This window comes from Adiantum capillus-veneris, chromosome 13 (assembly GCF_014529385.1).
Source record: "Adiantum capillus-veneris isolate H3 chromosome 13, ASM1452938v2, whole genome shotgun sequence".
NCBI lineage: Eukaryota > Viridiplantae > Streptophyta > Polypodiopsida > Polypodiales > Pteridaceae > Adiantum > Adiantum capillus-veneris.
Window position 1 is genome coordinate 108,082,340 of NC_140943.1, and position 72,089 is coordinate 108,154,428.

The 72,089-nt window shown below is 43.1% G+C and overlaps 3 protein-coding genes across 3 annotated transcripts; 1 reads left to right on the top strand and 2 right to left on the bottom strand.

Annotated features, from left to right (window-relative positions):
- Positions 1–26,607: 26,607 nt before the first annotated feature.
- On the bottom strand, positions 26,608–58,246 carry LOC147444610 (cytochrome P450 782C1-like). Its single transcript, XM_086527162.1, has 3 exons — positions 57,913–58,246; positions 56,913–57,623; positions 26,608–27,469 (listed from the first exon to the last, which is right to left on the bottom strand). The coding sequence occupies exons 1-3, from the start codon at positions 58,171–58,173 to the stop codon at positions 26,840–26,842; spliced, it is 1,602 nt and encodes a 533-aa protein (XP_086383288.1). The 5' UTR covers positions 58,174–58,246; the 3' UTR covers positions 26,608–26,839.
- Positions 29,594–31,030, top strand: LOC147444611 (uncharacterized). Its single transcript, XM_086527161.1, has one exon. It carries the CDS (start codon positions 29,650–29,652, stop codon positions 31,027–31,029), a length of 1,380 nt encoding a protein of 459 aa, XP_086383287.1. The 5' UTR covers positions 29,594–29,649; the 3' UTR covers position 31,030.
- LOC147444612 (uncharacterized) lies at positions 43,830–56,889 on the bottom strand. Its single transcript, XM_086527163.1, has one exon. The coding sequence runs from the start codon at positions 44,617–44,619 to the stop codon at positions 43,846–43,848; it is 774 nt and encodes a 257-aa protein (XP_086383289.1). The 5' UTR covers positions 44,620–56,889; the 3' UTR covers positions 43,830–43,845.
- Positions 58,247–72,089: the final 13,843 nt, after the last annotated feature.

The window sequence follows — 72,089 nt, forward strand, 5'->3', positions numbered from 1 at the left end:
TGATGATCACTTTTCAAACTTTCTAAAGGTTTTCGAAACATGTAAGGATACTTCTTCGTTACTTTTCTTGAAAGTGACTTGCTGATATTTCTCATCAGCATACTTCTTGTATCTTTGAGCAACTTTCAGCATGTCCATATGGTCTTGGATAAAATCCTCGACTTGCTCAATGTTCTGAATAGTCAACCCCACCACAATTGGTGACGTAGGTTGAAAACTATACATAATTATGAAGAGACTAAACCTCGTCTAAACATGATGTATAGTTATTTAAGCCTGAAATAGAGGGATAATCTTCCATATTTCCATCGGATTTTCTTCTTGCTAATGTATGCACTTAGCATATCCTCTGGCAATGGATTAACACGTTCAATGTGCCCATCTGTCTTAGGATGACCCACCTAACCATTAATGAGTTGTGTTTTCCATCATTTAATCATAGCCCTATCGAAGTGACTGTTAAACTTGAGAGCACAATCACTCACAATATTGTTGGAAAATTTGTGTAACCCAACATGGCTAACTTTGGAGTTTATAATGGTGGACTTAATTGGAATAAACTTAGAGATTTTAGTCAACCTATCTACAATCACCCATACCAAGTCATTTCCTCATATGGTGGTTGGTAGACTCACAATAAATCCATAGACATATTGCACTTGTTATGACTAGAAAACTTCATAAAGTATCAAGTGCATAATTTTGCATGCCATTACAGATATGTTGTTGCTAAACACTAGGGCCCATAACACTTAGTGTGCATACATTAACAAAAATTTATATGAACCTGCATTTCATTGACTAGAATGGTTTATGCTCATAGAATACATGAAACTTGAGGGATTAGATGTAAATAGCTCTTGTAAAAATAATTATACTTCCCTCCTTGAACCATAGCTATTCACCATAGGCTATATGAACAAGTACCAGATAGCATTGCTAAAACATTTAAACCATAATAGAATGTGATCATAAACCACATCTAGATATAAATAATGAACATTTTCATTGACATGACATAGCCTTATGATAGAGAATATAGGGATGCAAAATTGCAGCACCTAACAAATCAAAACAACCATCCGTTAATCTTGTTCAATAGTGCTTGTTATATTAACAATAGTCTTAACAAGTTTCCAACATTTTTGGCCACAGAATTTGTTCCCAATATGATATGCTTGAAGTGGTCTATTAAATGGATTTGGCGAACACCTAGGGACTATATCACAAGGTGCCAATGTATGTCCCAAAGACTCATATTCTCCATGTGTGGAATATGTCTCATATAGTGATGTCAAAAAATATGACATTTGTCAAGTACAAGAAGTGCTTTTGTGTGGAGGTAATTGGAAACACTCAATGAAAAGAGTGAGAGGACCCTCATAGACCTTTCTTCACACGGGTTAAACTGAACTCCATGAGTTTCTCGGCCATGTTGGACACCTTGTGAAAGGACAACGTGCCAAAAATGATCCGTACCATGTAGGTATTTTATTGTCTTGATAGAGGTGACCACTAAAAGGTTTATCCTCAATTACATCATAGGGAAACTAAACACAAACAAGGAAAATATAGTATAGGAGGTATGCAGTACACTACCCTCAAATCCTTCTTGTAACTAGGCTATCTTGTAGCTATGCATGACCAGGTTACTTGAAGCAACACAAGTTGTAAAACATGGGAAAACCCTTGGTTTTATTTTGGACAAGAACCATTGGTCATACCATGGAAACCTGAAATCTTTGGTCAAATTCCAAAAGTATACTACTCAAAGCATTGGGTAGATGATACCATCATAGACTATTGTGTTGCCAATAGTGATCGTAAGTTGATTAATAGAGTGAACTTACTAACTACTACCCCTTGAAAATTGAAAACTTCTTTCCTTGAAAGAATAATTATGAAGTATCACATAAGTGACCATCGATGCGTATGGAGTGATTTGTCAATCAGAGGTTGGGTCATACCCAAAAAATGTGATTTCTATAGGCACAATTGGTTCTATCAACTAAGTAGGAGATCCTCTCAAGCTGGAATCTTATTCATAACTGGATCATTTAAACAATTATATCTCCCCATTGAGAGAAATATTGGCAAACACCAAAGAGCTTTCACAATCCATTTGAATGATTGGCATGAAGACATGTTTCCTTAATTGAAAACACAGTTATTCCTTGAGCACTTTAATAGAGATCATCAAAAGAGAGTGGCATTGCAAAGCCACCATTTTGAGGTCATTGTTGGACAACTCTATAAAAGATGTGTAGATGATATTTTACGTTGATGTGTACCTCAACATGATAAAGAGGTAGTTATCAGAGAATCCCATGAAGGTATAGGATTTGGACACTTTGCTAGAGAAGACATTGCAAGGAAATATTTATATGTCGGATTGTCGTGGTTGTCTATGTTGAGAGGTGCCCACATTCATGCAAAGGTTTGTGATTCCTATCAATGGATCTGCCTACCTTCCAGCGAGCATCGCATGAGGCATCATCTGATATTACCTTTGGGCCCCTTTTAATCCTCCTTCATGGTTGGGTGGCAATGCATATTTATTGGTTGCTACGCATATACTGCACAAAGTGGGTAGAAACTCCTGAATTTTTTTCCGAGGTCACTAAAAAATTTGAACTGATTAAGCTGTCAACAATATTCTCAAAGCACGAGGCGTAGATGAAGAGTCGGAGGATTCCAAACCAGTTTCTGCTGAGGTCAAGAGAAGTAATTGTTGAGGTCAAGAGTAGTAACTACGGAGGTCAAGAGTGGTAGCTAACTATCAAGGTCAAGAGTCAGAGAATACCATAGCAGTAGCTATTGAGGTCAAGAGAAATATGCCCAATTACGTCAAGTCACTTGCAAAAGCATTTAAGTTGTCATCCACTTGCAAGGTTCTTAAAGCACTAAAGAAGGATGAAGAGGGTAAGGATGATGATGCAGCTCGATAACATCAACAAAACCCATTGGCCATAGTCCCCAATCCAAAAACTACTGAGAATGCACCTTTTAATGAGCAATAAGAGCAACTACAAATGGAGCAACAGAAAGGAGACGAAGACACTAGTCCAAGATTCAGGTGGTGATTCAATGTTGAAATAGAAGATTGATGAAAAGGTGGACTAGATTAGATAGATGATGCAGTCAATGATCCTTGCACTGATTTCTTGTCAAAACCTCGATTGTGTGCACATATGTTTGAGAGATGGGAATTTGCAAAAAATACACTTAAACTGCATGCTCCAATCAAGGAGCATTAGAGTAGTTCTTATGTTGAGAAAGTATGGAAGCCAGTGAACAATTCGAAACACTAGTCAAACAAAATTAAGAAATATAAAAAATTTGAAGAAGAGCTTGGGCACTTTGAATTAAAGGGTAGAGTTGGAAAGACAGTTAGAAAGTTACAAAAATGCAGAGGCCTATAACAAAAGAGGACCAAAGATGAAAATGAAAATGAAAGATGTTGAGCACACAAGAGCCCAAGCTCATTAAATTGTACTGGAAATTTCAAATAAAGAAAAATAAGACACTAAAGCTTGCATGTTCACAGTTGTTGAAGCACTCCTCAAGTCTGTATGTGTAGTGGTATCTCACATTTTTCACCTTGGTGATGCAACATTTCAAAGAAATTTGCCAAGGCATCCTTGTCTACAATATGCCAATGCCAGAGCCAAAACACTAGAACAAAACTTGATTGTTCTTGATGGAGAACAACACGACACATCCACATCTCTACTTCGGACCACTTCAACCCCGATCAGTGCAAGTGATCTTGCAACCACCACCGGTACCAGTGCAACCACAACCATCGCCACCTCCTCCATTCCACTAGCTACACCCAACCTTAACCTGGCAGAAGAGGCCAGGATTCCCTTGAATGATTCAAAAAATTGTAACATGTATAGCAATTGATGTTGAAATACATATATCTTTCTTGCATAATGCTATAGGAAATTGTCTTTTACAAAAATAGAAAGAAAATAAATGCAGAAAAAATTCTGGCTAGAGGTTTGTAAAAGAATTTTTTGCATAACAATTGTAGCAGAAAAGATTTTAATTGAAGACAAAAGATGTTGTAGAATTTAAGTGTTCTTGTGTACCAGATTATTAAATGTAGCTGATTTAAAATAAAATTTGGGAAATGTTTTACCTTTCTTGCCAAGTTTTTGCGCCTATTTTCATCGTGAACCACCTACATATAGCATCATATGGCCCTAAGTCCATAGGATGTATACATACTCATCGCTCGTGAAACACCTACATATAGGATCCTATGGCCCTGGGGATATAGGATGCTATATACCCATCATGAAACAACTACATATACTGCCCTACAGCCCTCAGGCCATAGGATATATATTTACTCAACACAAAACGCCTACATAAAACATCATATGGACTAAATAACTATTTTGGGGCTCAAAAAAGAAGCTTGGAGCGGGTGAAAGCAATCATACATTGTTTGCAAGTCTTTGGTTGTGAAGCATTTGTTCATGTACTCAAGGAGCTAAAAAGAAAACTATACACAAATTCTACAAAGTGGATTTTCATTGGCTATCGATAAAGTGGAAAATTGTGTCATTGCTTGTGGGATCCAATGTCTCAAAAGATTATCCATAGGCTACCATAGCAATGATGTCACATTCAATGAAAAGAAAATGCACAAGAATCCTCCCAAAGAGGCTAAGGTGAGGAAGTTTATGTTTCAAGATGGACCACATAATCATGAAGAAAGACGAGAGGTTGTCCATGCACCGCGGAGTGAAGAAAGTGTGCACAGTGATGCTTGTAGTAGCTTTGACCATGCAGATAGTAGTGCTGCTACATCGATTGATAGTAAAACACTAGTGGGATGTTGATTCCTCATGCCGAGCCTATTGAGGGACAACAAGAGTTTCTAAGCCACATGAGAGGTTTGTGACAAACCTAGATTACATTATGTTGTTGGATTGTGGTGAGTCGGCCTACCATGATGAGCCTATGTTATGCTATGAAAAGCTTAAGGGGGAGAGTGCTATGAAATCAAAGATGGATTTTTTGTTGAAATATCTAAAGAGTGCATGGTGCGTGAGGAGTGAGAGGGAGAAGAAGAGAAGACACACAATGTTGGGTGGTGGAGACCTCAGTGAGAATTTGGAATAATTTCTATATGATCAAAAGAATAGATAAGGATATTAGGGTCAGTGTGATGGGTGTCCAACTAGTCAACTTAAACCTAACAATCTCCCACTTGAAGGCCAATGTGGTCCAAGTGACTATATTGTGTAAGTATGTACATATGTACAACCTTGAAGCAATCATGTGGCTTCACCCTACACCCATCATTTCCATGCAATGTGCAAACCGCTCTAAGTGTAGGCTCTTCTTGAGATTATTTGTAGGGTTGTCATTTGTATGAACCTTGACTAGCTTAATGTGCTTGCTAGCCAATATTTCATGTATCACATGTTAACAGACTTCTATGTGCTTTGACTTGGAGTGAAACGCATGATTCTTTGCTAAAGCTATCACAAACTCTGACTATCACAATGCAATATTGGAGTGTGAGTAATGCCAAGATCTCCCACTCGGCGAGCTAACCACACAGCTTCCTTGCTAGCATCAAAAACTACCACATACGTTGTCTCTATGGTGGAAGATGACATACAAGTTTGGAGACATGATCTCCATGACATGGTTGCTCTAGAAAATAAAAAAACATAGCTATATGTAGATCTTTTACTATTCACACAACGTGCACAATTTGCAACCGTGTAACCCATAATGGACGCATCACTATTCCCAAAGCATAAGCACTTATTTGTCATACCTTTTAGATATCTCAAAATGTGCTTCACCACTTCCCAGTACTTTTACAGAATATTTTCCATAAATCTCCTAACCACTCCCATTGTATAATAAATGTATGGTCTCATGGCATGGCATACATAAGACTACCAAATGCTGAAGGATATGGCACCTTGGTCATTTTCTCTCTCTCAGTATCAAACTTGGGAGCATCATTCTTGCTAATTTTTTCATATTCTTGCATTGGGGTACTCAATATACCCTTCCCACTTGCATATTAAAATGTTGCAAGACCTTATGGATATACGTTTCCTATGACAATAATAGTATTTCACGTTTTGTATCCCTCTTTATACGCATACCAAGAAAGTGGCTTGCATCTCCCAAATCCTTCATAGCAAACTGCATGCTAAGTAACTTCTTCAAGATGGAAATCTTGTCTTTAGACTTCTCAACATTGAACATGTCACCAACATAGTCTATGAGAATGATGAGGGAACAATCATTCAAACTCATGGTATATAAGCAATGATCTTCTTGGCTCCTTACATAACCTTGGGATTGTATGTACTTGTCAAACTTCATGTACCACTGCCTTGAGCCTTGTTTTAGGCCATTCAATACATTACACAATCTACACACCAATTTTGCCCCCCTTGTAGGCTTCCTAGGTTTGACTTCAAAACCCTCTGGTTGTTTCATGTAGACATCTTCATCAAGATCCTCATGAAGGAAAACCATCTTCACATCCATATGAACAAGTTCCACGTCCTCAGTGACTACTAGTCCAAGCACAAGATGCAATGTAGTCATCTTGACTACTAGAGAGAAAATCTCATCAAAGTCCATGCCTTCCTTCTGCTTGATTCCCTTAGCAACCAGTCTAGCCTTATACTAAGGCTCAAGATCTTTTGTTGTGTGCTTCTTCTTGTACACCCATTTGCAAGGAAAGGCTCATTTTCCCTCTGGCAACTCTGTCAGTTCCCAAGTTTCATCAGCCATAATCGAGTTATACTCAGATTGCATTGCCTACTCCCACTTCAAGTTATCTTCCATCTCAATAGCCTCTTAGTAGTAGGTAGGCTCTTCGCAATTAGTGACCAACAAATAGTCTAACACTAGTTGATAATGCTTAGGGGCATGAAAGACTTGTGTGGATCTCCTCATTGCCTAATTGTTGGTCTCAAGAGCTCACTAGCTCTCTCTGGAGCACTACTAACGGTAGGTACATTGCTAGTAGATTGAGGTGTTTTGTGTAACTGGACATGAGGCTACATCCCCGAGTCTCACTTTGCAATACTCAACCTCTTTCACGGGCTCTTTATGCATCTTTAATTCATTAAAGATAACTTGTGAGCTGTGAATAACTCTCCAATTTTGGGTGCTAAAGACGATAATCCATTTGTCCATCTGCACCATAGCTAATGAAGATGTGTTTGTGTGACTTGGGGTCCAACTTCTTTCTAAGATCTTTAGGCACGTGTGAGAATGCCTCACATCCAAACACACATAATTTGTCTTAACCAGGCTTTTTGCTTGTTCACATCTCCTACGCAATCTTGTAGTTCAACGGTGTACTAGGCACCTATTGATTATATGCATCATTGTCATAACAACCTCTCCCCAAAACTCTTGAGGTAAATTTACCATGGATACCATAGAAGTGACTCTCTCCTAAATAGTCCTATTCAATTTCTTAGCAACTCCAATTTGAGCAGGTGTGTATGGTGTAGTAAACTGCCTCCAAATTCCTCTTGTTACAAAAATTCTTGAACTCATTGGAGACGTACTCTCCCCGTTGTTCAGTGTGCAATTTTTTTAACTTCTTGCCTAACTGGTTCTTAACCATAGCTAGGAACTTTTGGAAGACACTAAAAACTTCATCTTTCCTATTCAAAAGGTAGACCCACACCTTTTGAGTAGACTCTTCTATGAAAGTCAAGAAATATAATGCCCCCTAGAGACTTATGTGGCATAGGCCCACATAGATCACTATGAACCAAATCTAGAGGATTTCCTAACTTTCGATCTAATGGCAATGAGGCAAGCCTAGTTTGTTTTTTGCATATGCAATGCTCAAAAAAACTAAAATCAGAATAGTTTCACACATAGATATAGCTGAATGCTAGAATTGCTTCATTCCCTTTTGATTCATATGACCAAGCCGACTATGTCACAACTCAGTATAAGGCAAATCGGCTATATATATAGAGTTCCCTTCCACAGAAGAGACATACAAGGAATGTAATAATATAATGAGCAAGAATTTTGGCCTTTGAGCATGACCAAGTTACCTTTTCTGATAATCGAGGAACCATTGCCGAGCACTGTAGTATATCCATGATCATCAAGCTATCTTGCTGAAACCAAGTGCTCTTAGTTAGAATTGGCACATTTCTAACACCTCAAAGCATGATGCTCAACTTAATTGAACTATGTGTAGAAGCATAACTAGAGAAGCAATCCTTGTGAGGAGAAACATGAAACTGGCACTTGAGTCAATAATCCAATTCTACTCATAGCATTCGTCAAGAGCTAACAACACCTATGGACTCAAATCAAAAGTAAAGACTAGTACATATGATGACTACGACACGTCAAGAACAATATCAACATGTGGAGACGCAAAAACATTGAGCTCTTATATCTATGAAAATGGATTTACCTTTCTTTCTTTGCAACAAATGGAAATCCTTTTTCATGTGTCCTTTCTTGTGACAATGGTAACATTTAATGTTTCTTGTGTCACATCCACGGCTCTTGCTACGTGCATTCTTGCAATCATGAAAAGGATCATGATTGTGATTATGACCTCTCTGCCTTTGATTGTTTCTCTGACTACTTCTACTTTCCATATACACATCACCATGCCCACTAGTGTCAAGAGACTGATGTTGTGAGCAAAGCACTTGTACCATCATTGAAAACAAGCTTACCTTGAGGGACGGAGTTACTAATGGTAGTGTTAAACATATTCCATGATGCATGAAAAGAACATAACAAGAAAATGGCTTTCATTTTATCATCGATATTAAGCCCACTTGATGTAAGTTGTGTAAACAAGCTATTGAATACATTTAAGCATGAGCAGACACTGCTACCTTCTTTCATATTGAAACACATGAGCTTTTTCATGAGAAAAACTTTGTTTGAGGCACTCTTGACATCCCAAGCTGAGCATAATAACTCCCATAATGTCTTTGCACTAGTCTTGTCCATAATCATAAACAAAATGGACTCACCAAGGTGCAAGCAAATGGTCACCATAGCATGAGCATCAAGCTCCTCCCACTGATCATAAGTGTAAACACTTGCTTTATGCTCTTTCAATGGCGTTGCAATGCCCTTATTGACAAAGACATCAAGCATATGTTGCTTCCATATCATGAAGTTTGTGTCATCAAACTTCTTGATATAATACTCTTCTTTCTCAGAAGTTCCAGTCATGACTAACAAGAGCAAATGCAAGAAAGCCCACATTGGGTAATTATTCCCATCCAATTTATCCTCAACTGCAAATATCTTGAACACATCTATGTTGTTTTCAACCATGGCAACTGCCTACACTTGATGTGAAAACTGTTCGAAAGGAGGAGAAACAAAGTGGGACTAACATGTGCTATATAGCACAACCCGAAGAAGACTATAAGGGAACTGTTATGCAAAAAATAGCACTAATAGAAAACCTACACAGAAGGACAAAATTGCTTGTGCAATACTACTATAGTGGAAACAGAGGCCGAAATGAGCCCGAACAAAAATTATGAGAAAACTCTAAGTATTCGAGCTTTTCCGAAGTATTTTTTTCCTTACTGACGCTTGCCAAAGCTCACCCAAATCTGAGAAAGTGAGCAGGCATGTGTTGGAAATGCTGATGACTATGCTCGAGAGGACACAACCTGCTCTGATATTAGTTGTTGAAAATAGGGTTGTAGGGAAACACACACAAGTTGGATAATATGAAATAGCTCAAGGCACATAACAAAGTATGTATTTCTTAGTGCACAAAAGAAAGATGAGTTAGCCCTAGAGTGATAGGTGTATATACAATGCACAGGGAGGACAACCTCCTAGTGAGGGAAAAAATATACCCTGACGGTCCTAAGTGTGTTCACACACATCGATATCACATATGTATGGTAACATTATTCATCTAGTGGGAAATTTGGGCATTAATGCATGATAGTCAGAGCACTAGTGTGTTGATCATGTTAGAACCATAGATTCAAGATCATCCTCTACCAAAGGTAACAAGGGAATTCCTTGACAAGATTTCTTTTGAGTACTCTAAGGGGAAGCTCTTGCCAACCTTGATGACCAAGAGACGTTTTTTGGGTCTAGCAAGTGGGAAAGTGGGAAAGTCAATACATATGCAAGGTTCAAAGGGGCTTATAGGGATGTAAGTTGCTGACACTTAAAGACGTTATCTCAAGAGTCTTTGAAGAGGTTTCTATTGTGAATGCAATGGCAAAACTTGAAGCTCTTGCTCAATTTAGGCCACAAAGTGGAGGGTGAGTTTATTTGATATGTATGAATACCTTATTCATTTCAAAGAGAATTTATAAGGTGCAAATGATGTACATGTGAACATTGAATACAAAATAATGGAAAAGAAGGTGAGGCCTATGGTTGCACCTCTAATAGAAGGGAGTAAGAAGATTATGGAAAAGGCATCTCATTAACCCTCCAAATTTTAGGGATCCTAAGAACACTAGGCATTAATCACTAAGGAGAAGCTACAAGAGTTGAAGATTGGAGATGAGGATTTCCTTACATAGGTGGAGATGACATGTTTTTTTGAGAGATATTGTAATAACATAAGAAGGATTTTGCTTTCCGATCTTGTGAGTGTTGGGGATAAAGGCGATTAGACCAATACCATCATAGAATAACCGCTCACTAACCATAATCTCATTCTTTGTTATTGATGATACAGAACAATAAGGAGCTCACACATAGTGTGAAAAGAAGCTCCACCAAAACACCTCTCTCTCTCTCTCTCTCTCTCTCTCTCTCTCTCTCTCTCTCTCTCTCTCTCTCTCTCTCTCTCTCTCTCTCTCTCTCTCTCTCTCTAAACTTTAATCTCTCATCCCTTGCATCCCTTCCACATTGTGCACTCATCAACAATTGGTATCAGAGCCGGAGTGAAGACCTTGCATCATTGCAACGTTGTGGCAAAGAATGTGATGAAGCTGCAAAATTTCTAGCTATGTTTTGCAGCAGAAATGTGTCTGAGTAAACAAGTGATTTTGAGCTTGGTTCTCACTATCCTTCACAAAATGTTGCGATTTACAACTTTCTAGTTGAAAGTTTTTCAGAATTCCGCACCGATTTTGTTGTACTGCCTATAGGTTGTGGGTGGATAGTTGCAGACTTTTACATATCTATTAGGACGTGTGAAAACATCCTGTTTCATGTCCATTCCCACAATTCATGACCATTTTTGTGATCTACAACCAAAATGATTGTTAAAAGTAATGATGTTTACTTCAATGAGTAGAAGATGCATAAGAAACCTATACCTACTATTGAGATTTGATGTGTGGTGATTCAAGAGGATGGGATAGTGCATAACACAGTACATAATGTACCAGAGCAACCACAACATGTGGAAAATACTTTTTTTGTTAAAAGAAAGAGTGGAACAACCTAATGTGCTTGAATTAAGGAGCTCAACTTGGGTTTCTCGTCCTCCTAAACGTTTTGTTCCATCTCTTGACTATGCGACGTTGATAGATTGTGGTGAGCCTTTCATGCTATGAGGAAGCTATGTTTGCAAATGATAAGCTTAAGTGGAAATTTGAGATGAATTTTTGGAAGAATAATGACACTAGGGACTTGGTACCTCTGAAAGAGGGCATGAATGTTCTTCCTTGCAAATGCGACCACAAAATGAAGATCACTTTTATTGATGATAAGCCAAAGTACAAGGCTAGACCGGTTGCCAAGGGTTTTAAGCAACAAAAGGGTGTTGATTTTGATGAAATCTTTTCACCAGTTGTGAAGATGACCACTCTTCACTTAGTGCTTGCATCGGTAGCCATTGAGGATATGGAACTTGTTCAAATGGATGTCAAAAAGGCATTCTTACATGGGATCTTCATGAAGACATTTATATGCAACAATCACAAGGATTTTTTATTGAAGGCAAGGAAAAGATGGTCTGCAAACTTTGAAAGGATCTCTATGGAACAAAACAAGAATAGTGTTTGATGCTTCTAAGAGGTCTCAAGGTTTCAGAAGGACATGCTTATCACCGAGAAAATCACTAGTGAGATAGATGCATTGAAATCAAATTTGCAAAAGAACTTAAGGATTTAAAAGAAGCCAATCACTTTCTTGGTATGAGAATTGTAAGAGATATGAGCAAGAAAATGCTTTAGTTATCTCAAACTGAGTACCTTTCCAAGGGACTTCAACGTGTTAATATGGAGAGGACAAAGATATCCAATAGCCCATTACCTCCATATGTAAAACTTAGCCAAATTGTTTGTCCTAAATCAAAGGAGAAAAATGTTGAAATGGATAGGGGTTCCTTATGCATCTACTGTTGGTAGCTTGATTTATGCCATGATTGCTATACGTCAGACATTGCATTTGCAATGGGACTGATTAGCAGATACATGTCTAATCCTGGCAAGAAGCATTGGGAGGTAGTAAAAGCAGTGATTAGATATTTGAGCGCTACAAAAGACAAATGCTTATGCTTTGGAAAAAAGAAGCCATGTGTAAAAGGATACATGGATGTTGATCGTGCAGGGAAGACAATAGAAGGTCCACTAGTGTCAACTAACATGAAATCATGTATTTCATGCAAAGACAAAGCACATTGAGATCAAGTATCATATCATTATGGAGATGCTTGAGGACAAGTGCATCCAGCTTGTCAAGGTGCACACACATGACAGCCCTGCTGACCTTCTTACAAAGGGTTTACCTCCCGAGCGTATTGCATACAGTTGTGACTTGATGGGCATTGATGGCTCTACTTACCCTTTTCTCTACTTATTGGCACGTTGGCTTTTAAGTGGGAGGTTTTTGGGATTAAGGCCATTAGACTCCAATACCATCATAGACTAACCACTCATTCACTAACCCTAATCTCATTCTTTGCTATTGATAATTTAGAATAATAAGGAGCTCACAAACATAGTGTGAGAAGAAGGTCCACCAAAACACACACACACACACACACTACATATATATAAATATATATATATATATATATATATATATATATATATATATATATATATATATATATATATATATATATCCCCTTTTGAAACCCTAATTTCTTGCCCTTGCATCCCTTCCACATTGCACACTCATCAACAGTGAGATAAGATCTGTGGATTGGGATCAATAGAGTGATTTCCATGGCTAAGTAAAATGGCACGTTTATAGCGACACCACTCTAGTAAAAATTGATGAAAGACAAGTTGCAACCAAGTGCAACAAAAGGAAGATTTGAGTACTAGTTTATGACAATAGTCTTTGACAACCAATATACTTGAAAGGACTAGGGTATGAAAAATATGGCACAAAATCTCATTTATTGTCCATTTCTCTTATGTGCTTGAGTATTTTAAACGAGCCACAATATCTTGGAGTTAACTTAGGTGTGGGTCCAATTATTAGAGTTTTTGAATGTTCTTGAACCTTTAAGCGGACCTCACCACCTTCCTTGAAAGTAACTTGTCTCTTTTCATCTACGTACTTTGGATAGTATTCTTGAGCTTATTGAACATTTTGGTGAGTCGTACATAACATACACATATGATCTTGAAGGAAATTCCTTGACATGTTGTAGTTTCTTTGTGGCTAACCCTACTGACATGAGTGACCTAAGTGGAAAACCATACATTAGCACGAATGGATTGAACTTGGTAGCCACATGTTTTGTACTATTGTAAGAAAATTCAATAATGCATACATGTCTTACCAATTTGTTTGCTTCTTGTTGGCATATCTCGTACAATCTCCTAAAACAACCCTCAAAAAATGGTTGTTAAGCTTTGGATCAATTAGTTATTATGTTACTAGGAAAACCATAAAGCATGTAAACATACTCCACAATAGCTATGCTAATTTGGATGTCTTTATAGTAAACTTGGTTGGTACAAACTTACAAATCTTGGTCAGCTGTTGTTGACAGTAACCCAAATTGAGTCATGTCTTTGCACTATAGTGGGAAGACCTACTATAACGCCCATAGAAGTACTTTCCATTGGGAATCTCTAAGGGATGCAAGAGTCCACCTATTTTGAGGTGCTCTGTGTTGGGGTATAGGCGCCTGTGCCTTGCCCGGCCGCCCAGAGTCTGGGCGCCCACTGACTTGTATACCTTATACATAGCATAAGTGTATAGGGGGCTGCTCACTCTTTGGAGTCTCCCCACCCACATCGTGTTGTGTGTCTCCTTCTCTCTCTCTCACTCTCTGTCTGTGGTGCTCCCCGATCCCCTTCAATTGGTATCAGAGCTTTGGCTTCGCGACAGATGGAGTGCTACAGAGAAGTGAGCTTTCGGCTATGGTGAGCTCGCTTTCGATGGAAGCTTGAGATTGGTGAGCAAACACCAGATCTGTGCTCATGGAAGCTTGAGGGGAATTCCCAAGCTTGAGAGAAGAGTGTATTGCAAGTGTGTATGGTTATTTGCAGCCATATCTTACAGCCATATTTGCAGACTTTTGTTGATGCGATTCGAGCCAATTTAGGGCTGATTTGGTTGACATTTGCTACTCATTGTTGGTTGCTCTTTTGCGAGCATTATGGCTGATTTTTCATTTGACTTCCAGCGTTATGGTCTGACACAGTTTGATGGTGTAGATTTTGTTGCTTGGAAGGAACATATGCTTGTTGCATTGGCGGATTTGGGGCAGGATAAACCCTTGCGTGGTTTATCGGCGAAGCCCAATTCTATGCGTGATGATGATTGGCAGGATCTTGATGAGTTAGCCATGTCTACGATTTGTTTGCATCTGGTTGAGTCTGTTTACTGGCAGGTCTCGAGGGAGACTACAACTCATGCTTTATGGCAGAGTTTACATGCTATGTACGCGACATCCATGTCTACAGGGAAGTCTAGTCCCACTTCTATGTCCATGGGAGAGATTGGTCCCACACGCAAGTCTCGACGGCATAGAGACTTGACATGTTGGCATTGTGGACATAGAGGGCACATTAGGCGTCGATGTTTCAGGCGTTTGAGACAACGGAGGCGACAGATGCGTGATGCAGATTTGGGCATGATAGATGCTAGTGAGATCAGTACGGTGGTTACTGAGTATGATTGTGACGGTGATGTCACATTTACATCTAGCTTGTCTTCAGACGATCTTATGTCTACAGATTGCATATCGGATTGCACATTGTCTTCACATGGGTTACTAGATTCAGATGCTACTTTCCATGTCACGTCGCATCGTGAGTGGTTTAGCACGTTTTCTAGTGGGAGACTTGGTTGTGTGCACATGGCTGATGGTGTTGTGTATGGCATTGAGGGTGCAGGAGACGTATGTTTGTCCTTACCCATTGGTATGAAATTTACCCTGCGTCACGTGCGTTATGTGCCAAATCTGAGACGGGATTTGATCTCAGTCAGACAGTTACGGGATAGTGGATGTCAGATTTCGCTACGAGAGCGAGAATTTGTGATGCATTTGGGTTCGCTAGTGATTGCGAGAGGTGCCAGGAATGGTACAGGTGACCCATTGCATGTGGATCACGCAAGAGACGGTGTTGTCTCTGTGATCATGCAGCCAGGTAGACAGCGAGAGAGCGGGCGAGTCTCTTTTGCTCATGGGTTGCAGGGTACTTTGCATGGAGTGCAGAGTAGTGAGCTCGTTGTGTACACAGTTGAGGCACGACTTGAGCAGTCACACAGAGAGGTGACAGAGTCAGACATGCATGCTTTGCTAGTGACTGAGCAAAGCAGAGAGTCAGTTGTGCGAGATATTTCTATGCAGGATAGACAAGTAGAGTGGTCTTGCTCTAGTGAGTCACGACAGGAGGACGTTGTGCAAGAGTCTATGCATACGGAGTTAGAGCATGAGAACTCTAGTGAGTCACAACAGATTGAGTGGTCATGTTTGCAGTGGATGATTGCAAAGGAGACTGAGATGTCAGCGATTATGCAGTCATTCCTTTCTATGCTCTACAGTGAGCATGGGGATATAGTTGTGCAGGATATGTCTTCTAGCAGACATCTAGAGCAGCTGGTTTGCTCTGAGGTTGCACGACAGGTTGATGCGTCTTTTGCGGACAGTCAGGAGATGCATGTGGCTGACACGCCTCGTCAGTCAGAGATGCCTATTGCCACGGATATATATGTTGATGCATGCTCCGTAGAGCTAGCAGGGCCCGCTAGCATTGCATCGGCATTCGGTGGTCTCATGTATGAGATGTTGATCTTGAGACCGGATATTGCAGCTGCAGTGGGAGCATTTGCAGTTGGGGTTGTCAGTCGTTTGTTGACTGATGATGGCATAGTGCACGAGGGAGATATGCAGGTATTGCGTACATACTTGCAGTACGTGTGCGGTACGTCTGGTGGTGTATGGACTTACACGGGAGCAGGACAGCCGGATGCACACGATCACAGCCAGCCAGTGGGCATCGGTTGAGAGCGGTTTTCTCTCACCTTTTGTAGTCTTTAGACTAGGTTCTCTTGCTTAAAGGCACAGTCGCCTTTAAGTGGGAGGTTGTTGGGGTATAGGCGCCTGTGCCTTGCCCGGCCGCCCAGAGTCTGGGCGCCCACTGACTTGTATACCTTATACATAGCATAAGTGTATAGGGGGCTGCTCACTCTTTGGAGTCTCCCCACCCACATCGTGTTGTGTGTCTCCTTCTCTCTCACACACTCTCTGTCTGTGGTGCTCCCCGATCCCCTTCACTCTGCTTCATTAACTTCACAATTTTTACAAAGCAAAACAGAGTCTTGAAAATTTATATGTTAACTTGGCCTATAAAACTATTATCTTATGAGTGCATAAGTATTTCTTGTGCCTAGGTGCTCTACACTTGGACTATTCTGACATTCATAAAAAATTTGGTTACCCTCCTCTTATGGGGTAGGTACCCATCTTTGATGAAAAATTTCTTCCATCGACTCAGCTCAACACTCAATGGAGGAGAAGTGTGTGTGGAGGAACTAGAAGCACTACTAGCATTGTATTGAGAAGGATCCCTCATTTAAACATGGCTCCACATCTTGGAGTAGGTCTTGTCATGCTCACATATTTGGGTGCCCTTTTTTGGGCCCCCCCCCCCCCCCCCCCCCCCCCCCCGGCAATTTATGAGGATTTTCCCATGGCACAAGTTTCCAATAGAGCATGTATCGTTTGCCGATATGAGAGTTTTCTCATGGTCTCTAGTGCTCAAGTCTTCAAAGCTTCTCACATGCTACCTCCAACTTACAGCTATAGATGAATCTTTGGTTGGAGATGCAATTTTATGAAGTATTGAGATATTCACACAAAGGGCTTCAGCACTTGGCAAGGCTTTGCAAAGCTTCTCAAAACTCGGCCAAGAAAGTGATCAAGCATAGTTAGGTAAAATTTTGTAAATTTAGAATTATTTTCTTTTTGTTCAGTTTTTGCACGAACTTCACACATGAGTTGAATAATTGTCACATTGAGACAAGGTTTCAATTGTTTCTATTGTGGTGATTTGAGTCATTGATTAAAGGTACAAAAACGAGAGGGTTTTTTAATGTCTACCAACATGGTGTTTGGCAACCATAGTTGTTCCACTTCAAGGTTGGGATGATATTCAAGCTATTATGGTGTGGGACTGTATCAATAGAAACAAGCTGGGCTTGATGAGTTTAATTATTATGATATTTTTTCATCACCTTTGATGCAATCAAGCAAGACTTGCCCATTTTGTTGTGGACTTTAAGAAAACAAGGACTTATCATGACATTGATTGTCCTTGTGGAGAGCCCTATCAACATAAAACAAGGATAAAACAAATTAGTTTTGGTGGGATCGTTCTATATTGCAATGACTATCTATAGGTCCAGATTTGCAATGGCAATTTTATCTTGGTTATGACCTCTATGAGAATGTCCAAGATCTTTGATGTCCGGATTGAGTTTTGTAAGCACAAAAATCCTTCTATTATCTATAAGCTGGATGCAACTTTCAAAATTTACAGCAACATTATGGTGAATACGACTCATGATAGTCCTAAAGCAAAGAAGCTTGTTCTTTATTCCATTAAAGATACTATGGACTCATGGAGTATTCTAAGGGGACACTGATCCAAAAATATTTTTTAGCGAAGTGATTCTACTTATGTTGATTTTTAGTATTCCTCTAGCAACCTAATAATCAAAATTTTCTTGATAAATATAGCATCCCTGATGATGAGTGTTAGTTTTGATGGTATTTTATTTGTTATGCTATGATCACAGAGAGTGTAGGTCAAATTTTTGACTTGTGCTCTATGTGCAAAATTAAGGATATTTGTCACAACTACGAGGATGTGCAAGGACAAAACAAACTACTCGCGTATGTTTCTTATTTCAGCAGTCCTAATCATCAATGCAATTTTACAGACAGTAAAGCTTATCCAACACCATCACTTCTTTCACAATGATCTGCATGGTCACAACATAATGTTGCATTTTGGAGACAAAGGCGTCTTTGCAGGCATCTGTGATTGGGGGTCGGCTTCCACTTTTCCCACCATATCATCTTGTATAGATATATTGCAATAGAATTCCTAAAAAGAAAAATTTGAAGCACACGTTTTACTTGTTCTTTGCCATGTAGTCATCATAGAAATACTAAAAAAAAATCCAAAAGGACTACATGGCTGAAATATATTTGGTGTCCCATTACACCAGATATATAGCATGCTTATCCACTCTTTGTTTTTGGAGATAATGAGACTACCATAGTGCAAAACATAATAGATATGATCATACATACGATCAATGCTAGAATCAAAATTGCACACTCATAATGTTTTGATTTATTGAGAATGAATATTGGTTTGAATGTTTACCAAGGCATTACACTCATAAATCATCCCAGACCAATTCATAGAGGTATTGATAAAATCTACAGTCTTTGCAAACCAAGACCATTTTCACTACATTTAAACACTACGTGTGTGTAGTAGATGTTTTTCTAGTTCAATTTTTTGCATCAATATTTCTCTTTCAAAATATTTATGATGTATTTATGGCTATGAGCAAACAATAGTTATATGGCTAATTTTGAGTTTTCTTATTAGCATTATTATGAGTGTGTAGTTTGATGTTAGCTTTGGTCACATCTAGGGTCTCCTTTGGCTACTTAAACTAGAGGCAATGTGTAGGCATAAGGGCACACAACTTTAACCAAAGGGATGTAGGTTTAAGTATTGTACATTCATGATTGAACACAATGTAACATCCAATGTAACATTCATGATTGAACACAATGTAACATCCATCATATTGTGGAGTTAAGAAGTTATAGGGATCCCATTTTGTTCATTAGAGGCACTTCATAGCAAGGTCTTCCTCTTTCAAGAGAACAACTCCAGTTTTGGGATTTACTTCACATGTGGATAGTATAGATACTTCTGGACTTAAACACAGGGCGTCAAACGTCTTCATGTTTCGTCTTCATGTGTCCCACGAAAGTCAAAGAGCTAATCACTCGATTGATTGATCTACATTAATAGGTAAGCATTCTAGTTTCTGAAGGAATTTCTTTGAGAAGTGAGAGCAATAAGTTTTTCTTAGTTAGAGCATGAGGTAGGCTCTACGATTAGTTTGAGATCTAGATGGAGGATCCTTTTGGCAAAAGGAATAGTCTCTTGAGAGGATATTTGCTTGAAATCATTCAGTTTAATTTTTGCTACGAGAAAATAGTTCCACATACGCGTAGCAGATTTGGTAATTATATAGTGGATTAGTTGATCTATTGCAGACTTACATTAGGAAACATTGATGTTCTTAAGAAGAGCTATTCCATTGATTTTTTTGAGAATGAAAATTGTCCTTCAAGGGGGGCAGAATTGTCACGACAAGGGTAGTTGGGGGGGGGGGGGGGGGGGGGGGGGGGGGGGGGGGGGGGCGCTGGTGCAGCCAAAGTGTGTCGACCATAGAAAGTGGCACAAGCAGGTATATACATGCTATCACGTGCATGGCAAAGGGTTGGAGCAGCGACAAAGATCCTGGGCATGCAAGTAGCAACTGATGTGTATGGCTAATGCGATTTTATAAACAAAGGTGGACTCCAAAAAGAGCCTAATGGGGTGGCAGATGAAAGAGGTTCAAGGTGCAGTCTTTTTGTTTGAATATGAAGAGCTTGAAGTGGTCTACAAATAGGTCCAAACGGCTCGTGAAACGGAGCCACGGTGCCCAAGTTATGGTCGTTTTAAAGTTGGAGATGATTGCATATCCGAGACGGATAGGGCAAGTGGAGCCAGATAGTCCGAGCCCATTTGCAGTTATGGGTGTGTTGCTTGATTTATGGAGCCTGTTGGTCATTTCAGATCAGCAATCGAAGTCAGGATGAGAGAGGTATTAGCATAGAAGTTTTGCCAAGGGTTGGGTTTGTGTCAGTTTGCCCGTTCTGGGAAGCGTGCCATCAAAGGTTTTTTGAAGCTTGAGCAGGTTTGCAGAGATAGCATGCACCATACGGAGCTGGTAGAAAGTGATTGCTTGTCAAGTGGATGCTTGGACAGTGAATTATTGCGAGATGAAGTTTGTGCCAAGCGATGGGAGGTGATGCCATATGATTTTTCCAATTTTTGGTCACATTGGTTGGAGGGTGCGTCAAGTTCCAAAAGCATCAAGATCAATCTGAGATGAAGCTGGGGACTAAGTCTACATGTGGGATTTTGCGGCTCTGTGATTGGGGTTACAAGCAATCAATGGCAGGCTTTGCAAGTTTGGGAAAGAACTAGGGTTCTTGAGATTTTTTTGGGGGCCTTTTTGTGGATTTTTGGAAGCTTGAGGAGGGCTTCCGTGGGGATGCCACATGGCAGGGTCTCAAACCCACATACACATATTGGAGCCGACACCCCACTGTGGACATCAAGGCGTGGAGAGAGCTCGAGGGCTCTTGCTCTATGGAAGTGTGTCCGCCCCACAGGTGCTGCGTTGGCGGCCCTTTGGGCGCTGGCGTGCTTTTCTGTGGCGACTATGGCAACGCCTGGTGCCTGGGGGTGGCCATGTCCCCATTTTGGGAGGTGGAGGTGGCGGTGTCGTAGTAGGTTGCTGGCAACGCTTGGTGCCTGGGGATGGCCATGTCCCGATTTTGGGAGGTGGAGGTGGAGGTGGAGGTGGCGGTGGCGTAGTAGGTTGCTGGCTTTGAAGGAGACCCAAGGCAGCAACGACTGCGCCATCATTGCCCCTAGGGGTCAGTCATGTGGGAGGGGAGATCCCAGGGCCTAGGAGGTGGTTCCCATGCAGTGAAAGGGAGAGAGGAAGTGAAAAGTTGGTCGATGTGTCAGTAGCGTGCATAGGATGCTAAAATGGAGTGTCAGAAGTGGATGCAATGCACAAAAAATCTAAAGAGGGCTGAGTTGTCTGCACGAGCCAGTAAATACCAAAGTTATGTTTTTTAGATTTTTTTGTAAAAGCCTCTATAAAGGCAACTTCACATGTAGTTTAAAGGGCTTTTTGGCCAACTTTTTGGTTTTGGGAACTGTCAGAGCTCCGCTGTTGAGCGTCGAGCCGGCCTGTGTATTGCTGAGAAGTGGCCACAAAGTTGTGGTGTTGATGCGAAGCCAGGAGGGCTGTTGAATTATTGTTTTGAGCTTGCCGAGGGTGTGCCGGCTTGGAGCTAGAGTTGTAAATGGTCAGTTTATGTTTAAAGAAGCCATCATTGTTGTAATCACTGTCGATTTCCTCTTGCCAATTCTCTTCTTTGTTGTGTGCGTGGGTTCCCAGGCGTGTGTCGGCAGTTGTGCTCCCCCGATGATCTATTGTGCACAAAGGGATTGAGAGAGATTGTGTGTGTCTAGTGAAGGCTAGGAATCGAGCTCTACGGGATGATTGGGCTTTGTTTGTGTTGTCGTATAGTGTGTGCGCGTACGATGGTGTGCAAATGGTGGTTTGCCTGTGAGATTGTCGAGTTTTGAAGGTGAACTCTAGTGGTTAGGGGTGTTGTGTATATCCTGGGCTATAGAGAAGCGTATTGACTGTATGCCGGATGTGTTCCCCCTTCCCAACACCTTCTGACAACGCCGTCTATAGGCATGCAAGTTAAGGGGCTTCTAAAGATAGAGCTAGGGGCCTGCTATAAAAAAAAGTGGTTGGGTGGAGATGAGCATGTAGTAGCTCCCTTGTCCTCTCATTTTAGATGATTATATGAATGTACATCATCCACCACTTGTAGGCATTGCCTTCAAGTGTGAGACTTATGTGCATTGTCTTTAATGAGATTGTCATACTTGAACAATTTATTGTGCATATGATATTTAGACCCCTCAAATAGTAGTCAAAGGTTCCAAGAAAATAAATTAATATATTCAACCTTATATACTTTTGAACTAATGACGTATCGAGAATTAGTCAATGTAGAAGATTCGTGCAACAAACCTAATATTTAGACCACAAAATACAAGGCTCCTAAGATGCCATAGGAATCCCAATTGGTGCCCAAATTGGAAGTCCTCATCAACATACATACTCTCTCCTATGGTGCTCTCTTTGGGTCCATGACAATATTATTTCTCCTTCTATTGCATGGATTTTGAACAACGTTGATTCAATGTCAACCAGAAATTCCTTCTATTGAGATTAACATTAGCAAGAATTGTTGTAATTCAAGGGCTGATCTTGTAGATAATAAAAAGTGCCAAGCATTTTTTTCTAGGTCCTTATGCAAAAACTCAATGTCAACACCTAAACCTTGGCGGATTATAATCGGGGTCTTGTATCTTAGCAAAATCATGTTAGGTTTGATTAAATTTGATCACATGGTCAAATTGCTAGTTGATAAAAAATTTTCTTGATTACTTTTGATTTCCTTTGCATGCATATGAATGTGAAAGCATTCTAAAATGTCTATGTACCAACGATTTTGGGAAAAATCGTTAATAGACGGAATCAACTATGATTCTGCCTCAGCAACGAAAGATAATGAAGGGAAAGCGGCGCCGCACATGCATGCAAGGGTAAATACACAATAGAGGAGGGCACGCCCATAGGTGGTCTACGCAAAACCAAGAAAGGCAAAGGGGCAAGGAGGCGCGAACTGGCAACTATCATTAACAATTGAAACTTTTTTTTAAAGATTAAAGCTTGCATCAAAAGGCACGATCTAATCCTACGCTTGTTGGGCTAGTGTAAGATCTGCAGGTTGTTCACGGCGGGGGGTGAAGGGGTAGGGAATGGACACTTAGTGTCCATTCCTCATAATACCTGCGACCCCTTGGCGATCGAGGAGGCCGGGAGCCATGGGGGAGCAGGTATTATGAGTGAATGGACACTAAGTGTCCATTCCCAACCATCAAGGGTCGCTGGGAGGCGGGCCAAGCTCCTTGCATGCTGAAGACAATTGCAGAGCCGCACACTGGTTCTGAACTGATGCTTCGCTTGCGGATGCGCCTCAATGCGTGTCGGACAACAATGTATAATTTCAAAGGACACATGCTGACGAGGTTCATGGATTACGAGTGCTGACGGGGCATGAAATCATTGGCAATGCTTGAAACGAGGTTGATAATTAATCACGGCCACTGACGGGGCATATAATCATTCACAAGAATTTCATGGTAGTTTTTGGAAATCTTAGAGAGCCAAATTAAAAGGAAGTATCCTTTCTTCATGGTGCGGGGCTAGGATCAACGTCCTAGGCATCCACCATTACATACCATATCTAGTCCAAAGGCGATGGGACGAGAAGCAAATTTTAAGCCTCTAAAGTATGTGTGGAATCAATATGGAGATATGTGTGAGCATAACAAAACTATTATAATAGATGATAGCCCTTACAAAATATTTGAATCCATTTAAGAATTGCATTTACCATTTGATGTTAAGTATGGAGGACTCCCATCAATTTCTACTCTGCTTAATTGGATCCTAAGATGCACGAGAAGCCATCAAGCTTGATTGTTGTAACCAAGAACCACTTTGACGCATTATGACTCTTCGGTCTAAGGATTGGAACCAATTTCAACAACCCTTATATGTATGGGTTCAAAGCGTTTAACTTTGGACATTTGTACCGGTCCTTATGGTAGCCATTCCGGTTGCTTATTGGGTGGAAGGGTAAAAGGCACAAAAGTGACTACCCTTTTGTCAAAACACACTTTGACTCTTTGGTTTAAGGCATTACAAGCAATTTCAACCACCCCCAAAGAGCCACTTTAATGTGGACACGAACTATATGCAAGGCTCAAAGTTGTTATCAAGGAGTTGACAGTCGACAATGATGATAGTTTATCCTCTTCATTACTACAACCAAAGAGCACGAATTGTAGACATGGAAGATATAATTAGCCTTCCATCATTTGTTGCTTTAGGAAAACATCAATTATGCAATGCTCCTCGTTAATGTCTAGGATCGTCCATCTTTCCCATTGAGCAATTGACACCTATAAAAGCTAAGACAAATTTAGGATTTCAAAGATATGGAGGCAATGCACCTTGGTCATCAATTATGCTATCACGAAGTGTTTATACATAGTCGTGTAGCTAGCCTTTTTTAGAAAATCTAGACACACTATATTTAAGCACAAAGGCTTCACACAAAAATTATTGATTAGGCAACATGAACTTCATGATTTAAACACCATCATTATCAATGTGAAACTCAACCTCGTGTGTGTTCATCATGTAATATCCTAAGTGTCGGACAACAGTGTATAATTTCAAAGGACACATGCTGACGAGGTTCATGGATTACAAGTGCTGACGGGGCATGAAATCATTGGCAATGCTTGAAACGAGGTTGATGATTAATCACGGCCACTGACGGGGCATATAATCATTCACAAGAATTTCATGGTAGTTTTTGGAAATCTTAGAGAGCCAAATTAAAAGGAAGTATCCTTTCTTCATGGTGCGGGGCTAGGATCAACGTCCTAGGCATCCACCATTACATACCATATCTAGTCCAAAGGCGATGGGACGAGAAGCAAATTTTAAGCCTCTAAAGTATGTGTGGAATCAATATGGAGATATGTGTGAGCATAACAAAACTATTATAATAGATGATAGCCCTTACAAAATATTTGAATCCATTTAAGAATTGCATTTACCATTTGATGTTAAGTATGGAGGACTCCCATCAATTTCTACTCTGCTTAATTGGATCCTAAGATGCACGAGAAGCCATCAAGCTTGATTGTTGTAACCAAGAACCACTTTTAACGCATTATGACTCTTCGGTCTAAGGATTGGAACCAATTTCAACAACCCTTATATGTATGGGTTCAAAGCGTTTAACTTTGGACATTTGTACCGGTCCTTATGGTAGCCATTCCGGTTGCTTATTGGGTGGAAGGGTAAAAGGCACAAAAGTGACTACCCTTTTGTCAAAACACATTTTGACTCTTTGGTTTAAGGCGTTACAAGCAATTTCAACCACCCCCAAAGAGCCACTTTAATGTGGACACGAACTATATGCAAGGCTTAAAGTTGTTATCAAGGAGTTGACAGTCGACAATGATGATAGTTTATCCTCTTCATTACTACAACCAAAGAGCACGAATTGTAGACATGGAAGATATAATTAGCCTTCCATCATTTGTTGCTTTAGGAAAACATCAATTATGCAATGCTCCTCGTTAATGTCTAGGATCGTCCATCTTTCCCATTGAGCAATTGACACCTACAAAAGCTAAGACAAATTTAGGATTTCAAAGATATGGAGGCAATGCACCTTGGTCATCAATTATGCTATCACGAAGTGTTTATACATAGTCGTGTAGCTAGCCTTTTTTAGAAAATCTACACACTATATTTAAGCACAAAGGCTTCACACAAAATTTATTGATTAGGCAACATGAACTTCATGATTTAAACACCATCATTATCAATGTGAAACTCAACCTCGTGTGTGTTCATCATGTAATATCCTAAGTGTGCCCCACACAGGTGGAAGGGGCGCGCGGGGGGGGGGGGGGGGGGGGGGGGGGGGGGGGGGGGGGGGGGGGAGCAACTTCAACAAGCAAGCATGAGGTGGGGTGGACACGAGAGATTATGAATGTTTACATGCGTGTGATTGCACAAGAGACCACCATCCCCTCTTTTCTCATGAGAGTTTTTATCTCCATCCGTGTGCACACAAGCAGACATGTGAACGCAAAAGGGACAACCATTCCCTTTTTTTTCATGAGAGTTAGTGTACATGCGTGTGTGCAAGCGCGCACGTCTTGGATGCAAGAACTACCACTCCGTTTTTTCTCATGCTTTACAAAAGACAGCTTTGTGACCACCTCGACTTAAATTTGAATACTTAGGAGTCTCGCTCCCAAGAGCTGAAGGTGAATTGTTGCATCACCTTGGATGCACCAGTGTAGATACTGAACTATGAAAGTGGGTGCGCAAGAGCATCATGATTGCCAAACTGCACGCAGGAGTTGGCCTACAAGTGGGGGCAAGAACAGACTTAGCTAACGATGGGAACCACCCCCACCGAGAACTTTGGCACAGTGGGTGAAACCCACAACCTGGGTGTGGAAAGCCAAACACTCTCCAGCTTACATACAGCTGTAGTCATTTCTTTGTCACCCTCCATTATTAAAGAAAGTTGGGACAAGAATCCATCCATTTCATTCTACATATAGGGCTCTATACTAATTGCCTTCAGGTGAGATGTATACATAATACAAATGGTGAATCTTAACTCACACGGGCCTTGCAAAGTATGAAGCTTTTGAATAGATTTCCATGAAGTCATTAAAGATATGAACAAAAAGACATTAAAATATAGCATGTACTCCTTTGCCCCTTTCCTCCAAGGTCTCCTTTAAAAGGGCAAAAATGGATGGAACTATAGGAAGTCATCAATTGATGACTCCAAGAGGTACAAAGGGTTATCGACTTAAGCCTGATATTGTGAAGAGCTAGCTTTGTCGCAAAAGGGGCCAAATCATCATGTTGCATTCATGGCTGACAGACGGGCATTGACAGATAACAGCAAAGGATGCTTCAGGCCAACCACAATGCCATCACTCTCTTCCATGTTAAGGGTACCTTTGGGAGACGATGACCAATCAAATGCATGAAGGAGCACACCCACCACATGTTGAAGGGTAAGTGTAGCAAATTGATAAGCAGGGCACCTACGACGCCCAGAGGAGAACGGAAGAAGTCGAAAGTCACCTCCATACACATTCATAGCGCGGTACTCATCATTTCGAAGAAAACGATCAGGATTGAAAACTGTAGGGTTATCCCAAATGGACTCGTCTTGACCAAGGGCCCAGAGATTGTGTAATATGATCGAATTGGCCGGAATATAATACCCACCCAAACTCGAGGGCTTCTCATTTAAATGAGGATCATCTAAAGGTGCTGAAGGATGCAATCTTAATACCTCCTTTGAAATGGCTTGTAAATATGGAAGCCCTTCAATATCCATCTCATTTACAAGCCTCTCCTTTCCCACTACTTGATCTAACTCTTCTTGTGCTTTTATTATTGCCTCGGGGTTTGCTACTAGCTCTGCCATTGCCCACTCAATTGCCCGTGCTGTCGTGTCAATCCCTGCAATCAAGACATTCTAAACTCAAGTAATTAGTAGTAAACTTTAGTCACAACTGTTCAAAGCACACAGTGTTTCAATATCGATGTTCCTTTTTATATAAAACAAGAGGATTTTGTGACTTATTCATAGAATTTTGTAGAGATAGAAATTATTATGAGCCAGAAGTCGAGCTGCCACGCATTTTATGCTCCCAATTATGCGATGCAATACCTCACTGCTTTGAAATCCAGAAGTGGGCTACTGTCACAGTCCAAAATTCTTCATGTGTCAAGCTTCATTTAGATGACTAGGGTTAATATAAATTTTGGAAACAAGAAGTGGCGTGATGACACACAAAGGCGAGAAATCTTTAAGATGGGTAGCCATCTGAGCATGTGAGTATGCTTATATGGGATTTCTGTCCCGATTGTGACTATGTTACAATATCACATCTACTCCTAGTTACAGATACGCAAAGTGCCATGCCAAGGAGAACCCCTACGCTTGGATGGTCGCGACCCTTCGCTCAAGTGACATGCCTCTTCGCCAAAAGCCACACTCCTTCGACGACTAGTCACACCCCTTCGCTCTACGGTTGCGACTCTTCGTCCAATGGTTGCAGCTCTTCGCCGAAAGGAAGTGTCTTTACGCCTAAAGTTATGTCTCTTCACCATGAGACGTGTCTTTTCATTTGTGTCTCTTCGTCTCCTATATAAGGAGCCTATTGTACTCGGTTTTCAAGCATTCACTCAATCAATCAAACACACATTCAGTCTTTTGAGTCTCAGTTTGATCTTAAGTATGAAGTTTTAAGTCTTAATTATAGGATTAGCACCACTAATCCACACAATGGTAACAAAGCCAAAAAAAAAATCCTGGTACCCGTAGGTTGTGAGCTTCTCACCCTCAAAGCTACACTCTATCCCCTTCCCGGGGTTGCATGGAAGCAGAAGAAAGGTGGTGTACACACGCATACACGTATGAGGTAACATAAATTTTTATGTTCCAATTACATAAATACAGGATAGAAACACAGATGTGTGTGTGTGGCATACCCGATGAATTTTGGGATGTACCCCTTCATTGGTGCCCCTTGCGCTGCTGAGTACCACTCACTTGCTTGCACCCCTCCAGGCGGCACCCTTTCACAATATAATTGCTGAATTGTTGGGGTGCCTTGAACCTTTGCCCTTGCACCCCTTCGCATCCATGCACTCGTACCCCTTCGTGGCTGGCAAGGCGTTCTCTCCCCCCAAGCGCTCTCCCCCAAGCGGCAGTGCACGGAATCTGTTAGCGCGGAAGAGTTAACGTTACGTTGGCTGAAATTTTACGCTGGGAATTTAACGCCGGCAGCCACTTACGATTTCGCATTTAAATTTTGGGAAAATTATCAAAATACCCCTCCATTTTGCTGAAATTCCCAAACGACACCTCGTATTTTCAAAATTCCCAATCTGCCCTGCGTATCCAGAAACTTACAAATACATACATAATTTCGCCTGCAAGCAAAAACCTGCACGCAAACGAAGCGCGAAAACCTGCAGCCGCGCGTTCTCTCAGCTTACAGGGCTGCGCGTTTTCTCAGCTTACAATCAGGCTGCACGTTCTCTCTCTCCAATGCCCAGCCTATATGCATTAGTGTGGGCAGCCTGTATGCAGGTGTGAGGGCATTCCCTTCTATGTGTTGTGCAAGAACAATGGCAGGCAGAGGAGCCTCTATGAGATGTATAGGCAGATACTTATGCTTTACAGTCGTGCAACAAGATAGTGCATGACACATATTGAGAGCAAGAGGCCTTTGTATGTATGCAAGTGTGGTAGTAAAGAGCAGTTGTCAGCAGATACACGAGGGAAACTATGGCTGAGAATAATGAAAACATGGTTGAGAACAATGCACCCGAAAGCTACCATGTCTACGACTCTTTCAGTCGGTGCTCAATTTGAGTCTCTCAGTGTGCTTCGTTCAATGGTTCGAGAACATGCCATCAAGTCTCATGTAGAGCTAAGGCTTGCGAAGTCAGATTGATCCAGGTACACCGTTGTATGCAAGTCAGAGGGATGTGAATGGCGCCTACATGCATCTTTGATCTCTGGTGGGCCTGGTTGTGTGGTGAAGGCATTTCTTGATGAGCACACTTGATGGTGCTTCACAGCTTGGAAACAAGGAGGCCACTGCCGAATGGGTTGCATCAAAGTATGTTGAGAAACAGGAGCTCATGGCCGATTTGCGTCGAGAAGCTAGATTTTCAATTTCATACAAGGTTGCTTGGAAGGCAAAACAACTTGCTTTGGGTATCGTTCATGGCAATCATGCAAAATCTTATGGAAAACTTCAATCTTACTATGACAAGCTTGTGGCCAGTAATCCAAGTTCTGTGGCCCATTTACAACAAACCGTTGAAGGTCGTTGTTATCGCTTGTTTCTTGCGGTTGGAGCATGCATCAATGGCTTTTCCCATTGCCGTGACTTTATTGGGTTGGATGGCACATTCTTGACAAGCAAATATCTTGGTGCTTTATTGACAGCCACAGGGATTGATGCTACGGGGGCTTTGTTTCCAATAGCATTTGGTGTAGTAGATGCGGAAAATGAAGACAATTGGTTGTGGTTTTTGCAAAATGTACGTGATTGCATGACGCGTGTTAATGGGGTCAATTTTGTGTCAGACAAGCAAAAAGGTCTTCTACCCGCTATAGAGCTTGTCTTTCTAGGGTGTGAGCATGCATATTGTATGCATCATTTGGATGCAAATCTCAAGAAGAAATGCAACAATGGGGAATTCATTCGATTGTTTTGGGTAGCAAGTTATGCTAGCACTAATATCGACTTTGACGAGACTATTCAAGGGATGAAAGCCATAAGTCCTGGTGCAACGGACTACTTATTGTCCACTTCTCCCCCGTCTCATTGGGCAATGATCCACTTTAAAGGCAAGCGTTATGGACATCTTACGTCCAACACTGCAGAGTCGTTGAATGCATGGTTGCTTGAGGCTAGAGATAAGCCTATCATATCTATGCTTGACATCATTTGTCATCAACTAACAGCTTGGTTCTATGCAGGTAGAATGGAGGGTAAGAAGGCATGTGAGTCTTTGGGAGACAGAGTGCAATTTACATTGGTTGCAAATGTAGAGAAAAACTCGCGCGACGTAGGAAATGTTGCTCGGCAATACCGAATCTTGCCCTCTAGTGATATGGTTTTTGAAATCTTGACAAATAAGAGAACATGTGTGGTTGATGTACATACAAAGTCATGCTCATGTAACAAGTGGCAAACATTTGAAATTCCATGTGCTCATGCTATTGCAGCTATTTTCTTCAACAGAGAGTGTGTTCAATCGTATGTACATAAAGCATATAGTATGCAAGCCTATTGTAATACTTATAGTGGTGTCATAAGTCCAAATGTGGATGCAAGCGAAGATGCTAATGATCAATTGAAACCACCTGCAACACGCCGGCCACCTGGGCGTCCTAAAAAACTTCGTATTAGAACCGAGGATCGCTTCAAGGAAAAGCGTGTCTTCACGTGCTCTCGTTGTGGTGGTCTTGGCCACAACGAACGTACTTGCAAAGCTCCAATTGCAGATTGATATACGTAGTGGGGATTTGGCTTCATTTAGTATTAGAAGGCCACTACAAGCGTACTTACAAAGCTCCAATCACAGATTAATATGTGGCACGAATTGGCTTCATTTTGTATTGGGAGGCCGAAATGCGTGTGAGGGGTTCTCTCTCCATTTTGGCTTCATTTTGTATTGGAAAGCCAAAATGTGTGTGAGGGGCCATCTCTTCGATGTGGCTTCATTTTGTATTGAGAAGCCAAAATGCATGTGTCGTATTTTCTCTTTGTTTTGGCTTCATTTGGGATTTTGGGTATCTTGGGAATTTCCAAAAATTTTAAGGGTATTTTAAACTCTAGGTGTATTTTGTGGGCATTCTGGGAATTTTAAAAATACGAGGGGCATTTTGGGAATTTCAGCAAATTAGAGGGCTATGTTGGTAATTTTCCCTAAATTATTATACAAACACTTGACTGGCCTTCCCCCAAATTAACCCCAAAATTAAAAGCCAATGTAAACAGCACCCTTATAATTTTTAAACCCCCATGTGACAGTACCCCTTCAATTAAACTTATTAAAAAGTGCCAAAAAAGCAAGCGATGCACCATTTTATTCAAAGGTTCTTTTCCTGCTTCTCCTCTGAATGCTGACCTAGTGTGCACACTATGCGCGCATTATCCTTCGCCAACGAGAGCAGTGGATAACCTGTCAGAAAAATAAAATAAAAAATTCCCGGACAAAATCTTGCCCAACAATTTCACTCCACATGCAGTGATTGTGATTCCGGATTCTCCTGCTCGGAGCCGGCGGACGTATAATTATTCCCGTTCCCCAAAACTCCAAAGCTCAAACTTATTCTAGAAGGACTTTCCATTCTCGGAGCACTCGTCCCAAAACTTGTTCTCGAACCAAAACCTGCATCTGTTCATTATTCCCTTTAAGGTGTAACCATGCCGAATTCTCAAGACGGAGGTGGTCAATCTAACGATGCCCTTACTCTTATCAAGGAGCAGATGGCCACACTTTCCACAAGCCTCGCATCACTTCGCAATCGTTTGGATTAGATACAGATGCAAAACACTTCTCGGAATCGTCCTACAACTTCTCGGACTACACATGCTGATTCAACACCTTCTTCCGAAGCTTCAGTGGACGAACCAAACGAACCAAATCCAACTGATGAGGTAGACAATCGCGAACTTCAATTACTTTATATAATTTTTAATGCTGCACAGAAGAAGAAGCTTGATGTTAAATTACCGGAACCATATAATGGTCACCGCGACAAGCGCGTGCTGGACCAATGGCTATTCACAATGGAGGTCTACTTGTCCAACACGGACTTAGTAGAGAGTAAAAAAGTTGCATTTGCTAGTTCTCTGCTCAAGGATACAGCATTTCTTTGGTAGCAACGACGGGTTGCTGATAATAAGCACACACCTTCTTGGGATAAATTCCAACGCGCTATTCGCAAGGCATTCGAACCTGCCAATGCGGATTTTCATACCTGATCCTCTCTTCGCCGCCTAAGCCAGACAAGTTCCTTGGCCGCGTACATCACAGAGTTCCAAAGGCTAACTCTAGAGATAGAGACCCTTAGCCCCTCTGATAAACTACACAATTTCATTGACGGGCATGAACCAATCCTAAAGGATGATGTGCACAAATACAACCCTACCACTTTGGATGCTGCAAAATTGCCTATGTGGAGCGTCTTGGCGATAATTATTCAAAGATGGACGTGAACTGATTTTACAGGGGCTTTATCATACGGAACGAGAAATTCAAGCCTCACGTGTACAAGTCAAACAGCATGATACAACAGATTATGAAACGAATATGATTTCCGATGTAAATGCTGAAATTATTATTGATGAAGAAGTTTTTCCAGGTGATACTTCGTTACCAAACAACAATAAGGACATAGTTGCAGATTCCGAGTTTGAAGACGACTATGCTTTCTTTGATTCTTTGCTGAATGATGATGATATGCCAATTGCAAGTCATGAAGTGACAGTTTCTGAAGACAATTCTGAAGAGTTTTGGGATTCATTATTGGAAGAAGATTACAATCTCAATCCAAGATCCTCTCCAGTGATTCACAAAGTTGAAATTACTCCATCTAAAGAATGCCTTGAGAAGATTTCCTCTTCACCAACTATTTCACAATTATTGGAAGATTTTGAACCAGAAGTCTTACATCGCATGAAGAATTTTGAAGATCGGTCTATTGTTGCAGTCAACCTGATTATGCCGGATTCCTCTAGAAAGTCTTTGAACAATGCAATGACATGGGATTTAGTAGTCAAAGCGAAAAGGTTTCGCAAGAAGTAAAAGTTCTCTTAAGGTGCAACGGAAGTGAATGTTGAACTTTGCTAAGATTAGTGCTCCGAATTGTGCTCAAGGTTCCTTTTACTTAGGGAAGGGAGAGCCTTTCATTCTTTTAATGAGAGAGTGAATCGACACAAACAAAGTGAATGGACATTGTGCGTAAAGGTACATGAGACTGAGAGAGAGAGAGAGAGAGAGAGAGAGAGAAGAGATTACGACACCGGGAAGTTGTAAAACCCTCCTCCGAAGGCCTCACTCTCGATGGCGAGAGTGGTCTACTATTGATTGCACAAACTAGTACAAGACTCTGATGCTAGCTTGAGAGACTATGACGCAATGAGTGACTGACTTCGGTGAATCTAATGCTGAAACTGATGCTTGAAACGTTGACTTGATGGCTCATGAAAAACGTTGACTAGGGCTTCTCCGTCGCCGATTGGCTGTCCATAAAAATGTTGTCTTGCTGTTGTTTGGAAAACGCTGGGTGGCTGTCCTTTTAACAGCTGCAAAATGCTGCTCTGCTGGTCCGTCGCTTGCTGACAATTCCTTGCTGAAAACGCTGGTATGGCTGCTGTAAAACGCTGAGTAGGCTGGCTGAAAAACGCCAGACAACAGGTTCTCAAAAACGCTAACTGCAAAAGCTGGGAATCGCTAATTGCAGAGGCCTTCACTTGCTGAATTTCCTGGCTGAAAACGCTGATTTGAGATCGCCAAGGCAGGGCTGGAATTGCTGATGAGGCTTGGTGAAAAACGCAAGCCAAGGGGGGGAGTCTTACTGAGAGAGAGAGAGGGGGGGAACCTGCTGCACTTGTGCCTGTGTTCTCCTTGCTCTTATGCCCAATTAGCCTAATCCTAGGTTTGCTTATATATAATTTTAGCAAAATTGCCCTACCCAATTCCCAACAAAAGTCACTTAAAATAATAAGTGAAAAATGTCAAAAATAGGGAAAATAGGTTTTATGCACTGGAAACTGCTCCTGATGGATTCTGATGGTAATGCTGATGATCATGCTGTGTGCAACGAGAAGATATGTATCTACTCTAAGTGCCTGGGCATGCACGGTCGGCGAACAGACTCACAAAAGTGCCAGAACACTTCCTAAGCTAGACTGACTGGACTGACTGAACCCTTGTCATGCTGTAGCTTGTCCACAGACACATAGGGTTGGATGTGTCACGTGACATCCCCTCCTTTTTAAAGTGAGGTACTGGTACCGAGCTACATGGCTTCCTTGTAGTCTGCAAACAACTCTTGGTAATCCTTGAAAAACTCTTCATCTACCCACACAGCTTTGTGGGTTCCGTGATCTTTGAACTTCAAAAAGTATTGTCTTACTCGCTTCTTTGGACCATGTCGAAACCGATGCAACAACACTTGCTCTGGCTCCATGACTTCAGCTTCATCTATGATCTTCGGCTCTTCTTCTTCCAAAATGTCCTTTGGAGGCGTTCCCTGAAACACTTACAACCAAGAAACATGGAAAACGTTGTGCATTGACCATGAGTTAGGCAACTGCAATTTCATTGAAACCTCGTTTATCTTTTTAATGACTCGAAATGGACCATACATCCGGAAAGACAACTCTAGACACTTCTTTCCAACTTGCTTAAGAGGTTGCTTCATGATTCTTAAATACACACAATCCCCTTCCTTGATTGAAACATCCTAACGATGCTTATTAGCCTGCCGTGAATAAGATTCATGAGCCTTGCTTAGCCGAAGCTTCACACTCTCAGAAGTCTCATCCAATGACTGACTTTCAGCATTGGCATTAGGCATTTGACAGACCGAGCGAGTCAAAAGTGACTTGAACGGACGGCCAAAAGCTGCCTCATACGGAGTTCGACCAATGGCAGAGGAAAAAGAGTCATTCAAAATAGCTTGAACGAATGGGAGATACAGCTCCCACTGAGACTGCTGATCATGCACATATGACTTTAAAACATCAAAAGCCAATTGATTGTAAATCTCTGTCTGACCATCTAACTGTGGATGAAAAGCCGATGAAAAATTCAACTTGGTGCCAAAATTTTCAAAGAGTGCGCGCCAAAAATTAGACGTGAACTTAACATTCCTATCTGAAACAATTGATTTTGGCAAACCACAGAGAGGGTACCAATGCTTAATGAACAACCGTGTTACATCTTGTGCAATGACTGTGACTTTACAAGAAATCAACATGCAAAACTTGTTGAAACGATCAACAATTGTCAACCATTGAGTGTTCCTTGAATGCAAACTTGGTGGAAGGTTAGTCACAAAATCCATGGAAATATCTTGAGAAGGTTCATCGCCAATAGGCAACGAAAGCAAGAGGCCTTGCTGCTTACTCCGAGGAGCTTTTACCTTTTGACATATAGTGCATTGTGTGACATAACGAAACACATCTTTGCGCATTTTAGGCCAATAAAAAAATCTTTCTATTTTTTCCAAAGTGGTGTTCATTCCCCTGTGCCCACCCGTGAGAGAATCATGTGCATCATGGAATATGGTTGGCCTGAGAGAGGGCAACACACATAGTCGTTGACGAAAATACAACAAATCATCATGAATGAGATAGTTGCTTGGCCCTTGGGACGTAAGAGCCTGCAACCAATGCTTACCAAACTCGGAATCCGCATACTGATTCTTCATACTGTCGAAAAACACACCCTGAATAAATGTGGACCTTGACTCAAAAGTCAAAATTTGTCCTTTGCGACTCAACGCATCTGCAGGGTTAGCTTTTCCAGCACATACTCAATCAAACCTCCAAATTGCTCAAAAAATTGTGACCACCGTGCTTGGCGATCACTCCAATGTGCACTAGGCATAGAGTGGAGCCACTTGAGGGCTTGATGATCTGTGCGAACTGTAAACTCTCTACCATAAAGAAAATGCTTCCAATGCTTAAGAGAGTAAATGACAGACGAAAGTTCTTTATCATAAATTGAATAATTCTTTTCTGTATCTATTGATGCTTCCGGCTAAGGAAAGCTACAGGACAACCATGTTGCTGAAGCACAGCGCCTATGGTGACATTACTCGCATCCGTCCATACCTCAAAGGGGTCATCCCAAGAGACAAGGATAAGATACGGTGCTTCTGTCACCACAACCTTGAAAGCTGCGAAAGCCTTAATGGTTGCTTCGGGCAAGTCTACGCACTGACAGCGAGTCTTTACCCCTTTTAAAACATCAGTCATAGGTGCAGCAATGCGTGCAAAATTCTCTAGGACGTGGCAGTTATTAACCATGTCACAAAGATGTGGCAACTGCTAACCTTGGTTGTTGGTTTCTTTCCAATGGGGTTTATTTTATTTGTTTTGAGGCCCTCTTCTTGAAGTAGCAAACGGTTGGACATTGCATAGCCAATGTGAACGGTAGTTTCACCCGCAAATGGGTCGTGTTCAACATTGGAATTCGTATGGTAAGAGGATGTCTATGCTCGGAGCAAGATCATACAGGTCTCCTCGTCGCACTTAGCAGGTTGGTGGATACTAGGAAGTGAACTCAATTAAGGCGTAAAGTCAAGGTGGGACTACCAACAAAAAGTATCCGACAATTGGGCCACATCGCACTTTTAGATGCGGTCCCAATGAGGATAGATGGTCAGAAGACCAATGGTAGCCCAACGGAAGCATCTCCTAAAATTTAGGGAACTACTATTTTGGGCAGTGAAACGTGTTCGCGTCATTACCTTCGGTATGACCAAGGTAACATTTTACAACTCTGTCGCGAAGTCAACTGGGCAACCGGTCAAGATATTTTTTAACGGCGAACCCGAAACGGGAAAATGCTTGTAAATGCGCCAAGTGGCAAATTCTCATGCACTTGCCTCTTCCAAAAAAATGGGCGCTGACTTTTTAAGCTGGGAAGGCCTTCATTTGCATTTTGTCACAGGTTAAGAGCTATGGAGTGCTTCCTTTCCCTCTCATGTACAGTGCGGTGCTAGGAGTGATGCCCTGCACACTACACACTGCTCTCTCTCCCCCCTACGTGCAGTTATGTGATGCCCCACAAGAGGGCTCCTCATTTGACTGATGTACAGCTGTGTGGGTTCATGCTTTTGTGCTGAGGCAAGAGCCTCCTTGAGCAAGAATAGGGGTAGCTAGCTGCTACTCCAAAGCAGGCACTAGTGAGGGTCATAACCTCACCATACAGGTGCAAAATCAGCGCTGTGTATGCGCTGTAATTTTACTGTTTTTCAGCCATACGGACGCCAGAACCTTTGGGAATCGTGCCCCACTGGCAGAGGACAGTTAGGGGACTGTTTGGGGCTGAAAACAGGGCAAAAACCAGTAAATACAACGTGCTGAATTTACTGTTTTTGGGCAGGAATCAGAGGGTATACGCTAGTAGGAGCGAGTTCTAGCAGGGGAATTGGTTTCGCGCAAGTTTAGGGGCTGTTATGCTGCCGAAATTTGGCCAAACAGGCGATATCTAGTGGGATACAGTCAAGGGAATCCCAGGACTCTTCTTTGTACTTTACCCTCCTAAAGAATAAAGAAATACCGAAAGGGGCACCAATTTTGGAGCCTACAGGTTGTCAACGTCTGCTCGGAGCATTTTAGCTTCCGAGCCGTGTGTGTGATTAAGTGTTAATTCCCGTTACATGTCTCCTTTGCAAAGTGCTCTGTGTGTGTGTCTTAAGTAAAGAATTTTGGGTGAAAGCCAATGCCTACCGCCCTACAAGCCGGTTTCATGGTTCCGTTCCCGGGACTTCAATCACTTTTTCCTTAAAGAGTGAGCCTGGATTGTTTAGGGTAAAGACACAGAGTGCAAGAACGCGGGGATTACACTATGGCCGACAAGGGGAAGGGAATTATGGAAGAGGGTTCCTCTTCAAAGGACAGGCAGGAGATTCCTATGTTTTTGAGATTGGCGAGAACTCACGGCCACATCAGTTTGTACCTCCTGTCAACGTGAATGTCCCTACAGTAGTACAGGGCTTTATGACTGGGCAACTTGAGGATGATGCGTTCAAGACTCAGTTAGTTGTCGCGGTAAATGTCTTTTCGCAGCTGGTGGAGAATCCGAAGTTTATGGAATTCTTGCAAGCGCCACCAGTGCAACAGCAAAATAGGCAACCTACGCCGCGTACGGAGCTTGTTGATGCTCAAGCCCAGATACTTCATGTGGCGCAGGAGGAAAAGGAACACTCGCATGTTGCGGAGTCGGGGGCTTCAAAGTAGGTTCCTCCCGTGCTTGAACAGGTGGCTAGAACGCCTATTCTACAGGTTATGCCAGTTCAGCCCGCCACCTTTCAGAGCCAGCATGCTATCTTGAATGGACAGGGAGCTGGATACCAGGCAATGCACTCAGTTTTTCCACCACCCACGGTACATCCTCGGTATTTCGGGGGTGGATCAGTGTTCCAAAGTATGGCTGGTTATGCGCCTGGAAGTTAGCCGTACATGCCAGGAACAGTGTTCGGGGGTATGCAAGGCATCATGCCAAACCGCATGTATGGTAGTATCGGCATGCAGCAAGGTTTCCATTGCAACCAGGGCCAGTTTGGGGTGCCACAGCGTCATTTTGGCATGGCTGGTTTTTTTGGACAGCAGCCAGATATCGCACCTCTGACGCAAAATGTGAATGGCCAACACGTGCTGATCATGCCTACTACAGTGCCCATGTTGCAGACCATTCCATATGACAACTTGGGGGCACTAGAGAAGCCGAAGGCTTACAAAGAAGGTGGTGCACCAGTAAAGTTCAGTACCTTCAGTGGTTTCGAGGATAAGACAAAGGCCCTCACTTTCCTCCAGCAGTTTGATACAGCTTATGCGGGAAGGAATTTTACAGAGGCCTCGAAAGTCAGGAAAGCTGCCACTTTCTTAAAGGACAATGCGCTTACATGGTGGACGACATTGTTAATGCAAGGACAGGCACCCGCCACTTGGGTTTACTTCAAGCAAATGTTTGCATCTGCCTGGCTATCAAATGAATTTGAAGCCGACGTCCTAACACATTGTCACCAGCTTACTTCAGCTTCATGCAAGAGCTTGCTGGAGTACAATAGGAGGTTTTGTAAAGCGTTACTCTCAGTGACCTTCTACAAATTTGTGCCACTGACAGAGCAGATAGAGAAGTACTGTTGTGGGCTGCCTAAAGGGCTTCGCGATTACTGTACAAAGAACAGAGTGGCTACCCTTACTCAGCTTATGGAAGTTGCGAACACTGGTCTAGACTTGTTGAAAGGAGAGGACAGTGGATTTCCGAGCAGTGACAAAGGACGGCAGCAAAAGAAAAATTCAGCGAAGAAGCCCTTTGTGAAAACGGCTCCTGATGCGTCACAAGGGTCAAAAAAGACCACCAAAGACAAGGATTCAGCCGGGACTTCTGGAGCGCAGGCAAAGAAACAGAAAAAGAAGCCTTTTGTGCGCAAGTCGCTCCAGGAAAAGAAGGTCCTAATGGTTGAGAACAAATGCTTTATATGCGAGCAGCCTGGTCACTTTCCTATCAATTGTCCACAAAGGAAAAGGCGAGCTGACTCACAGGATAAAGAAGACCAGAAAGGCAAGAAGCCAAAACCCACGGCAGGTTTAGTGCCAGACATGGTGGGTGACAGGCCCAGCACAGATGCCAGTGAGTTATGCAGGGCATGGGGTAAAGTTAGGGATCAGACGGCACTCATCTTCTTTGATCTAGGTGCCAAAGCCAACTTTATCTCACCAGAGTTAGCTATGAAGCTGGGTACACAACAGAGGCAAGGTTGGCATGTCCTGGCTACTCAGAGTGTGTTACTCCCATCATTGGAAAACTGCATCTGCATATTCAGTCGTATGTGGACACTGAAGAGTTTTACATCATGCCGTTGGAAGGTTGTGACGCCTTGTTGGGGATCCCGTGGATGTTCCGAGTGCATGGAGTCTTGGATGCCTACAACAAAAAGATCACTGTACAGCATAGGGGCAAAACTCACATCTTGGATGTAAAGCTTAAAGGAGAGTCAGTCCCTATTGTATCTGCTTCTGCTATCACTTCTGTAATAAAGAATCATCTTTCTGTGTACTTGATTTTTGCACGTGAGGTCTTAGATAGTGATCAGTCAAATTTATCTGTGTTAGATAAAGAAAGGTCAGCATTTTTCCAAAAGTTTAGTGACTGTTTTTCTGATTCATTACCGTCGCAATTGCCGCCAGAGAGACCTGGAACCATCGAATAGATTTAGTGCCAGGGTGTAGCCCACCAAATAGACCTCCCTACAGGATTAGTGCGGCGCAGCAAAAAGAGATTATGGGCCAGGTTGAGGAGTTATTAGAGAAGGGGCTGATTCAGCCTAGTTCTTCACCCTTTTGCTCCCCAGTGCTCCTAGTGCAAAAGAAGGATGGCTCATGGCGCATGTGTATTGATTACCGTGCATTGAATAAGAATACCATCAAGAATAGGTTCCCTATTCCTAGAATTGATGATATTCTCCATCGTTTAGAGGGTGCTACAATTTTCAGCAAGATAGACCTTAAGAGTGGGTACCATCAGATTCGTATAAGGCCAGAGGATGTGCACAAGACTGCGTTATTTGGTCTTTATGAGTTTCTAGTGATGTCGTTTGGGCTAACAAATGCTCCTGCCACGTTCAACAGAATGATGGACCAGATTTTCCGCTCGCATCAACAGTTTGTTGGCACGTTCTTCGATGACATGATAGTGTATTCGAAGAATAAAGAGGAGCATAGGCGTCACTTCACCATTGTGTTTGAAGAGCTACGCAGTCACAAGTTACTTGTCAATCCTAAGAAAAGTGAATTCTTCCTCGAAGAGATCCACTTTCTGGGCCACATAGTCTCAAAGGATGGTGTTAAAATGGATCCCGCAAAGGTCGAAGCTATCAAGACACGGCCAGACTTGAAGATTGTGTTCCTACTATAGAAGGTTTATCAGAAATTTTGCAGAGATAGCATCGTCTCTTCACGCATTGCAAAAGAAAGAGGTCACTTTCAAATGGACCCAAAAAGAGATTTCAACTTTTAGTCTCTTAAAGGAAAAGTTGACTTCAGATCCAGTTATTGTTTTGCTAGATCTCAGGAAGTCATTTGTGGTCCAGTGTGACGCGTGTGGCAGTAGCATCGGAGCAGTGCTAATGCAAGATGGACGGGTAGTAGCTTATGAAAGCCGAATTTTGCAAGGGCCAGAGAGGACTATGCAAGTCTATGAGAGAGAGCTCTTGGCCGTGATTCATGCGCTTTCTAGCTGGAAGCACTACCTCTTAGGTGCTGATTTTGTTGTCCAAACAAATCATCAGACCTTGCGATACTTCTTGACACAGTCAAAGTTATCCGAAAAGCATATGCGATGGGCAAACATTCTTTCCATGTTCCACTTCCAGATTGTGCATGTGGAAGGCAAGAAGAATGTTGTGGCTGATGCGTTATCAAGAAAGCCACAAATTTCAGTTGTGTCAATTCCTTATCATCATGAGTTAGATGACATGAAGGAACAGTATACTGCTGATGAAGATTTTGCAAGGATCTTTGAACAGTTACAAGAGGGGCAACATCACGAGCACTACCTCCTCAAGGATGGTTTTATGATGATGCATGGCAGACTTTGTGCCACTAGGCCACTGCGACATAAGGTCATGGAAGAAAGTCATGTCCCACCGTATGCAGGACATCGTAGCATTGATGCAACAGTTAAAGCGGTAGAGACATTCTTCTATTGGCCTACCTTGAGGAGAGATGTGGATGCCTTTGTGCGAGCATGCATAGTTTGCCAAAAGGTCAAGTTTGACAGGCAAAAGGCACCAGGGATATTACAACCACTGCCGATTCCGGATAAGCCATGGGAAAGCATTGCTATGGAATTTATCTTTGATCTTCCAAGGACGCCAACAGGGAATGATGGTATATGGACCATTATCTGTAGGTTCAGCAAGCAAGCCCATTTTATCCCTGTCAGGAAGAAGATAAAATCTGATCAGATGGCACGCTTGTTATGTACAATGTGTTTAAGTACCATGGAATGCCACAATCGATTATCAGTGATCGTGATCCTCGCATGACCAGTTTGTTCTGGAGAGGATTGTTTGAGAACATGGGCACTACGCTCAAGTTTTCGTCTTCGTTTCATCCACAAACTGATGGACAGTCAGAAGAGGCTAATTCTATTGTCTTAGATCTATTGAAATGCTATGTGTCAGATAATAAGGGCAAGTGGGAACAGTATTTACCTATGCTCGAGTATGCATACAATAATACGGTGCATTCGTCTACTGGCAAAGCATCTTTTGAGATTGTTGAAGGCCGCAAAAAGGTTCCTCCCATTTTGCATACAAAGGACAAGATCTTTGAGGCAAATCGATATGTTGAGAACATGGATGAGATGTATAAGAAGATTAAAGTTGCCTTGGAGAAGACTCAGGCAAAGCAGAAAAAGGCTGCTGATCGTCACTGTCGTGAATTTCTACTATGACCTGGTGATTGGGTTCTCTTAAGGTTCGAAAAGGCAAGGTTAAAGAAGATGAAGGGCAAGGAACGGTTGTTTCCTAAGCTTTACTATGGGCCTTTTCAAGTGCTTGACAAGATCAGCGATGTGGCTTACAGGCTGAAATTGCCTGATGCATGGAAGATTCATAATGCGTTTCACGTGAGTCTTCTAAGACCCTTCATGGGTGATGTGCCACAAGATATGCTAGTTGAGGATCAGCCAGAAGTTGAGGAACTTGATGAGATCCTGGTACCTAAGCAAGTTTTGGCGCATAAGGACAGAAAAGTTAAAAGACAAGTTGCAAGACGCTATTTGGTGAAGTTCAAGAACTATCCGCCTATGGATGCAAAGTGGATGGAAGAGCATGAACTGTCAGAGTCACCAAATGTATTGCAACTTTACCTTGAAGTCTTTGAGTTACAGCCTACTTATGCCCCAACCCAACGTGTGCAAAGGAGGGGTAATGATAGAGCTAGTACATCAAATGTACATATGAATTCAGTGTAATAGATGGAAATGACAAAAGTATGAAGGCCTCATTAAGTCATTTGTATCTATCATAGTTACTTGGAACGGGAACGGGGGGCTCCGGAACGGTACCAGAACGTATAGGCGGGGACCAGAACGCGAACGCCAGAACGGTCCACCAAAAAATGCTGAAATTAGCCTCAAAACAGCCTATAAGTTAGGAAACAACTATAAGCCAAGCTTCTAACACCTACTTGGACAATTAGAATCATATTCAAGCATGTTTTAAGTTTCAACATGTCGCTTGTGCGCGATGCGCGTTAGTGGTTGCGGATGTAAATTCAATTTACCGGGGTTGTAGACACCTCATAACATACTAAGCGCATCACAAATAACATTATCTAGGAAGTGCAAAGATTGAAGAGCTCAATAGACAGAAAGACGAAGTAAAAACTTAAAAGACTATGACTATAAATTCAAGTGTGGCTTATAAGGCCAGCCAAGGCACTACAAAAAGGTAAGCACTGAGAAAAGATAAGAGTCGAGGCTCAGGAGTAAAGACTAGCCACTATGGACTCAAGAGCTCAATACATAGATGTCAAAATGCAATAATGGAAACATGTCAAGGGCCAAGGCTCAAGGACCAGTGGCAGAAGAGCCAGCCTGCCAATCTGTAGTGGTGTCATGGAGATCATGGATGTCATCCCAATCCTCATGTAAAACCTCTGTAGATCCACCCTCCCCAAGTATCTCCGCCTCTGCCTCCATCTCCCACTGTAGAAAGGGATCTGATACTTTGGATGCCGACTTGCAAAGCATACGCAAGTTTGCACTCACAAATACAAGATCATTTGCTTTCTCCATTGCAAGTCGGTTTCTCTTCCTGGATGCAACGTGGCTATAAACACTCCACAATTGCTCCAAGCAAGAGGAGCTAACCGCTTGGCTGAGGATGCGGATAGCTAGTCGCTGAAGCTCTGGCCCATCTGAGCCATAGTCCTGCCACCACAAAACTGAGGAGATCTTGGTGCGATCAACTTGGGCATCGGCAAGCCCAAATGATCCTCGCATATCCCTGTACATAGCAAGTTGATCCTTGATTTTGCGGCGCTCTTCTCGATCAGGGTGAAACATGGTCAAGATCTCGTTCCATTGCTTGGTCACCTCCCCATCATGCTCCTGTCCTGCACCTTGAAACTCTGGATCCAGCACAAAAGCCGCACCATGGAAAGGGGAAGCATAGGCGTCCCATCTGCTCTGACAAAGCAAGCTAATCTCCTCAAACCTATCTGCATCTGGCTCAAGTGTTTTGAGGGCCTCCACCATGCGATCCATGGCCTCATAAACCTTGCCAATGCAAGGTTGCATGCCATCAACTACTCGAAGCAAGTGGAGTACCGGTTGTACCATTTGGTCTATAGTCTTCCGTGACTCCCAAAACTGGGGATCCTCTGACTTGCTTGCACATAAGATCCCTGCGACTTAACCTGCGTAGGATGAGGAAGTGTACTACGTACTGATGAGGGTCTGCCGCACTGCACTCTGACATTCGCATAGGCGATGAGCCATTAGGTAGTTGTAGGCAAAGCGGGTCTCGCAATACTTCAAGAGAACCTTCCCCCTAACCGCTTCAAGAATGCAGCACGAAGGAGATTGTGATTGTTGATGAAGGACACTAGCTTGGACGCACTTGTAATGAGAGGCTCAATCCAAGGTAGGCGGCTATATCCTTTAAAAGGTTGTTGAGACAATGTGCCATACAAAATGACACTTTGATGCGGGGATACATACCCTCCAAAATGGCGCCAGCTGCCCTGTTTGATGCCTCCCCATCCGTGACAAGCTGCAACACCACCTCTGGGCCAATGATCTCTATGGCAGACGCCCACTCTCCAACAAGCACATCGGCGGATTTCCTTGTTTCTGTGGCATCATGTGAGTGGGCAAAGTACATCTCTCCCTTGCAATAAGCCACAAGCCCGTGAATTGATCTCCTCCTTGTGTCGCACCATCCATCTGCAATGAGTGTCACTCCATACTTGGCCCATTGTCGCTTCATGTTTACAACTGCCATCTCCACAACGGCCTTCTCTCTATCAAGAAGAGTAGTACAGAGGGCCTCTGAAGTGGGTGGCACGTAGCGTGGCCCATAATCCCCAATCCTTGTGCACATTGCCTTGAAGTAGTCCGACCTATACAATGTACATGTCACAAAGGTCAAAAGAGAAGACAATGTAGATTGGAAAACAAACATACTAGTTATGGTCATGATATGAAAGAGCATTGAGAACTTGGAACTTACCGAGCCTTTATGAAAGGGATATGATCGTGATAAAAAAAGCGGGCAACGGCGGCATCCACATCCCCCTTCTTTTTGGGATCCCATGACGAATCTAGAGTTCGTCGACGATGGGTGAGATGAGAGGGAGTGCTCGTTTGAAATGATGATTAAGCCGCCGCACTACTACCTCCAACGGAAGCGTAGCGAATGAGTGGTAGAAGAAGGAAAAACCAAGTGATTGGGGTCAATGGCTTTCTGCTTGGGTCGATCATTTGCTTTGGCTCTTATGATGGCATCCTTGATCTCAAGCTCCTTCTTCTTCTCGGCCATCACATTGCTGCAAAGCTTCACTTGCTCCCCCACTATGTGAAGGAGATGTGCTCGAACCTTGCTTGTCCCGGATTTGCGTTGAAATCCACATAGTTTGCACGTCCATGATCTTGCACCGCCTTCTTTGCCCAAGACTTTGGAGTGCACCTCATCCCACCATGAAGGCTCATCCTTCTTTCCTCTCTTACCAAGCGAGGGACCTTCATTTGATGCGGAAGCTTGTGCCATATTGATGGCGCTTGAGACTTGAGGCTTGAGGCTTGAAACTCAAGAGAGAGATGGAGGGATGGAGCTTGAAAGTTGAGAGAGGGATGGAGCTTGAGAGAGGGATGCGATGAAGGAAATTGGAATGGAGCTTGCAAGTTGCGACAGGGATGAAGCTTCAACCTTGAGAGCTTGTGGCTTCGAGCTTGAGAGAGAGGGTGAGAGAGGCTTGAAGCTTCAAGCTTGAGAGAGGGTGTGAGAGACTGGCTTCAAGCTTCAAGCTTGAGAGGGAGGGTGAGAGGGAGAGAGTGGCGCTTCAAGACTCAAGTAGCAATGCGGGAGAGTGAGGGCTATGAAATTGTGAGAGGTGTGGATTACCTTTTATAGGAGAAAATAGTGAAGACCTCCCCTCCCCCCCCCAACACACACACACCTCTAGTGTGAACCATCCCAAAAATGGGCGCTCCAAAAACTGCCGCCTGTTTTTGCAATTTAGAAACTGCTGCCCATAATTGAATTTTAAAAACTGCCGCCAGACGTTCCGGCCCGTTCCAGTAGTCGTTTCCCCGGCCGGCCTTGCTCGAAACGCCGTTATGGAACAAAATGCCCCCGTTCCGCCTGTTCCGTGTTACTGTGGTATCTATATGTTATGACCTTTCTTGCGGATACATGCGATGATAAAAGAGTGTTGACAGCACAAGATCATCAGTGGCGTGTATTTATGGTATGCAATCGAGGACGTTTGCGATTTCAAGAGGGGGGTATGTCACGAGGACGTGGCAGTTATTAACCATGTCGCAAAGATGTGGCAACTGCTAACCTTGGTTGTTGGTTTCTTTCCAATGGGGTTTATTTTATTTGTTTTGAGGCCCTCTTCTTGAAGTAGCAAACGGTTGGACATTGCATAGCCAATGTGAACGGTAGTTTCACCCGCAAATGGGTAGTGGTCAGCACTGGAATTCGTATGGTAAGAGGATGTCTAGGCTCAGAGCAAGATCATATAGATCCCCCCGTCGCACTTAGCAAGTTGGTGGATACTAGGAAGTGAACTCAATTAAGGCGTAAAGTCAAGGTGGGACTACCAACAAAAAGTATCCGACAATTGGGCCACATCGCACTTTTAGATGCGGTCCCAATGAGGATAGATGGTCAGAAGACCAGTGGGAGCCCAACGGAAGCATCTCTTAAAATTTAGGGAACTGCTATTTTGGACCGTGAAATGTGTTCGCGTCATTACCTCCGGTATGACCAGGGAAACATTTTACAACTCTGCCGCGAAGTCAACTGGGCAACCGGTGAAGATATTTTTTAACGGCGAACCCGAAACGGGAAAATGCTTGTAAATGCGCCAAGTGGCAAATTCTCATGCACTTGCCTCTTCCAAAAAAATGGGCGCTGACTTTTTAAGCTGGGAAGGCCTTCATTTGCATTTTGTCACAGGTTAAGAGCTATGGAGTGCTTCCTTTCCCTCTCATGTACAGTGCGGTGCTAGGAGTGATGCCCTGCACACTACACACTGCTCTCTCTCCCCCCTACGTGCAGTTATGTGATGCCCCACAAGAGGGCTCCTCATTTGACTGATGTACAGCTGTGTGGGTTCATGCTTTTGTGCTGAGGCAAGAGCCTCCTTGAGCAAGAATAGGGGTAGCTAGCTGCTACTCCAAAGCAGGCACTAGTGAGGGTCATAACCTCACCATACAGGTGCAAAATCAGCGCTGTGTATGCGCTGTAATTTTACTGTTTTTCAGCCATACGGACGCCAGAACCTTTGGGAATCGTGCCCCACTGGCAGAGGACAGTTAGGGGACTGTTTGGGGCTGAAAACAGGGCAAAAACCAGTAAATACAGCGTGCTGAATTTACTGTTTTTGGGCAGGAATCAGAGGGTATACGCCAGTAGGAGCGAGTTCCAGCAGGGGAATTGGTTTCGCGCAAGTTTAGGGACTGTTATGCTGCCGAAATTTGGCCAAACAGGCGATATCTAGTGGGATACAATCAAAGGATTCCCAGGACTCTTCTTTGTACTTTACCCTCCTAAAGAATAAAGAAATACCGAAAGGGGCGCCAATTTTAAGGCCTACAGGTTGTCGGCGTCTGCTCGGAGCATTTTAGCTTCCGAGCCGTGTGTGTGATTAAGTGTTAATTCCCGTTACAGGTCTCCTTTGCAAAGTGCTCTGTGTGTGTGTCTTAAGTAAAGAATTTCGGGTGAAAGCCAACGCCTACCGCCCTATGGGCCGGTTTCAAGTACCCTTTCGACATCCCTTTCATGTTGTTCACACGATATAGAAAAAAATGAGAATATCATCAAGAAAGATGAACACGCATACACAGACCATATCGCCGAAACAGCCTACCATGAAACGATTAGATGTACCCACGGCACCAATCAATCCAAAAGGCATAACAACATACTCCCATTGCCCTCGCTCGGTGCGAAAAACGGTCTTGAAGATGTCGCCTTTGAATACCCGTACCTGATGGTATCCACCCTTGAGATCGACCTTGCTGAAGACCTTTGCCCCATTGAGCCTATCCAGGATATACTCAATGCGAGGCATCGGAAACTTGTTCTTGACGGTCATCTTGTTCAGAGCCCTGTAATCAACACACAAAGGGGACGAATCATCCTTCTTGCAAACAAACAAAATAGGAGCAACAAAAGGACTTACACTAGGACATATGAATCCTCTGGCCACCAACCTTCCTCCTCTGTATTGTTTAAACGGTAGGGAGCCTTACTGACAGGCTGTGCCCCCTCCATAAGCTCGATACGATGGTCCTCACGCCGCTCGGGTGGGAGACGGGGTGGAAGATCATCCTGCAAAAAGAGATGCTTAAACTTGGTAAACAAATCTGACTACTTGTTTGGAGGCTGAATGCTCTAGGAAACTGGAGCAGCATAGATGAATGCCGCTTGTGCTCCTCGTCGTAATTCACGATTTACGTGCACATGAGAGATGAGAGGCAAAGAATGCAAACCTTCCTCAGCAAGAATGATGATGAGAGAGTCAGTTTTGGCATTTAATGTGAGCGTGTTAGCCTCCCAATCGATGAGAGGGTTATGCTCACAAAACCATCTAATGCCCAAAAGCATATCACACCCTGAAAGAGGAGACACGAGAGATTTTCTACGGAAAGCAGCTTGCTGAACTGTAAACAACACATCAAAGCACTTTTTCGTGATGAGAGAGTCCATAGCGGGAGCAAGGCCAAAAACCTCGAGAGGAGATTTCTGACTAACCTCTAGGCGGGCTCTCTCAACAAGAGAGGCACTAATCATCACATCATGCATACTGCCTGGATCAAACAATATCTGACCCTTTACATGACCATTGACTCATCAATGTGTGTGTCAGAGACATGAGAAGATTCAGCTTGGTTCATTGAAGTGCTTGTGGTTGCTGTGGATGCCTTTGGTTCTTTAGGCGGGGCTGTCTTAGGACATGCCTTCTTAATGTGACCCTTGACGTGACATTGATAACATCTACCTTCCTTAGCATAAATCACTTATTCTTCAACCGTGATGTATTCTCCTATAATTCCTTGTGCAACTTTTTCATCCGGGGTTAGCTTAGGTTTTGCAGGTGCTTTAGCTTTAACCTTAGATTCTTTGTTAGAGTTCTTTTCCGAAGAATTAGAGGAAGATGGGCTAGAAGAGTTACCATTCTTACCGTTCTTACCATTCTACGTATTCTGAGAATTCTGAGAGGTTCCTTGAGAAGTCTTGTTCTCCTTAGGCTTTCCCTTATTGTGCTTCATCTCCAGCTCGAGAGCAATCGCTATCGCCTTGTTGAGATCGATTGGATCAAGTACCTCCACATATACTCGTCCAATCCATAAAGAAATGCCTCCTTGTGCTCCGCATCCGATTTGCGTAATTGAGTGCCGAGTTGCAAAACACGATTAGAGAAAGACATAACGGGTATACCATTTTGCTTGAGAGCGCGTCAATCGTCCTTCAATCGTGCGAGGTACTGAAGTGGCATGAACCGCGCCTTAAGCTTGTCTTGGAAATCGGCCCAATTGAAAGAAAGGGGCGTGAATTTGTCGGCTTCCTCTAGGTACGCGGCTAACTATGCCTCTTGCCCTGCGTGGTATCAATTGATGGCATCATCGGCAAGGTACATAGCTGCCGTCAAAACCTTGCTATTTCCTGTCTTCTTAGTTGTCGCAAAATAAGCATTAAATTGATGCAACCAAGAATGAATAACCGTGGCATCCATCTTACCATCATACTTACTGAAAGTCAACTTTTATGTGACTGGGTTGTTGGAGTCGAAATCTCGGCTTGCGCCACTTGATGAACTACCAACATCTTTGACTGGTTTGGACTTCGAGGCGAGAACATGTAGACTAACTCTTGCATGCATTGTTCACTCTGTGCCGCACTCTGCCTGTCGTTCTTCAATCGCCAAGCGCGCTTGATCACGCTCACGCTCCAAGGTGTCTTGTCTGAGTTGGTGTTCACGCTCCAAGGTTTCTTGTCTGTGTTGGCGTTCACGCTCCAAAGCTTCCTGTCATTCTGCTTTCCTTTCTAGTTGTGCCATCGCAACGCGATTCGTTTCTTGTTGTTGTTGTCATATCTCCATTATCGACTTGACCATCGCCTCCAGAGGATTGGGTACAATCCGTGGCGTAGATAGGAAAGGGGGAGGGTCGGGAAAATGAAACCGGCCTGTTCAATCCAAAAAGGGCGGTAGACTTTACTTTAAACCTTGATTTAGCTTTCACCCATTTCATTTGTCGTCCACTTTACCTGTACTTTCAAGACACAACAAAGGGGAGAGGGATACAGGCTGCTAGATTGCACCTGTATGCGTAGACTGACACCAGATTGGCCCCTAACTTAGGCGCCCCTTTCAGTATTTCTTTATTGTTCAAAAGAGGGAATAAACGTTGTGGCTCCCTACAAGCTGCCCCGCACAAACTCGGCTGAATTTCCACTGTTCCGGCTTGATTTCGACAGCATAACTGTACTAGAACACTTCACAGTCAGTATTCCCACGCATTGACTAACTTTCCTGACGCATACGGGCACTTTGCAAAACCTGGCAAGAATCTGCAGCACGCTGAATTCTCTGTTTTCAGCCCTGAAAATGCGCCAGATCGCCTGTACAACGGTCCCCTTGCATCCCCGAACCTCCTGGGGGTATTAGGGTCCGTTTAGGGCCAAAACCCTAAACCTGCAAAAATACACAGCAGGCTGTAATTTACTGTTTCGGGCTCCGTTTCGCCTGCCGATCGCATCCGTAGCAAGTCCTCGAGCTCCTGCACCTGTAGGGCTACTTGCCCTTTGAATCGGACGAGATTTCGAGCGTGAAACCTCTCCGAATCACCTGTACCTGCGGGGGTTTAGCCGCTAGCTAATCCAGCACCTGTGCAAGAGGCTCTTGCCTCGGCAATCGCGCATGAACCCACACAACTGTACATTGGTCAAATGAAAAGCCCACTAGTGGGGCATACTTGGGGCATAACATACTGCCAAAGGGGAGAGAGAGGGCAGTGCGTAGCGTGCAGGGCATCACTCCTGGCACCGCACTGTACATAGGAGGGAAAGCAAGCACTCCATAGCTCTTAACCTGTGACAAATTCTGAAAATCAGCCTCCTCTCTCATTTTAGGCGCCCCCTCTCTGGCCAGGAGTAGCAAAATGCTCACAGAGTGCCACATGGCACATTTTCCGACTTTGGGCATTCCCGGCTAAAAATATCTCAACTAGTGCATCAGTTGACTTTGCAGCAGAGCAAGAAAATGTTCCCCTTGTCATTCCGGAGGTAATGACGCCAACACATTTTCAGGTCCCAAAATAGTAGTTCCCTAAATTTTAGGAGATGCTGCCATTGTATCTTTCTAGGTCATCCGACCCTCTTTGTACATTGTGGCCACATCCAGAACTGAAATGTAGCCTCTGTAGCAAAGGATTCGCTTTGGCTAGTCAATGACCCCACTTTGGCTAACCATAGTCCTTGTCCAACCTTAGTGCTCTCTTGCCCTCAGGCCTGGACAGTTCCACACTAGCTATGCAATGCAGGGCAGTTAGATTTCTCGAGGGGTGTTTCCAAAAAGTGAAAGTAAATAAATAATAAGAAAGGAATCAACAAAAAGGATAGATAGTAGTCACACGCTTGTGACAGAAAACCTCCTGGTGGGGAAAACTCTTCTTCGCCACTCCCATGCTCACCACCTCCATGCGAAGTATCCATTCCACTTCGGGTGATGACCATACACTGTGATCTTGGTTCTTAAGTTCTCGAGGAACTTGGGTTCTTGTGGGTCTTGGGTTCTGGGGTTCTTGGGGGTCTTGAGTTCTTGAGGTTCGTGAGGATCTTCTCTCGCTTGCAATCTGTGTTAGAGAAGGATCTTCTCTTCACCCGAGTTCTGCTCTTTTCCGCGGATGCACCCCTTGGCGGCCTTGCGCTTACACCAAGGTTGCTTTTTCCCACCTCACGTCGATTGGCCGGCTGCTAAGTGCACGGTCTGCTCTCAATGAGTGAAAAGAGGCACAAGGGGAGACTGGACAAGCCTTTCTTTCTTGGGTTTCCTGTCACTCTTCAAAAACACGATTAGGAATTGACACGCCCAAGAAAACTTGGGTTATGTGCGACCGCAACAAGCAAAAAAAAATATGTGGTTCTTGTGGTTCTTTCCTTGAGTGATACAGAACACTACCAAAGCTCTCATAGCAATGTAAGGTGCAGCGGAAGTGAATGTTGAACTTTGCTCAAGATGAGTGCTCCGAACTGTGCTCAAGGCTCCCTTTACTTAGGGAAGGGAGAGCCTTCCGTTCTTTTGATGAGAGAGTGCAATGGACACAAACAAAGTGAATGGACATTGTGTGTGAAGGTGCATGAGACTGAGAGATAAGAGAGAGAAGAGATTACGACACCGGGAAGTTGTAAAACCCTCCTCCGAAGGCCCCACTCTCAATGGTGAGAGTGGTCTACTATTGATTGCACAAACTGGTACAAGACTCTGATGCTAGCTTGAGAGACTATGACGCAATGAGTGACTGACGTCGATGAATCTAATGTTGAAACTGATGCTTGAAACGCTGACTTAATGGCTCATGAAAAACGTTGGCTGCAAGCGCCTGTCCCAAAAAACGTTGTCTTGCTATTGTTTGAAAAACGTTGGGTGGCTCCTTTTAACTGCTGCAAAATGCTGCTCTGCTGGTCCGTCGCTTGCTGAAAATCCCTTGCTGAAAACGCTGGTATGGCTGATTTAAAACGCTGAGTATGCAGTATGCTGGCTGAAAAACGCCAGACAGCAAGTTCTCAAAAACGCTAACTGCAAAAGCTGGGAATCGCTAATTGCTGGCTGAAAACGCTGATTTGAGATCGCCATGGCAGGGCTGGAATTGCTGATGAGGCTTGGTGAAAAACGCAAGCCAAGGGGGGGGAGTCTTGCTGAGAGAGAGAGAGAGAGGGAGCCTGTTGCACTTATGCCTGTGTTCTCCTTGCTCTTATGCCCAATTAGCCTAATCCTAGGTTTGCTTATATATAACTTTAGCAAACTTGCCCTACCCAATTCCCAACAAAAGTCACTTAAAATAATAAGTGAAAAAGGTCAAAAATAGGGAAAATAGGTTTTATGCACTGGAAACTGCTCCTGATGGATTCGGATGGTAATGTTGATGATCATGATGTGTGCAACCAGAGGATATGCATCTACTCTAAGTGCTTGGGCATGCACGGTCTGCAAATAGACTCACAAAAGTGCCAGAACACTTCCTAAGCTAGAGTGATTGGACTGACTGAACCCTTGTCATGCTGTAGCTTGTCCACGGACACATAGGGTTGGATGTGTCACGTGACAAGTTCAAGACAAAGGTTTCAAATAACTCAAAGATTAAACAATTTCGAAGATTCAATGCTTTTCCAGAGTTCTATCAACATCAGAAGTCATTTCTTTAGCCGAGGCTCTCATTTTAAATGGGAGTAAATGTCACGATTGTGACTATGTTACAGTATTACATCTACTCCTAGTTGCAGATACGCAAAGTTCCATGCCAAGGAGAACCCCTACGCTTGGATAGTCACGACCCTTCGCTCAAGTGACATGCCTCTTCGCCAAAAGCTACACTCCTTCGACGACTAGTCACACCCCTTCGCTCTACGGTTGCAACTCTTCGTCCAATGGTTGCATCTCTTCGCCGAAAGGATGTGTCTTTACGTCTAAAGTCATGTCTCTTCACCATGAGACGTGTCTTTTCATTTGTGTCTCTTCGTCTCCTATATAAGGAACCTATTGTATTCAGTTTTCAAGCATTCATTCAATCAATCAAACACACATTCAATCTTTTGAGTCTCAGTTTGATCTGAAGTATGAAGTTTTAACTTTTAAGTCTTAATTATAGGATTAGCACCACTAATCCTTACGATTTCCACCCATTCTGACCACCTCTGAAAAACAAAAACAACTTCTATCTCCACTTTGCTAACTCAAAGACCTATTTTCAGCATGTTGTGTCACAAACTGTTGATGTGTCAAGCCACTGAAGACCCGAGCCAACCTATAGATCCCGATCAAGGGGCCTAAACCCTAGGAGCTATAGGAGTTCCCACTAGTGGAGCAAACTATTAGAAGGGTTTTAACCAACTTATGGGACCCCGTCCGATGGAAGCCCAAGTTCCTAGGGTCTTAAGTCATTTAAAATAAAGCTACACAAACCATAGTCACAAGGGACGCATTCCGGGACGGGGGAACGGGGGACGGGGCTGAAATGGATTTTTAGTGTAAAAAAGAGAGCGGGACGGCAAGTGGGGACGGAAAAGTGGGGACGGGAAGCCCGAAAAAGGGCGTCCCCTGTTACTATGACACAAACACTCATAAGTCTATTTGCGTATCCACCTGATGACATGGCATCACTGACAGTCTGCGATTTACGTTGAGTCGTTGACAGTTGTACAGACAACCCTCGTTTCGTGCTGACAAGAGCTGACATGGCGGGTATACGGACATCATTCCGTACTTGCGTTGGGTTGCCGACGTGGCAGTTGTATGGACGCGCTGCAACTTTTGGGATTAGATGCTTTTTAGTTTGATGCTTTTCATGCACTGCTTTTGGTAGGCCAAGGGCCTACCAAAGGGCCTTTAAATAAGACCCCATGGACTCTCTCTCTCTCTCTGACGATCTACCCACGAGAGATTTAGAGCACAGACATGGGAGGTGTACTTTTGTGAAGCAATATAAAGAAATACCGAAAGGGGTACCAAGGTTTGGGGCCAGTGCACTCTTAGGGTGGAACTCCACCACTCCGCCTCTCTAGTCGGTTGTTATTAAAGATGCTTAAGTCTATTCGCTCTGTTATTTTCTATTGGCACGTGGTGCCCTCCCATTATAGTGGTATCAAAGCTGCAGTCGTGTACAACATACCGGTCCTTCCAAAGAGGAGACAGAGCAAGATGGCACTTCCAAACTTTCACAAGAAATTATTCTTGTTTTTCGGAAGAGAAAGATCCAAGGAAAGCTTTACAGTTTCTGCAGCACTTTGACAACTTCTGCACCATGGGGATCTACTCAGAAGAATCAAAGATCCTTCGAGCCACCAATTTTCTCAGAGGCAGTGTCATGTAGTGGTGGAAGTCTTTAGCCGCACACTCCAAGGACTTGGAAAGCTTTCAAGAAAAATTTTGCGTAAAGTTACATGCCAATTCGCATCTTCCTTCACAGTGCAACTCTGCCATATCTTGAAATGCTTGCCACGAAAACCCTAGGAGAGTACAACTTGACATTTGGAGAACTAGAGCTAGGGAGGCAACTCCAAGAAGGCAGTGAAGGAGGCCTTTAAAGATAGTAAACCTTGTAGAAACCTGATGTAGAGATCTAGACCCTGGTAGAGCGAGTAGAGAGCGAGACGGCAAGCCAACAGCAGCAAACCCAAACGTTAACACAATGAAAGCAAGGAGAACAAGAAGAACACAATGAAAAAAGACAGAAACAAGGAAACCAATGAAATCAAACGAAAATATACTCTAAAAACAGACTTCACCCACGCGCATGCACCCACCATACACACACACAAGTCAACCAGAACGCATGGGCAGGGAAGAGGCCATTGCTGGCAGGAACAGAAAGCAAGCGCTTTGATTGGACCGGCAGCTTGTGAGTTGGCTGGCTGGAAGAGGTGGCCCTTGAGCTTTCTCGGCCAGCGGCCAACCAGAAAGTGACCTGAGCTGACCTCCACGTCACGAATTCATCAGCGAGCTACCCAAACAGTATGGTATGCTTCACCGACAGATGGGTACAATAACATGGGTACCATGGAGAGATTGCTGCCTGGCCTGTACCATTTGAGTCCCCACATATCTCCTTCTCCTGCAGTGAGAACAACGGGATAGTAAGACAAGAGCTCAGACAGAAACACAGAGAGAGAACTTGGAGAGTGGTTTCTCATGCTGACACGTGGCATTCTTCTTACAGTGACATCGGAGCTTGTTTCCCTTCTTTGATTGAAGAGATAAAGTTCTGTCTTCAGTCAGTGATGGTGACCCCAGACCAACGACGCTTAGGTCACTTTATACTTGAGATGTACCAGCATCGAGAGCATCTGCTATAGATGGGGAGTGGGAGAGACCATATCAAACAAACTAGGCTCAGGGATTTTTGTCGCCCTGCAAAGATGGCATCTGGTGGTACAGCCCAGGAGGGAGTCAACCTTCCCAGAGCAACGCCCAATATCGTCTACGAGCACACACCTATAGTTGTTCCTTGGCAACCGAAGAGTTTATAGCTGGAGCTCTCTAGGTCAGGAACCAAGTCAGTATGCACACACTAACTCCTTTCCCATAGAGTCTCAAAGGCCCACTACTTGCAAATACATAAACCATCAAACGCAAACTTAATATAGGCTCATGAATAAGAAAGCAAGTATGATTAAGATGGCCTACACTCATGATTCCCATCAACTGTTTGTCTGACAGCTGTTTCTGTGAGAGGAGCATCCCGATGAAGTCGTCCTCTTCTTCTCCTTCATGCGGGTGGTTTCGATGTTCCTGAATGATGAGCTCAAAGAGATTCTCCAACTTCTTCCTCAGCCGACGAAACCTGCGTTCCAACCCTTGCAGGTCCAATGGTGCCAGGACAGGGAAGAAATCTGCCAGATTGAGCTCACCCCAAAGAAAAATGCCTTCTCTAAGGTCGGGATCAAAATCCTGAAGAGCTTTGTAGATGGTGAGAGCTGCAGGATTTTGGCTACTGCAAGCTTGATTGCTATCAAAGCGGTAGCGATTTCCAAAGAGCATTCTAACAATGATGTTGGTAATCAAGCGGTCTGCAAAGCTGCTAACATTGACAACAGTGCCAGGTTCAATGGAAGCTTTATGGAAGAGAGAGCTAACAGAAGAGCAGACCTGGTATCTGCGCATAGCAGCTTGGAAGGCAAGCTTTGAGGGGGAGAGCAGGTGGAGGGAGAGGGCTTTGCGGGTGGCTTGCCAGTTGGAGTTGAAGGGGGTGAGGTTGACATCAGCATGGTCGAAGCCAAGGTAGGCACCCGTCATGGAGAGGGGTCGGGAAGAAAAATGGGCATCCTGGGTTTTCAGCAGCTCTTGTGCCATAGCAGTGCCGTGGACAACGATAAGCTTGGCAGCCCCGATGGGCACCTATGCAAAACGAGGAAGTTTTGAGAAAGACAGGCAGACATCCTGTGGGGATGAGAGGCATTCACATACATACAAACATACATGGATGGATAGACACGTGCCTGCATGCACGCATACATACATCCTATGGGAGAGAGAGGCATTCAACTACATACATATATGGATGGATGGATAGGCACATGCCAGCACGTATACATATATCCATGCTTATGATCACACATACTTACAGCAGCATGCATACAAATAGACCGATGGATGGAAAGACAGAGATACAGAAACCTAGAGTCACCTGCATCACAGGTCCGTACTTCTTGGAAAGCTTGTAGAAGGTTCTATGGCGGTGCTTGAAGCCCACAGCCGGTAGACAGCCCACCATAGGCCATATGAAAGGCCCTGGTGGAAGCTTCTCCTTCGTCCCCTCCCCTGCATGACTCCCCTTGCTGTGCGAACTGGACCATAGCAACAAGATGAAGCCTGCAAGTAGCGCCAATACTAAAATTGCAGGCTGAGCGGGGCGCCATGATTCTAATGGCAAGCTCGGCCACTCCATCGCTCTCTGATACCTCAGGAAGCGTACATAATATTGTGGACGGTAGAAGAGGGGCCTTCATTTTCCTGTACAGACCTCCCGTCGTTCTCAATAGCCGAACCTGGCTAGACTATACTATACTACTCTATTAAGGAGAATTCAGGGTGGCCACGTGGGCGAAGAAAAAAGAACGGAGCTGAGGACGTCGGGAGGGTGCCGGCGCCCGGGGCTGCTTTTTAGGAAGGCGAACAGGCGGCAACGGCTTGTACTATAGGGCAAATTACCAAAATACCCCTCTAATTTGATGAAATTCCCAAAATGCCCCTCGTATTTTCAAAATTCCCAATCTGCCCACAAAATACACCTAAGATTTCCCAAAATACCCTTAAAATTTTTGAAAATTCCCAAGGCTAGCATCGTTTCTATAACCTGTCGCCTTCAACGAAACCTGTCACCTATCCCATAGATCCGCTGGCCAGTGGCCTGTGTTGTGGCAACCAAAACGCAGGAGCCAAAGCTGGAACCTGTTTCGTCAGCAATAATTAACATAGATTTAGAACGCTTGCGGGTTCCTACGTTTTAGTTGCCTCAGAGTTGGCGAGTAAGCATTAGGGGCCACTTCATCCTGCGATTTGCATGCAACAGCTCGACTTCGCGCGGCACTGTGGCTCTGCTCCTCGCTTTTTTTTATTCTGCTAAACGGTTTTTCACAGTTCTGGACTATATCGTATCCTAAGAGAATACGAGGGGCATTTTGGGAATTTCGGCAAATTGGAAGGGTATTTTGGTAATTTTCCCTACTATATATACTATATACTCTATTAAGGAGAAGAAGATTCAGGGTGGCCACGTGGGCGAAACGGAGCTGGTGTAACCTGAGGACGTCGGGAGGGTGCCGGTACCTGGGGCTGCTTTTTAGGAAGGCGAACAGGCGGCAACGGCTTGGAGGAAGTGGGGGAGTGGAGGCCGCTAGAGAGAGAGAGAGAGAGAGAGAGAGAGAGAGAGAGAGAGAGAGAGATTCTTGCTAAGACGCTCTGCAGGCAGCTGAGTGCATAGCCCATTGATGCTTGCGAGCTGTTGATCAAACTAGAGCTCTCGGGACCCGTACGAACTGTTGTTGAGTTGAGTTGCCTGTTGACATACAGTTTTGCCAAATTGCCAGGCATTTAACCACATACCCCTAGAGATGCGGCCAGTTGTGTAAAAAGAAGGGGCCATGAACAACCTGGCCGGCTACAGGGGGCCACGACGGGAGGCGTTGACGAGGAGGGAGAAGGAGCGCTGCAGATAAAAGGAGTGCCGCGGTGGAGAAGGGAGTGTGGCCTCCGGGTGTTATAGCTAGGCAAGTCCACAAGCGACAGCTAGAGAGCAGCAAGAGAAAATTAGAAAAAGGGGCTCTGGCCTCACGTAGGGGGCAGGGACGAAGGTGCCAGGTGTAGAAGACAGAGGCACAAGGCCTCAGGGGTTGGGAGGTGAGCTTCCTTGCTACAGAAAGCAGTGCACCAGAGGGTCAGAGTCGTGTTCGAGAAAAATCATTTTTCCAAACATACAAATTCCTTTCCTTGATTTTGTCAGGAGGAAATTTTAGAAAATTAGGTTATTTTTTAGAGATTTTACACTATATTTCTCTGTTTTGGAGCGGAATTTCTCCTTTTCCCCTTGCCCTCAATCGGCACTTTCAAAATTAAATAAATAAGGCAAGATATTATATTGAAACACATTTTTCTCAAACACTCAAAGGGCTAAGAAGGGAGAGAGCGTTGCAGTTAAAAGGGGTCGTGAACTGCATGGACAAGGGGAGGAGCTCCTTGGGAGGAAACACCTACAGAGAATTTGTGAGAGCACAGTAGCCTCTATAACAATGAACATGTTTAACGATGAGTTGAGGAATCAGATTAGGGTTTTATACCCACAAGTTGGAGTCGTCAAAATCACAAGCAGTGCTAGAAAAATACATCTACCCTAACCAATGAAAATAAGGGCAAACTTGAAATTCTCTCGGTTTTTTTAAAGGCAAGCTCAAGATCTAACCGGGATGTTACAATTTCAGTCCCTTAAAATGCACTTGACCCCGGTTTTTTGCTAAGTACATTGGTCACAAGTTACAACTAGGCCCGTTTAACGACTCAATTATGGACTTTTCAACTAATCCAATAGTTTTGTTGCAATTTTTGTGCTAAAAATTACTAAAAATTTTGATCCCATACCTAGGTTTAGTGCAATTCCCCTTCCCACATAAAGATTTTTTAATTTGAAAATGATAAAGTCTACAATTTAGTGAGATCGTTTCTAAATACGGCTTGACGAGAGAGACGGTCCTTATTTGCCCATCCTCCACCGCCACAATATTTGCCACGTGCTCCTACCATCCATCAGTTTTGTTGCAATTTTTGTTTTATACACATAATCTGGAGTCGTCAAAGTCACAAGCAGTGCTAGAAAAATACATTTTCCCTAACCGTTGAAAATAAGGGAAAACTTGAAATTCTCTTGGTTTTCTTAAAGGCGAGCTCAAGATCTATTCGAGATTTTACAATTTCAGCCGGTTTAAATACACTTGACCCCAGTTTTTACAAGTTACAACTACACCTGCATAACGACTCAATTATGCAGGTGTTGACCGCTGGGTCAACAACACAACATAACTCGAGTTTCGTACCAAAGTCTTATCTTTTGCGAGTTATGAAATGCTGTGGATTATGGCTATAAACGTCATTTGTAATGAGTAGTTATTCTAGTTTCAGAAGACGGGGTGCAATGGCACTTCCAGATTGTAAATACAAAGCCATTTGACCCTTTCAGCCCCATTTTTGGTTAAACCTAAGGTAGCCTTAGTATATAAGGTACCTAGGTCATTTTGTAAAAGGGGGAGACTTTAATCATAATCAAAACTTTAGCGCTGCCGTCTACTGTGTGTGAGAGAGAAAGAGAGTGAGCGTGAGCTTTATCCTCTCGCTACGCCCGACTCGCTCAACACATTGGAGATCCGACTGCACCATTGTTGTAGGCTCGAGGAGAGCTACGCGACAATGCCAAGCATTCCACGCGAGACGAAGCGCACACGCCGACGCATCTACGAGCTATTTGTGGCCGTAAGTGTATCAAACGATGTCTGTTTTTTGCATGCTAGTAGTCTATAGAATTGTGGCGACATAAGCTACGCATAGGTACTCATAAATTTCAGTTTCGGGCACTTTCAAAATTCTGCTATGTCATCCTACGCGTTTTCCGCAGATGGGTTTAGAGTGAGGGTTTTGAGTGTAGAAGCTTAGGGACAGGTGTATCTAGTGAGGGGATGGTGTTCCTTAAGTTTCGTACGAATCTGGCATGATTAGGTGAGTTACCTTCCGTATGTGTGTATGTGGCTAGGTGGTGTAGTTGAGAGCAGTGAGGTTCTTGATTGTGGTTTAGTTGGCCTTCCATAGTGTTGTATGTGTAGGATGGTCTCAACCTGACAAGCTAAAGAGATTTCCTTTGTGTGCCTATTGTGTCATTTGTGTCCTCGATTGACATTATGTTGATCTAGGTAGTGTTTACATGCACTTCATGGGTGTGTGAGTCGCTCCTCCAACATTGGCGCCGCTGCCGGGGACACAAGGACCTAAGTAGGTTTCCTACTAACACTCGTGTGATGGTTGCTTGATTTAGTTTCGGCTAAAAAAAGCGTTTTTCTTAAGTGGATCCGAAAGAGGATATTCCGTGATCAAGTGGATAGCCAGGAAGCGTGTGTCTTGCCGAAGGTCTGCGACTAGATAGGTTTAGTTAGGATCTGTGGATTAGAGTAGTTGTTGGTGGTCGAGTGATTTGTGAGGTGATAAAAGCGTTTACTAGTCCGTGTGTGGCAGTGAAGCGTTTTTCTACTCATAGATGCAAAACCCCATATGATTTGTAGGAGTAGCTTTAGGTAAGTGATCCGATTCTGATCTAGAGCTATTCAGCACTGAATTATTTGCTAATGTGCTTGATTGCATTTGAAATCACGGAAAAGTGTGCTTTTGAAGGTAAAAATGCATTAAACAAGCTTTTGTGGATATTTTTGTATGACTGACTGATGCTGTGCATATAAAAGAGCATTTGCAAGGGTTCTGTGAAGAAAACCTGCAATTCTGTAAACATAGACATCCTACGCGTAGGATGTCTCAAGGGGGTTCTGGAGACCAAATTTGAAAATTCTGATTGCACCAGTGGGTTCAGAGGGTAGGTTTTACCCTATTTTCATATTGACTTGAGTGTTTTTTCCTATTTTTGTTGACCAAAAGCCAAAAGGCGGAGTCAGAAAAGGCTTAAATTGAGTGATTTTTGCATGTTTTTGCAATTGTGAAGCATACTTACACTTGCTGAGAGCATAAGGAAGCATCAGGGACACTTCAGTCTCAAAAAATCAGCAGTAGACATCCTACGCGTAGGATGTCTACAGGGTGATCTAGCTTTTTTTTGTTGAAAATCTGAGGTTACCAGTGTGTTTCGAAGGTAGGTTGTACCCTACTTTCACCTGGAAAGTGGAAATTTGACCAAATCTTGACAGGATAAGACCAAAAGACGAAAATTGCCAGACATCCTACCCAAATTGTGCCCAAGGAATAATTTTGAGACCAAACCATAGGATGACTCCAAAGGCATATTCTAAATGTTGTATTGAGTGCATGCGATAAATTTCATCTCATTTGGGTCAGTGAAAGGAAAATTGAACAGACTTTAGCAAGGATAGCTAGTTTTGGGGTCTTTTGACATCCAAATTAAAATCTAAGCATAGCATTGGGTTGTTGACATCAAGGGGAAGTTGTGGCTCAAGTTTGGGGCAATTCTAAGTACTTAGACATCCTACGCGTAGGATGTCTTCACCATGATTTAGCACTCCAAATCAACCTCTGAGCATACCACAGTGATCAGCACCTTAAGGAGAGTCTGTGGTTCAAATTTGGGTTCATTCTGAGCAAAAAGACATCCTACGCGTAGGATGTCTACTGCACAATTCTGAAACCAAAATTCTATTGTGACCATACCATGCTGTCATATAGCCTTAGATAAGCCTCCTAGGCAAATTTGGTCCAGTTTAGAGTTGATTTGACTGGTGAATTCATAAGAACAGACATCAAGCTTTTGGAACAGATTCTCGATCATTTGACCAACCTATAGGTGTCAGAATCGAAAAGTAAAAATAGTTGTGAGCTACAGTGCAAGTTTGAGCTGAAACAGAGCAAAAAGACATCCTACGCGTAGGATGTCTCCAGGGTCATAAAGTGGTCAAAATTCTACTTTGGCCATAAAGGGAGGTTCTAAGTGTCTCAAGGATTCCAGAACTTTTTTCAAAAGTGAATTTGGACCTTGTTTGGCCTATTCACCAAGCAAAGACAAGAATTGTCAAACATCCTATTCTGGGAGTGCACTAGAAGCTTATGCAGCCCAAGTCTTGACCTATTGGCATCCAAATTCAATTTTGAGTATATCATTGGGTTGCTGAGCACTAGGAGAATCTTGGGATCAAGTTTGGACAAAATCTGAGCAGTTAGACATCCTACGCGTAGGATGTCTCCAGCTTGATTTAGGACTCCAAACCAACCTATGAGCACACCACTGTGATCAGCACATCAAGGAGAAGCTGGGGTGAAAATTTCAAGTCATTCTGAGCAAAAAGACATCCTACGCGTAGGATGTCTCAAGGCCATTTTTAGGTCCAAATGAAATTCTGAGCATACCATTGTGTTGCTGGACTTAAGGGGAGTCTCTGGACCAAATTTTGTTAAATTCTGAGCATATAAACATCCTACGCATAGGATGTCTCTAGGCCAGTTTTAGGGTCCAACTGTAATTTTGACCATACATAAGTGTTCACAATGTCACAGAGATCCCAAATCTTCTTTTAAAATTGAATTGGGACTCATTTTGACCATTCTAAACTGCATTTCACTGTTTTGGCCATAACTTTCACAAACGGTATCGGATCGAAAAAGGTTTTATATCAAAACATAGCCTGAGAGCGGCTCTATAGATCTTAGAGCAAAACTTGAACTAAATGTATGCCTATGGCAACCATTTAGTTCAATTTTGAAAAAAACATCGTTTAAGGCAAAATGCATCTGGAAGTCAGGGGTGTCTAAAAGCGACAATTTGCGAGAATTGTGACGAAACAGTTGCAGTTTTGGACATAGTTTCGACTTTTCCCTAACCAAAGAACTTGAACACAGTGGACTAAGTCTACTTGAACAAAGAAAAAGCTCTTAAGCCCAGAAATCATGTTTACCCTAGATTCAAACGCAGCTTACACAAGCTTGGAGATCCCGACGATAGAGGAATATCCTCCCACAATGGATCTTCCAAACTTGCAATTGATAAAGACCCATCTTGTCGAGAGAGTTTGGATGATTGGTCATGAGAGTGAAGGACTATATAGATACATTGATGACAATGAGGTCAATCTTTATAGGTGCTCAGATCCATACCTAGAAGAGATAACAGATTACAAGCTCTTATATGTCTACACATACGGAGTTGACTATCAATGGAGATCTATAGTTGTCGACAAGTATGGACGAGAATACAGAGTTGTAGAAAGCACAAATCCACAGACTGTACTAGAAAGAGGTGGATATTTGGTCAATGAAGGACCACAAATGCCTCCACCAAACACGAGAATTCCTATAGGAATTCCAAGAAGAGAGCCACCAGGATTCCCTTCAAGAGCGATAACGAGAGAAGGATTGGGAGAGTCTCTGGTTAGACTTGTAGACAATCGACGAGTTAGACCATCCCAAGTCCAGAAATGGGTAAACAGAAAATACTCCGGAGATAAAGATCCGAGAGATCACGTAGAGGCTTTTAGAAGAGTGATTAAAGCAGAGGAAGTTTCAGATTTTGCGACACAGTTTGCGGGATTTGGATTGACTCTAGAAGATGATGTAGCTACATGGTTCGACTCGGTGGAAAAATGGGATTTTGAGACCCTAGATGAGCTGTTTGAGGAGTTTATTGAAGAATTCTCGCCAAAAGGCATTGCTCACAACACGGTCTCGCAAATCCATAGATTCAAACAGAAGGAGAATGAATCAGTACGCAAAGCATCATTACGGCTCAAGAGATATGTTAAGCTCTGTCCGAGAGCGGAATTACCTACGCAAGCACGATTGATGCTGATCTTTATCCAGGGAATGAGACATGCTGGCCTTCAGAAGGATCTGCATATGATAAGGAGGATGACGCTAAACGAGTTGATCAAAGAAGCTCTTTATCTAGTGGATAACTGTGAGGCATACAAAGAAAAGGACTTAAAGAGTCAAGGAGATGACACATCCTCTCAGCACAGTGTTTCACAGATAAGTGAGTCCATTGCCAAGCCAACGGCACCGATTGATCAAGAAAAGCTTATCGACGACTTAGTTAAGAGGTTGATTCCTCTTGTAAGGTCTGATTCGGGAGAGCCGAAGTGGTGTGAAATTGAGAAAAAATGGACGAACCATACGGAGGAAGACTGCTATTATAGCATGGAAAATGCTAGGGAGAGGTATGTACAACCTGTTCCAAAAGCACCCACTCCACCTAGATACATTACGGGGAATGCGCCAAGACCAGTAGGAGTTTTAAGGCCACAGCTTGTCTTAGGACAACAACCTCCGCTGCCAGGTGCTAGAATGCAGGTAGACATGAGATACATGCCAATGATGGAAGCATCAAATAAACCAACGCCAGTACCAACTACAATGTGGTATAGCAACCAAAGTGAGTACTACCCTTCGGAGCAACAAAATGTGAGAGAAACACATGGAGTGGTGAGGCCGGTACAACCTCCACCTCCTAGGTTTCAGTCGAAAGAAAGAAGGTATGAAATGGACGAAAGGACATTGCGATTCATTGCAAATAGCGGCTTATCTAGGTCAAAGCTTGCTTATAGCCAAGAGGAAATGCTAAAAGAATCTCCTCAACCACAGACAGATTGTCACAAAAGTCGTGACAACCACTTGGTCAAATAATGTCCTCATGCGGAGATCACTGAAGTAAATGCCTATTGTCTTGAGTGTGGCATCACTCACGTGATCCCTGATTGCCCGAAAAAACCAAACCAAATCAGGAAAATCACGACAAATGTCTTAGGGATTGTTCAGCTCCCTAGTAGCTCAGAAAATGAAAATGTTGTACCGGTTCAAGTAGTTACGAGAGCACAAGCTCAAAAGAAAGCTGATGAGAATCCAGAAACAAAGAACACGGAAAGTGACACGAGTCCAAAGACAGATGATGGACCAAAGACAGACGCACCTAGTCAGAAAACCAAGAGCAAACGAAATAGTTGGAAAGCTAGAAAGACTAGGATGAAAGCACGCAGGGAACGAGAGCAAAAATCCCTAGTTGAGAAGCTTACCGAAGCTCAGGAGAAGATAAAACAACATGAGGAAAAGGAGGCACCTTCTCTTACACAGATGGTTAAACCTCTAGAAGAACCATCCATGGATGAGAAACCGAGAAGTGCTAGTTCAGGAGGATTTGTGTTGGCAGAGAAGGTTAATGAGACATTAGATGCCCTCTTGAAAGCCTATGATGTGAGGCTCAAAAACAACCAAACCCAAGAACACAGGTGGATGACATATCCCTATGCGGAACTAGAAAAGCAATGGTTTGAAATGTGCAAGAAAATGATTCAAATAGCCCAAGCTTTACTAGAACCACCAATTGCAAAACCTGAGGATGTGATCCGTGTCATGCCTACACAAGTAATTCCACCAAACCAGGAACTAAAAGAGCCAGATTCTAGTCATGAGCACAGACCAAACCTCAAAGACCCAGCATTAGAACCAAGGATAGTACTGAATACCACGGATAACTCTTCCGAGGGATTTCACCAAGCTATACCTGAGGATTGTAAAGAGATAGATGGTCTTGACGAATTATGGAAACAAGTCAGAGAGGCCAATGAAGCCGATGACCTAAGAAGACGAGTAGACAAGACTGGTGATGAACGAGGAGTGTTTCTACCACCAATAGAGGAATTTGAGACTGGATCTCAAATGAATCTAGACGTGCGATCGTATTGGGGCGACAAAGAATCTATACAATCTATGGATAGTCAACCCCATTCGCTAAGAACGCTACCGTCCTACATGGGACAGCACGAGACCAAGTCAGATGTGGTTGCAGTCCCATCACGGAGACTGTCTCCCAACAAGGCCATCGATTCAAAGGGGCTAGTAGATATTCTATCTACCCCAGTCATCTGTACAATAATGTTAGCGGAGTTGCTCAGAATAAGATCAAACATGTGGGCTAATGTGGGTAAATGTCTAGAGAAATTTGGTGTAAAAACCCCAATGACTCAGATCGAGAAAGGCATCAAAGAGCTTGAAATGCCTCAACTAAATACTAGGCCAGTGCCATTAAACAAGGTAGGCGAGTATTACGAGGGAGGGAAACACCACCCTTCCTGTGGAATTCAATAATGTAAAAACCATGGCAATCCTTGACAGTGGAGCTGGTGTGGCCATTGCAACCAAAGAGGTTTGGAAAAAATGGGGAAAACCTGCCTTGATATCCACACGAATGACCCTGCAGCTTGCAGACGGACACAAGGAAAAGCCCCTAGGACTGCTAGAAAAAGTACTTGTTACTTCTTGTGGCATTGAATATGAACACACTTTTGCTGTTGTTGACTTTGGCAAGAAGAACAACTATGACATCATTCTCGGAAGACCATTCATGCGACAATTGAAAATGGTCCAAGATTGGGGTTATGACCATATCTACATGAGACATATGGAAACCATAACAAAGATAAACTTGAGGTACCATAGCTATAGGGATGTGACGAGAACACTAGTTGAGGAGTTTGATTTCGCCACAGTAGCAGGATCAGAACTTCCAGCTTGGTTAGGTAAGCCTAAAGAACTGTGGATGTGTGGAGCTTCACAATGTGGTAGCTTGAAACGTGAGGAATGTATCCTAGAGCGGGTTATAGAGGATATGGACTATATCCGAGAACCATTTCCTGAAGAAGAGTTAGAGCCTTTTGGATGGGAACACATCTTGGCTACTCTGGACGTGTGCGTCGTGGAGGATACTCCCACAACAAAGTTTTGTGATGAAAATGGCTATGATGTGTTCCTTATTTTGTAGTGAGTGTAATCCAGGAAAACGAAGAGATCCAGACATTAACAAGCTCTCGAAATAAGGAGCAAACAAAGAAATGTGGAGAATCAAAAGATGAAGAAGACGACGAGTTCTATGACTCTATAGAACACTTCGAGCTTCAAGAAGATCAATGACCCGGGAATCAATGTCATCGCTACACGAATAAAGTGCATCAAAAGTGGATTCCAAAGTCCTCGGTGAAAACACAACCACCACAAGCATCCTCATACATGGCTCCTAATAAGGATGCAAAGACTTAGCTAGGAGGAATACGACCAGAGCAACTAGCTAACAATGCTCTAATCAATGGGCTAGAGAAGTCCTCCAAGAAACTACCACCCACGAGCAAACAGAAAGTAAATTTCCACTACCAGCCAAAAAATCAAGGGAAAGTACAAGAAATCAACCTTGCTGAGGATAGTAGCGATAGTGATGAATCTTACAACATCCCCTATCATCAACTCATGCCATCACTATCACCAACCCCTTCAGCAACAACTATGATAGGTCAAAAGAACAGGACAATAAGTCAAAGCCAAAAAGCTTGACAAATTTGGATACCAAAAAGCCAGATCGACCAAAAACAGATATGGATCAAGAAGACAAAGATCTCTAATGACAAATCACAAGATCCAACACCAAAACAAAAACAAGGAAAGTGTGCACGAACGGGTAAGAATATCACAAAGTCGCAAGCTTTCACAACTCAGGTTTGGGCTCCAAAGAAGTTGATTCAAGCACCAAAAAGTGAGGAATTCATTTGGATTCCAAAACAACCATAGTATCAACTTTCAAAGTGTAAATCCCGTCCCTAACCAAGCGTACAAGGGCTGAAGCAAAGACCACTGTTGACTCACACAACAAAAAGGTGGATCCCAAAGAAGTCTCTTTAAACATAAACGAAACACGGGCAAGTATGGGTTCCCAAACGAGCGTCAGCAACAAAACAACCAATAATCGCAAAGAAATGGGTCCCAAAGAAGAACAACAAAACTGTTGTCAGTGCATCGCCGCTTGAATTCTTACAATTCTTCCTACGATTACAGTACAGTTAGAAGAGAGCAAGTCGCTTCAATCAAGCAACGATACAGGAGCTTCAAAGACCATTACATTGCTTAAAATAGGAAGCCTCGCCAACAAATGCCAATAAGCAAATTGCTTATACCCACATCTTGCACAACATAAATCTTTTCCATGCATTGACTGTGTATACATAATAGGGCTACATTACAAGGCCTGCATAGGCACAACTTTTAATTGCCCAAGCACAACACATATCCTTTGCGATACCTTGTCGTAAAGGACGACTCCAAATAGGAAGGGGGGAGGCATTCTGAATGCAGACCTAACATTATGACTATTAGAGGGCAATGTTTTGTGAGATGCATTGAATTTTTGCGTTTTATTGTGATAATTTTTTGACGAAATTTAGAGTATATGCCCTCATAGTAGTGTTACAGAGGAGTATGGGGACAAAATCCATATATGAGCCCCTAGGGACATGTGTATAGTGTACATAGCATTTAGATTTCTATTTGAATGATTTTTCTTTTGTTAAGTTTTTTTAAGATTTTCTTTGTTTATTATTAAGAAAAAATAAAAAAATCCATAATCCACATGAAGAAAAGACTGACGAGAGGCCTGAGCACTACAAAGAGAAGAAGGTACAGGAAAACGATGAAACTTCATGAAGTATGTCTCAACAACCACTACAATAGCCGAAGAACTTGTCACAAAGCAGTGTCAACATGCAACCGACAAGTCATACAAGTCAGAGTCGAGTAGCTAAGCCACAAAATGAGTGAGGTGTTAGTCCCAAAGCTTCAAGTAATATTCTTTGTGGTCTAAGCGTCTTAGCTATTTTAGGTACTGCTCAAGCTGGAAGAGTTGAGCATATTTACGTTGTGTCGCTCATGCTGGTATAGGTGAGCAAAAGAGTCGAAGTCTAAGTACTTAAGTCTTGTGAAGTGAAGGAGAAGGTCCAAAAGACACTCACGTACTGAGCACAATGAGATACGAGTGGAGAAACTTCTACATCGACAACCCTTCTTGGAAAGGTGGAAGCTATTGAGATATCTTTTGATGTCACATGTGCTACATTTATTCCTCGAAACACCCATCATCTCCTTCTTTCACATTGCATGCTTTTGGTGACAAATTTCTCATATGCATATAGAGTGTCCCATAATTGGCACTTGCATCAGGCACTCTTTCCGTGTTTCACCCAAGTACTCACCTTTCATGAATATGTACTTCACGTTCAACTGCTCAACTCCAATAAGAGCCTATACCAAAGGCATTTTTTTCCCCACCGGGTTTTTTTCCTTTGGTCATCCAGGTTTTAGACCCTAATCTAAAGACACCTATCACCATCCTCTTGTAAATATTCCTTCTACATCAACAATAAGGAAATGCTACTCAAATCAATTGACAAATGAATTGGAGCACCAATTTCAGATCATAGCATACTTCTCCTCAATGGCGAGTCGAAGAATGGCCTACAATGACAAAGCTGCAGACAACACTAACAACATGATTGCACAAGAACAAAAAAGTCCCCAATGAAGAAGAGCAGACATAAAAGTAATCAGAGGATCTCATAAGATGAATGGTTATGATGATAGATGTCCGCTCTAATGGATCATAGTTCTTGTTGTGGTTCGACAAAGTTACAAGCAATGCAACAGATGAAGCCAAAACGACAGCAAAGACCGCATCGCCATCGACAATCAGGTCATGTCGGGGACGACATGAACGCGGAAGGGGGGAGTGTTGACCGCAGGGTCAACAACACAACATAACTCAAGTTTCGTACCAAAGTCTTATCTTTTGCGAGTTATGAAATGCTACGGATTATGGCTATAAACGTCATTTGTAATGAGTAGTTATTCTAGTTTCAGAAGACGGGGTGCAATGGCACTTCCAGATTGTAATACAAAGCCATTTGACCCTTTCAATCCCATTTTTGGTTAAACCTAAGGTAGCCTTAGTATATAAGGTACCTAGGTCATTTTGTAAAAGGGGGAGACTTTAATCATAATCAAAACTTTAGCGCTGCCGTCTACTGTGTGTGAGAGAGAAAGAGAGTGAGCGTGAGCTTTATCCTCTCACTACGCCCGGCTCGCTCAACACATTGGAGATCCGACTGCACCATTGCTGTAGGCTCGAGGAGAGCTACGCAACAACACCAAGCATTCCATGCGAGACGAAGTGCACACGCCGACGCATGTACGAGCTATTTGTGGTTGTAAGTGTATCAAACGATGTCTTTTTTCTGCATGCTAGTAGTCTATAGAATCGTGGCGACATAAGCTACGCCTGGGTACTCATAAATTTCAGTTTCGGGCACTTTCAAAATTCTACTATATCATCCTACACGTTTTCCGCAGATGGGTTTAGAGTGAGGGTTTTGAGTGTAGAAGCTTAGGGACAGGTGTATCCTAGTGAGGAGATGGTGTTCCTTAAGTTTCGTACGAATCTAGCATGATTAGGTGAGTTACCTTCCGTATGCGTGTATGTGGCTAGGTGGTGTAGTTGATAGCAGTGAGGTTCTTGATTGTGGTTTAGTTGGCCTTCCAGAGTGTTGTATGTGTAGGATGGTCTCAGCCTGACAAGCTAAAGAGATTTCCTCCGTGTGCCTATCGTGTCATCTGTGTCCTCGATTGACATTATGTTGATCTAGGTAGTGTTTACATGCACTTCATGGGTGTGTGAGTCGCTCCTCCAACAGCAGGTGTAGTTGTTCTACTGGGTCTGCGCGCGCATTAACCCGAATCTACCTAGATGCTGCTAAAGTCCATGTATCCTGTCCAGGACAGTGCCATGGA

Bases quoted from the DNA above. Each gene is read 5' to 3' on its own strand.
- LOC147444611 (XM_086527161.1), top strand. From the start codon at position 29,650: ATGGCCGATTTGCGTCGAGAAGCTAGATTTTCAATTTCATACAAGGTT.
- LOC147444612 (XM_086527163.1), bottom strand. From the start codon at position 44,619: ATGGTACAACCGGTACTCCACTTGCTTCGAGTAGTTGATGGCATGCAA.
- LOC147444610 (XM_086527162.1), bottom strand. From the start codon at position 58,173: ATGGAGTGGCCGAGCTTGCCATTAGAATCATGGCGCCCCGCTCAGCCT. The intron at 57,624-57,912 runs GTGACTCTAGGT...CGTTTTGCATAG, and splicing joins AGTACGGACCTGTGATGCAG to GTGCCCATCGGGGCTGCCAA. The intron at 27,470-56,912 runs GTAGGCCATCTT...ACTTGAGTTTAG, and splicing joins AGTTGATGGGAATCATGAGT to AATGTCTTGATTGCAGGGAT.